Consider the following 72089-nt stretch of genomic DNA (forward strand, 5'->3'; position numbering starts at 1 on the left):
CCTAGAAAATGATAGTTTCAGTGCCAGCTTTAAATCTACACTTGACTCTCTAGGTTTCTCTCAGGTAGTAGACGGGCCTACCCATAAACATCTACACACCTTAGACCTTATTCTAACTTATGGTTTGAATATAGAGCATCTGACCATCTCTCCTCACAATGATTTCCTGTCAGATCACTTCTTAATAACCTTTGACTTTGTTCTAAATAGTTATAAACCTCCGGCTAAAGCCGTGTTAACCAGGTCTCTCTCTGATAACATAGTAACTAAATTCAAGGAAAGAATTCCCTCTGCTATAGAATCAGTAGTGAATCTTCCTGACCCGTATACTGTTGCTAGCTCAGACATTGAATACCTAACAAACAGTCTGACAGATATGCTAAAAACAACGCTAGACGACATAGCTCCTCAAAAAATGAAAATGAAAAAACAGGAAAAGTCATCCCCATGGTTTAACTCATCAACCCGCGAGCTTAAACAACGCTCCCGTAGATTAGAAAGAACTTGGCGTTCAACAAAAACAGACCTAGATTATATAGCCTGGAAGGATAGCTTCAAAACTTATAAGAAAGCTCTGAGTAGAAGTAGAACTAATTACTACTCATCCTTAATAGAGGAAAACAAAAACAACCCTCGGTTTCTTTTCAGTACTGTAGCCAAACTGACCAAGAACCAAAATAGCGTTGAGCCCACCATTCCTAACAATATATGTAGTGAGGACTTCATGAAGTTCTTTCAAAATAAAATTACAACGCTTAGGGATAACATCCATCAAACCCTACCGTCTGTTAGCCCCATAACAGAGGAACTGGTTAAACCTAACAGTCATCTGGAATGCTTTCAGCAAATACAACTAGTCCAACTAAACTCCCTTATTTCTTCTGCTAAACCAACTACTAGCCTGTTGGACCCAATTCCTACTAGAATTCTGAAAGAGGCACTGCCACTAATTAATAATTCTATACTCGCAATTATTAACCAGTCTCTATCAATAGGCTATGTGCCCCAATCCTTTAAACTAGCAGTTATTAAACCTCTCATTAAGAAGCCAAACTTAGACACAAGCCTTCTCTCAAACTACAGGCCGATCTCCAACCTTCCTTTCCTGTCAAAGGTTCTGGAGAAAGTAGTGGCTAAACAACTCCAGGATTATCTGCAGGAGAATAATCTGTTAGAGGACCTTCAGTCCGGCTTCAGAATGAACCACAGTACAGAGACTGCACTGCTAAAAGTTACTAATGACCTTCTAACGGCCTCAGATAGAGGTCTTCTATCGGTTTTAGTTCTTCTGGACCTTAGTGCCGCATTTGATACTGTCGATCATAATATACTTTTAAGGAGATTAGAAGATGCCGTCGGCATTAAAAACTTAGCCTTAAACTGGTTTAAATCATATTTATCTGACCGGTTTCAATTTGTTCATGTAAATAACAAATCTTCAATGCATGAACGGGTCCGGTGTGGAGTACCACAAGGCTCCGTCCTCGGACCGATATTGTTTAATCTCTATATGTTACCACTCGGAAATATTATTAGGAAACACAGCATTAACTTTCATTGTTATGCAGATGATACTCAGCTATATTTATCAATTAAAGCCAATCAGGCCGACCAACTTGTTAAACTAGAGTCCTGCCTCAGGGACGTTAAGTCCTGGATGTCTATCAACTTCTTAATGCTCAACACATCCAAGACTGAGGTTCTAATCCTAGGTCCTAAAAAGCTCAGGGATAACTTTTCAGACAGTCTGATTAGGTTAGATAATATTACCTTAACCTCTAACAGTGATATTAGGAACCTGGGTGTTATTTTTGATCAGGATCTGTCCTTTATTTCCCATGTTAAACATGTCTCCAGGACAGCCTTCTTCCATCTAAGGAATATTGCAAAAATTAGAAACTTCTTGTCCTTCAAAGATGCAGAAAAAATTATTCATGCCTTTGTGACTTCAAGATTAGATTATTGTAACTCCCTAATGTCAGGCTGTCCAAACTCCTCTGTTAGGATCTTCCAGCTAGTGCAGAACGCTGCTGCAGGTTTACTAACCAGAACTGGAAGAAGAGAGCACATCTCCCCAGTCTTAGCATCCTTACACTGGCTTCCAATTAAATCTAGAATAGAATTCAAGATCCTTCTGATCACATATAAAACTCTTCATCAGAAGGCTCCGTCCTATATCGAGAAACTTCTAGAAGTTTATCACCCTCCACGAGCCCTTGGCTCTGAGGATGCAGGACTGTTGGTAATCCCTAAAGTCCATAAAAGTAAAAGAGGAGGCAGGAGTTTCAGCCATATGGCTCCTTTACTCTGGAATCAACTACCAGCCTCGGTCCGAAGGGCCCACACCATTAGTTTATTTAAGAGTAGACTAAAAACATTCCTATTTGATAAAGCTTATCCTTAGGAATAAAATAGGAATAAAATAGGAGCACTAAGTTGAGCTGCTATAGGCCTAGACTGCTGAGGGGATTTTTTCTCTCCCGTTAAAGGGAGGAACTCTACATTTGGAGGTTCTGTTTCTTGTCTTTCTTTCTTTCTCTCTGTGTAACAACATTACTGTAGACACCAGACACTGCCGCCGTCTTTTTTATCCCTGACAGGAGGAGAGCAGGATCCAGGGGATCAGACCCAAGACTCCCAGAGTGGAGTTACGACGGTCCTACTACCCAACCCCACCACAGCACCGGGACCCCACCGCAACGGCACGGCCCTTAAACTCCAGACTGAGATTGGCTCATCATCAGACCAACGCTCATCATAGACTTTTCTTAGTATTTGTACTTATCTGGCCTGTCTGCCACTCTCTCTCTCCCTCTTTTCCTCTCTCTCCCTGTCCTATCCCATGTACTTCTCCCCCCAACCGGTCAAGGCGGATGGCCGTCCTTCCAGAGTCTAGGGTCCGCCCCACGGTTTCTTCCTGAAGAGGGAGTTCTTGAACTTCTCTCCATGCGAGGGAGTTTTTCCTGGCCACTGTTGCTTGTTACACCTGCTTGCTTTGGAAGGGTTTAGTTGGGTCCTGTTGTACTCTATCATTGTAAGAGCGCTTTGAGATGTTTGTTGATGTGATTTAGCGCTTTACAAATAAAATTGAATTGAATTGAATTGCATTTACTGGACGAGTCAGGCTGTCTGGAAAAGACAAAAGCCATACAAAGCAGATCAGCGTGGACTGTGGGGGGTCTCTCTGTTCAGGGTGAAGAGAAGGATGAAAGCCGAGACCAGCCGGAGCAGAGCCCCCGGGCCGAGCGGGCCGGAACCTCCACCCCCCCCAATCCCGGCGGCAAAGCCCGCCGCACCCCGGGAGCTGGCCCCCCCAACCCAGCCGCCGCTCCCCGGACCAGCCCCTCCCCCAGACCAGGAAGAGCGAAGGCAGTCGCAGGACAGTCAACTCTCCACCCCCAGGAGCCTCATACCCACCACCCACACTCCTGCCCCATGAACCCCCCCCCCCCCCCCGATAGACACCCTCACCCTCACCCCCACACAGACACACGCTCAGTCTCACACTCACACACTCGAGGGGAGAGTGAAGCCTCCCGCCCCCCCAGGCCGCCAGCCGGGCCCCCACCCGGCCACCGCGAGATCCCATTCTCCAATAATCCAACCGCGAATAGGGAGGGAGAAACGCACCCCAGCCCCCCCACGAGCTCCATGCCTGAGCAAGCGCCCCCCCCGAATTCCAGCGGTACTCACCCCGGGTCGGGGTGAGACCTCAGCGGGAGGTGCTGGGGGCAGCCCCATCTCCTGCACCCCCCACCCTGTGGAGTGTTGGATGCATGTAGGCATGTATCTTTGTGTTTTGAAGAGGTGGATGCAATGTGTGTGTCTATGGTGCGGTTTAAATTTGGGGGGTAGCGGGGCCCGGGCGTTCTACCGCTGACAAGCGGCAGAACCCCTGCGTGACTAAGTGTGGTTAAAATTGTGGGTGGTGCAAAGTCGGGGACTTGACCGCAGTTAAGTAGCCTGGACCCCCCACCCTAGGCACCGCCCCACTGTTCCCTATTGTAGAGGGAAGTAAGGTGAGGTAGGGGGGTTGTGAGGGAGGGAGGTCCCCCCGTCGCTAGGACCTTGGCCCAGCTGGACCCCCCGCGCTGCTCCACCCCACCACAGAGCGGCCGGCCTAAAACCCGGGGATCAACACCCCCCCCCCCCGACAAGGCGCCGCAATAGGACTCGGGCTAGAAGCCCCCGCCCCCACCCCACCCAATGGCCAGAAAGCAGAGTGTAAGGCCCGGCTGGAGGCCAGCGGTCAGGGAGTAGGAACTGTCCTGCTGAAAAAGATTTTTTTTTGCACCTGGCTGACGTCACTGCCGAATTTTCTTCTTGTTCTTCCGACTTCAAAAAGAGAGTATGCAGGGGCCTTTATTGTTTGTACTTTTAAGTCCAGTAGGTGTCACTAGAGATTTATATCAGTTAGTTATTAGTCTTGTGCTCTAGTAAAATGGTGTTTACTTTGCATCCTGTTTTGATTTAAGATGTTCTGAAGGCAGTTTGTTATTAAAATTCTGTGGTCCATTAGTCTGATGATTGGTACTTTGTTGTTGTTGTAGGACCCCCCCCCCCACACACACACACACATTGGAGAAAAACAAATAAAACAACCTTGTAAAAAGCGAGTTTTGTTCTTAAAAATGGCACATTTATTGCTACAATACTGTTTTATACACAACAGTTGTCAATATCTACTTTCTATATAAAAAATAGGAAAGTGGAGGCACTTTGAGGACGAGGCGTTGTCCCCAAACATGAGAGAAGACGCTCAACTGGCGAGGAACAGACTCACGAAGAGACGAGTGGTCGTCCTCAGCACTGATCTTCACAAGGAGAAGGAAGGAGAGAAGAACGGACTGGTGCACATCTTTATCAGCTGGCAGGCAGGAATCATACAGACCATGGAAAACTAACTGGAAGCAGACTTCAGGTTGTGGCACCTCTCTGAGGAGGACCTACTGGAAACTTCTCCACGGAGCAGAGCCGTGTTCAGGCACTGAGTGACCCTCACCCAAACCCCCAAACACCCGCTCACAAAGTAATCCCATTACCACGGGCCTGACGGGGAGAACTGAGAAACAGAAACCAAGATCACAACATGTGACGCTACAGCCAGAAGTTATTGTCATTTCTAACATTTCTAAAGACCTGGCACCAAATCAAACAGCTCACTTTTGTTCCTGGAATCTAAACAGTCGTTTTACACTTCAACACCGTAAAAAAACAAGCAAATAACAAATGAAAAAGCAAAAGTCTCACAACTATATTACAAAGTAAAAAATACAAAACAGAAAACAATGATATATGAATTCTATATGAGGAAGATCTTTAGAACAGGCTCAACCATGGTTCAAAACCAGAAAAATACCAAGAAAAAGCTCAGCAGAGCAACTTAACACGGCAACAGGTTGCAGCAACGCCCTGTTCCCTCAATACTGGTTCTTCTGTCACGTGCTGCACTCACACCCAGGAGTCAAGTGACCAGGTGAGTAAGTTGAGTCAAGTGACCAGGTGAGTAAATTGAGTCAAGTGACCAGGTGGCCAGATGAGTCAAGTGACCAGGTGAGTCAGGTGACCAGATGAGTCAAGTGACCAGGTGAGTCAGGTGACCAGGTGAGTAAGTTGAGTCAAGTGACCAGGTGAGTCAGGTGACCAGGTGAGTAAGTTGAGTCAAGTGACCAGGTGAGTCAGGTGGCCAGATGAGTCATGTGACCAGGTGAGTCAGGTGACCAGGTGAGTCAGATGACCAGGTGATTAAGTTGAGTCAGGTGACCAGGTGAGTCAGGTGACTAGGTGGGTCAGCTGGCCAGATGAGTCAGGTGATTAAGTTGAGTCGGGTGACCAGGTGATTAAGTTGAGACAGGTGACCAGGTGAGTCAGGTGACCAGGTGATTAAGTTGAGTCAGGTGGGTCAGATGACCAGGTGGGTCAGATGGCCAGGTGAGTCAGGTGCGTCAGATGACCAGGTGATTACGTTGAGTCAGGTGGGTCAGATGACCAGGTGAGTCAGGTGGGTCAGATGACCAGGTGATTAAGTTGTCAGGTGACCAGGTGAGTCAGGTGACCAGGTGGGTCAGATGACCAGGTGAGTCAGGTGGGTCAGATGGCCAGGTGAGTCAGGTGATTAAGTTGAGCCGGGTGACCAGGTGGGTCAGATGGCCAGGTGACCAGATGGGTCAGATGGCCAGGTGACCAGGTGAGTCAGATGACCAGGTGAGTCAAGTGGGTCAGATGGCCAGGTGAGTCAGGTGATTTAGTTGAGACGGGTGACCAGGTGAGTCAGGTGGGTCAGATGACCAGGTGATTAAGTTGAGTCAGGTGACTCCTGCGGTGGCGTTCTCCATCTCTTTCACACACACTTGCATGGCAGTGACAGTAACTGGGATCCAGTTGAAGCAGAAGCTTCCAGAAGCAGGAGTCGACTCTCCGTCTCCTAACAAACGTTAAGTGGAACACAGAACTCCTCCTCCTGCAGAATGTAAGACCTTATTTTCTGACGGGAATGCCAATAATTTTCCAACAATACGATCCTGTGCTCAAAGTCTTGATTTGCTCCCAACGTGTGAGACGTCCTGGAGAAGTCCTGATGTGAACCTCTGGCTGTTTTCAAGATGCAGGAATCTTCTGTGTCCCAGCTGTGCTTGTTATCAGTGTGTTTATGATCTGGAATGAGGCCAGTGTGTGTTTTCACACAGCGACATGCTTGACAGTGATTATTAAGGCCACATGATCGAAGGGCTGCACAATCAAACTGCAAGAGAAAAAAAACAACAGTTAATAGAAGTTTGTTTTTCAAACCCATTTTCCCCTTTTTAGTGTGTTTTGTTTCCTGGTTAAAGTCAATTTAAAGTGGTTTTGGTTAAACATGACTCCCAGGTCAGGGTCCAGGGAGACACGCTGGTGAAGCTGGTCTGTGATTGGGCGGTGGTCCTGAGGAAGTCCTCGGGGACGCTGCGAGGACTCACTGACCTGAGCGTTACATATGGCTCACAGGGTTGTGTCCATCTCCTCCCAGAGCCGGGTGCCCCCCGCCCAGCTGCAGCGGGGGGTCCACGCCTGACACCTTGTCCTCTTCCCTCCTCTTCAGGCAGGCGGCTTTCGGGTTCAGATTACGCTCTGAGAAAGGAAACAAAGGGCGTCCATCAGGAAAACTACAGGCAGCAGAACGGCACTGACGTTATGAAGGTGGACCATGAAAGAAAGAAGACAAAAGGAGAGAAACAGCAGAAGGAGAAGAAGGAACTGCAGGGATCTGGCAGAAAATCAGGGCTGTACTTCAAGCTTCTCCCGTTGTTATTATTTTAATTTGAAGGTAAAGAAAAAGCAGGACTGGAGCCACACAGCAGGTTGGAGGAGAATCAGAGAAGGGATTTTTGGGAGGTGAATAACTTCCGCTGTGATCTTGATGCGACCTTTGACCTCCTGGTCTGACCTACCTCGGACCTGCTTCTCCAGGCCCAGTATGACCTGCACGGCCTGCTGCAGGATGATCAGCTTGGTCTGGGCCTTGTCGCTCTGCAGGTGGACCTGACACATCCTGCCCAGCTCTCTGAAGGCCTCGTTTATGTCGCGAACACGCACTCTCTCCCTAGCGTTGTTAGCTAGGCGGCGCTCGCGCTCCCTCTGCTCCTTCTCCTCAGCCGTCAGGTTCTCGTCGCTCACCGAGACAAGGCTGCAGCTGGAGAAGTGAGGTTGGAGGGGCTGGTTAACAAACCCAGATCAACCATCAGATCTCTCCTCACCGTAATTTAACTTCATGATTCCCTCACAGAGTCGTCACATTATCACTGATGTTAACAAGATGAAACCAGAGGAGATCCTGAAGATCTCAGTGGAGTGAGGCTGCTGTGGGTTCGAGCTCCAAACTTTAGTGTATATGCTAGAAAAAAAGGAACTCGTTCCTCATCAGTCCAAATGTGAAGTGTTTCGACTGATAGTTAAAGACGGGACCAGGATGCACCCCAGATAAGATCTTTTGGGGGGTCACTTGGGTCCAGGATGGAAGTCGAGGGGATCTGGTGACTATCCTGGAGAATGAGAGCAGTTATGAGAAGTGAGACAGAGGGAGAGAGAGGAAGCAACACCCTCTGCCAAATGCAGTACACAAAAAGAGCTGGACAGGAGGAAACCAGCCAACCAAGTGTTAAATACATCAGCTGGAGATGTATTTATCTGAGTGAGCAGAGCATGTCGCTGCTGCCGTCCGGACGCGGGGCGAGTGGAGGTGAACAAAGGGTTAAAGGTTTAATGTTGGAGAGGATAAAACATGCAGCAGAGAGATGAAGGTCTGTTAATACGCTGACAACACAAAGCAAAACTTTCATGCTGTAAACACAAGAGAACAAAACACCAAGTGCCTTCACATCTTCACATCTTCACAGCAGCAGGAAGAGCAGAAGCAGCGGAATGCAGAAAGTGTTAATGTGGCCAGAGAGGCAGACAGAGAGGCGCTCGGTTCTGTGAGCAGACAGGAGATGAGCATGTCCTCAACAACAGTCACACAGCTTCACTTCCTGATCCACATCTCTGCGTCTTCAACAGCTTCTGAAACAACCGTGGAGTAAAATGACGGCCCAGGCTCGTCTCATTTAAAGTGTTCCATGTTGGATTGGCATCTTTTCACAGCTGAAGGTGTTTTACACACCTGCATCTGGCTTGAGCCTGTAGAATGTAAACTGGATCAGACCAGAGAAAACAAGGAATTCTGATGTAAAAATACTGACCTAATGACACGAATGATGAGGTCTTTAAGGTAAGTCATTTGATATTTGGGGCATTGGATGTGGTGGAAATGGAAGCGGTGTGAGTGTTTTCCTTCATAAAGAGACCTTCCTCCCCCTCCTCCTCCTCCTCCTTCCTCCCTGGACTCCCACTGACCTCGGACTTGCTGCTCCAGGTTGAGAATTACGTTAACGGCCTGTTGCAGTATGATCAATTTGGTTTGGGGTTTCTCAGGGCTCAGATGGAGCTGAACCATGTGGCCCAGCTCCTTAAAAGCCTCGTTGATGTCCCGCACACGCAGCCGCTCGCGGGTGTTGTTCGCCAACCTCCGAACTTTCTCCCGCTCAACCTTAAGCTCCACTGGCAGATCTTCATCATCTTCCTCATCATCATCCAGACTAGTGAAGATGAGGAGGAAAGGAAACAACAACAGTATAGGTACAGTTTACTGGTTTACTAACACATGATGAGTTACCGTTTCTACCAAATCAGAGAAAAACTCAACATTAAATGAATTTAAGCACTAAAAAGGTGCAGTTTTCTGCGAGAAGTAACTTTTTGCAGCCAGTCTGTCCTCTCGTTATGTACTAGCATGTGATAAATCCTCCCTCGATGTGGGTTCATATATGATGATTAAGTTAAAAAAAGCCAGTACTAATAATTAAATTGTAATAAGTAACAAGTGTGTACCTGATCACCAGAGGAGAGATTACATATCAGAAAGTGTTTCTGTTGTTAATGGATTATTACATACTGTATCATTTTATCATAATCTGGATGAATGTTAAAGTTGTAGGTGACAAGCGTTTGGTTTTTATCCAGAACATAGGAATCCTTTTCCATCACTGCTTCTCTAAACCTGATAACTTTGTGAAATTGCCAAAGAAATGATCATTGAACGACTGTCTGGGGTAACGTGATGAATCTAAAGGTGTAGTGAGACTGTGGACACCTTGTTTGAAGACGGGCCTTCATGTCTTTCCTCTCATCCTCAGATTTGTCCGTGATGGAGCAATTCTCATCCTCCTCCTTCTCCTCGCGTTTGATGGCAGCACCGCTCAGACGGTTACTGGACAGACCTGCAGACGAAGGTAAAATAATTCAGCAAAGAGTCTAAAAAAAATTCAAACAGCCAAAAGTGCAGCTATTTAATAATCCACTGATACACTGGATCACCTGCGGGCCACTGTGTGTTTTCACACTGACTTCACTCTGAAAGCCCTCATCATCTTCACACAGACCCTCCTGCACCCCCTGTCCACCACGAAACCCCCAAACACAGAACATCCAGACTCTTCTGAACATACCTGTTCTGTCTGGCTTCCCCCTCATAACAGCCAACTTTCAGATTTTAATAAGGGTTTTAATATAAAGTTACCATGAGAGACCAAAAGGCCCTTTACAGATATGCATCACTATCTATCAAGATGATAACAAAGCAAAGACCTTGAGGGGTCTCACCTGTAAAGCCTTCAGGCTGTGAGCCGGACTGAGATCCAGGTCCGTGGTGAGCATGAACCAGACCGCCACCAGAGGGCAGACCGACAGAATCCTCGTGGTGACTGGATGCCTTCAAGACAACAACCAGCAGGAGAGGCAGGGGTGTGTGAGCAGCACTGCAACTGTGATATAAACTGTGAGCTGTAGTGGTGATCACCTGTCCGGAGAGGCGGCTGGCCAGGCCCAGCGCTGCGTTACTGAAGGCTGCTGGTAAACCCAGACCAGCAGACAGCAGACTCTGCATCTCAGCCAGTGCGGGCCCACCGTGCCCGCCAGCGTGCCGCTGCAGAACGTTGATGGCTTCATCCAGGCGGTCCTCCAGTTTACTCTGCTGCACAAACCCAGTGGTTGATGAGACAAAGTAATGCTTGAACGGTTCTGTCGCCATGTGGTGCAGAAAATAGTGACTAACAGACTCACCATGGAATGAAAACCTTCAAAGTTAGGAGAAGGAGTGGCCTGGCCAGAGGACCGAGTCCACTGTGAGGCTGAGCCTAACAGGACAAAGGGTCAACGGTGAGACAAACTGGGCCAGACTGATGTAACTGAGCTCTGCTTGAGGCTCTCTACACTTCTGTTCTGCTGCTGCTCACTAAAACCTCTGCACTGTCTTCCTCTCAGATTTTAGCACAGCAGTCACGTCTTCTAATGCTTTTCTGTTTGCTGCTACTTTTCATGTAAAAGACTTCATCATTTGGTGCTGGTCAACTGGAAACTGATCAGATGATTGTTTCATGTCCAGAGTACAATAAATATACTGCAAACAAATTGATTTTAGTCAAGAACAAAGTCTCATGGCAGTTTTGTAAACAGGACATTAAAGCATCAAGACTGTGTTTTGTCAAGTTAAATCAAACCTGAGATTGAAGGTGAAAGAAACCAAATCAGTGAAACCAAACCAGGGATTCTGAATGTGGAACACATGAGGTCGGGTACGAAATTATGAAATGAAATACACTTTATTTTTCACGAAGTATTTGCGCACCCCCCATCCCTGTAGGCTGTACCTCCTCTCCATGTGGTCGGCGCCTTAGGATGGTGTTTTCTTTCCTGGCTCATCAGTGACGAGACATTCTTACATCTGTTTTTATATATTTTGATATGGGCAGTGGGGGTTGTTGGTGGGTGTGACTTGAAGTTACTCTGCCTACATTTGCTGAGTTAGCTTTATGATAGAATAAAGTTTTAAAGGTAGAAATTAGGGATGCACTGATACCAGTATCGGTTCGATACCAGGCATGAGTACTCTTACTCGTAAAAGTGCCACCGATACCACGAGACCCGATACCGCTTTACGGCAGCGGGCGTGTTTAGACCTACTAGGGCTGCCGTAGTTGAGACGAACACAAGGCATTGTGGGTATTGTACTGTGTGTGTGTGTGTGTGTGTGTGTGTGTGTTCGGTGTGGACATAAATAAAGGTTAATCGGCTACTTCCGTATCCTTGTGTAGGAAGATACACTGAAGACATTACAGTGCGGTTTACGGCATGTCGCTGCAAGGCACAGTGAGGAGGCACGGTAAGGAGGCACAGTGAGGAGGAACAGTGAGGAGGCACGGTGAGGAGGCACAGTGAGGAGGAACAGTGAGGAGGCACGGTGAGGAGGCACAGTGAGGAGGCACGGTAAGGAGGCACAGTGAGGAGGAACAGTGAGGAGGCACGGTGAGGAGGCACAGTGAGGAGGCACAGTGAGGAGGCACAGTGAGGAGGCACGGTGAGGAGGCACAGTGAGGAGGCACGGTGAGGAGGCACAGTGAGGAGGCATGTCACTGCACGCTAAGGAGGCACATCTCGGTGGGCAATGAGGGGCAGTTAACTCCCCCGCCTCACAGCCGGTGGAAAGCAGGACATGGAACTCAGTTCCTGAGATGAACACTTGTATTTATTTGCCAGGTAGTTTTATGTACAGCTTCGTGTCGACTCGCTCCATAGCACCTCGCTCTCTCAGGCACACTGGTCAAGCTAGTAGAGTGTCTGTTAAAGGGCCACGCACACAATGGTTTCTAACAGTGCCACTTAAAAAACAATTATTTTAAGTAAATTTAAGTACTCGGTATCGGTATCAGTGAGTACTCAAATGCAAGTACTCATACACTATTTGTTTTGGGAAAAAAAGTGTTATCGGTGCATCCCTAGTAGAAATAAAGTGCAGTGATATTTCTGCATGAAGCTGAAAAAGCAAAAGACAACAGCAGGAAGTTGACCTTTGACCTGCAAATCCAGGAGGTGAAACGAAAGCAGAGATTTTTTAGTAGAAGTGAAAACTTCTTCCAAACGATCTGAGAGACACACTGGTCATGCAGCTTTAATGAGCTCTTTCCCAGGCACAAATGTTGACAGAAGTTTCCAGATGCTTCACCAAGCTTTTTCTGCAGATGCTGAACACAGCGGTCAACCAAGGAACCAACCAATGGAAAAAAGTTAAAGCGATTGAGAATTGGTCTTGAAATTCAAACAGCCATTGGTTCAGCCTTGGCACCGGGCTGGAGAATCCTGGAGAATCCATCTCCAGTCAGAAAAGCTCCTCCAACTCAGGTCAAAGCCAAGCCGACAGCGATGCTCTCCAGTGACACGTCAACATAATTGCGATGTTTGACTGTGACAGAATTAGCCTGAATGTTACCAGGATGTCTGTGGGTTTGGTCTGGGATTCCTTGAATGTGGACCATACAGAGGCAAGACATTATCTTAAATTATCTTAAGAGAAGAGAGAATGAAGGAGTCCTGAACCAGATCTCACATTCAATGTGGGATTATACAAGGAGCGTTGAGTGCTGTGGTGAAGTATTCAGCACTGCCTGCTGCTCAGGCCCTTCCTGTGGAGTCAGCATGTTCTCCCTGAGCGCAGAAGCACTTTCTCTGGCTGCTTTGGCTTCTTCAGCCCAAAGATGAGCCGTATGTTCACTAGGAGACTGTGTGGGTGTGTGTTAGGGATTATTGATATAAACAAATACAAAATACTGACTGCATCAATCCACGCACAGCGCGCTCATATCTGCATGTCAACATATCTGTCAAATCCGATGAAGCCTACTATTAGATCCCGCCCACTCAGTAGATGTGTGTGTGTGTGACTGTGAGCTGGGATTTTAAGTTGATAGAATAATGGGAACATGCAAGAGGAATAGAGATGGTGGAAAAATAAAATAAAAGGCCAAAGTATGAACTTGATCCATACATACAAAGGAATGTCTCTCCTAATTCTGAGATTCACTCAAACTGTGACAGCAACAGTAATCCATGAGCACATGCATGCATTCAAACACAAATAGGGAAATGACCCCACCCTCCTTTATTTTTACTGTATTTTTCCTTCCTCTCTCATAAGTTATATTTGGTTGGTGTGTCTGAGTGAAAGATCAAGTGAAGGTTAAGCCTTCTTTATATTTACAGCATGTCCAGGTTGAATAATGAGAAGAAAAGTTTGAATAAATGCAACATGAGCAGTGTTTGAATCTTATTTTGAATAGGTGAGACAGTTCAACCAACTGACCTCAAATCAGATGACAGGAGAGAGTGTGACATGCCAAACTTATCTGGGCACTATGAAAACAGCTCAGCCTGAACTCTTTGACACGCGTGGAGAAACCCCCTCAATCAGAAGGAAATGTTCCTATGAATGGCAGCTTATCAACGGACATTATGATCCGTCTGTGTTTCTAAATTAAACAGGTATTTTAAAGTGCTCCATGTGAAGTGAGTCAAAGAGATGGAGGGATAAATTCAACACTGATAATTCACACCCTCAGAAGCTATCATGTGTAATTTGTCTTTTCTAAATGTCCCTTCGTGAACCAGCTTTCACTTTTTGGTTTAATAAAGAAGAACAAATGTTAAAAATCAAAAGTTCAGTGTGGTTTACAATTTCTACAAAGTGTGAATACATCCATTATTTATGAAGTTTAACCATGTGTTAATTCCACTTTTACCCCAACAGATGGCGCTAATCCATCCGAAGATCAGTCATAATAGAAAAACAAGACATTCTCTTATCACAGGAAAGACCCTGGACTGGACAGATCACGGTAGAAAACATCAGGCTGACCTTGAGGCATGAGGAAAACACAAGTCCACATATTCAGTTACCTGATATGGCCTGAGGAGAGCCGGAGGGAGTGGAGGGCGACGGAGGGAAAGCACTGCTGTTCGGGTCTGAAGGATAGATCTGAAAAAACAACTTTCCTTAGTTCATTCATAGAACTTTTCCACCAGAAAGAAGCAGGTTCTAGTTCAGGGCCAGTACCAGGGCCAGTTCTTAAATGAACCGGTTCTTTTTCCACCGTTAACGGAGCCAGTGAGAGCCACGTCATTGTGTCACTCCAAAATGTGATACGTCACTGATTTCACCAACTTCACACTGACAGCGCTCGTAGAAGAACCAGGAGACGGACTGTACCAGTGGTTTGGTCCGGGTCGCTCCATCTAGTCTGACCTGAACCTCTGATGAAAACATTGAGTCTCCTCGTCACTCTGTTGGGGTTTTATCACGTCCGTCTTGTTTTAGTCCAGAGCCCCAGAGTGGCCATAGAGAAAATAATAATAATAATACTAATAATAATAATAATAATAATAATAATAATAATAGTAATAATAACATGAATGAGTTTGGGTCTTATTTTTCACCATTCCAACATTCCATAGTGACTTTCTGCTCCTTTCACTTTATTTCTGGACGAGTCTGAATCAAAAGCTTCAACATGGAGGAATAGAGGTGTAGAATGATAGAACGCTGCTCTACAGCCGTTTCCATGGTAACCTAGGTAAACACTCTGATTAAAGTTCTCTTTCACATGAAGCCATTAAAAGGCTCATTTTAGCTCTAAAAACTCCAGCTTTCATTTCCAGTAGTTTGTAGTTTGTTTAGTAGTTCCTGAGAAACCAGAAGTCTGGCTTCATAAACTTATTATATTATGACTTATTATAAACGAGTTATATTTATTTTTTCTCTATAACCACTCCAGGGCTCCGTGTTCGCTGTAATTGTCAGAATTCTGGTTCAGAATCTCTTCGCCTTGTAGGTAGCGATAACTCCGCCCCCAGCTGATGACGTGTCAGATCCCCCTCTAGCCCAGCAACGAAGTGGGGCCAGCGTAGCAGCAGTTTAGCCCCTGTGTGGTCGGGGCTTTGGTGGTGGAAAGACAAAGAACTGGTGCTAAGCCTGGCCCTGGACCAGAACTAGAACCTGGTTGTTTCCGGTAGAAAAGCCCCCTCAGTAAAATGAAACAGAGTAATGTGTCCAGGAAGAGATGCTTACAGATGCCAGAGCTTTTCCGATCTCATCACCTGAACTTCCAGGAACGGTGCTCCGATGAGCTGAAAAAACGCCACACAAAAGCTTTATTCAATACGTCTAACGGGAGCTGGAGCATGTTCTGAGTATAAGGAAGCAGCCAAGAGGACTCACGCAGGATGGACTCTGAGCCGGTGATGGGGGGCGTGTGGCTGGAGACCCCGAAGCTGCTGGATCCAGAGTGGAAGCCAGCAGGATGAGCTCCGTTCACTTCACTCCCATGGAGGGGAAAGCTGTGAGGGGAGAGGGGCAGCGGCTGCCGCTTCTGCAAGGAGAAAACACTTCAGGGACCAAATCACCTGCTTTTTACATTTAGAAGATGTTTAAATATGTTTCCCTTTTAAACTTCAAGTTTGTTTTTGCTAAATATTTTTCATTCTAATCTTCGTCAGAAAATTAGCATCACCGAATGAAGTTTAAAGCACCTTTTCAGAATAAAATGAACTTCCAGACTCATCTCAGAGGATACTGCTGCTGGTTTGTGATTTTGTTTTATATTTTATTAAATTTTTGTTGCACTGTATTTTCCCTTTGGGATAAATTCCTTCCTGAATCAACCAGTCGGTGGCGGCCACACAGAGCAGTGCTGGGGGGGGGGGGGGGGGGGGGGCATGTTTTTGGTTCTATTATTAAAATTTTCAGATCCATTTTACTTTCATAGGTCCTACTCATTTATTCAAATGTAATAACTACCAGGTTTGTGTTGTGGATATTGGCCCATGCTGCTTACTCCCAGAAGAGCATTTTGTTGGTCATTTAGTTTGGGAACTGAAGAAATGTTCATTATAAAAGGAAAAACCCAGATTTAGCAAACAGCATGGACTCTGAAGATTTCATTCATGCTGATAGATTCTGTCTACAACTTGAATATCACATGAATTCGAGGCTCTATTCGGTTTTCATGGAGGTCAACACGGCAACTCAATGCAACTTGCACCATAGACTTTTTTACTCTGGATGCTCTTCCTGCCACAACCAGGATTCAAACCCGGGTCGCCCGAAACCCAAGGTCTAGGTTCATCTTGAGAATGAGGATGAAGAAGTAACGACTGATAATCTTAAAATGGCGGTTTTGTCGCTCCTGTGTTAGCATTGGGATGGTGAAGGACGATGGAGAGCTCACCAGTCTGTCTTGGGGGTTGATGGCTGTGAAGGGACCATGCTGACACGGATGGGGGGAGTTTCCCAGCATGGCAGAATAACCAGGCTGAACCATCGACCCGGCAGAGCCCCACGGATCAGAGGGCGGATGGAGGCCTTCTGTCAGGGGGAAAACCAGCCGAGGGAGGGGTGAGCGAGAAGGGGCGAGAGGATGACCAGCCACAGGAGACAATGACGGCCACATAGAAGACATGTCACATTAGCGTGACAACTTCATTCAACCATGATGCACCATTCAACACTGTCATGCGCCCACAGCAGCTCCACTTCATCCAGACACCAGCAAACACACAACCATGTGGACTCCAGCTGATCCTTCTCCGTTCAGAAGAGTCGTCCAGAAACGGAACTTTTCAAGCCCTCACAATGGGTAAAGATTGTTTGAGCTGACCTTGCATGTAGTAGATGCTCCCAGCCTTTGAGGCTGTGTAGCAGGCATTGTCCCGGTTGTAGTCGTCTCCTGGGGCTGCTGCATAAACCTTTAACACAGAAGTCAAGTCAGCTCACTGGGAATGAAGCTTTAGAGTAAATCAAACTTATCACAAGAAGGACAAACAGGGTCTCAATGAAATCGCCACTCATGGTCCTTTAAGCTCAACTTGATGGTAAACATTAAATTCTCAATATCTTTAAATTTTTCAAACACAAACAACAGAAAGAAGCCGTAGGCACTGAGCAGCCAATTTAAGAAAGCTCTTAAACGTATGACTTCCTTCCCAGGTTGGCTTCTACTTTTACAATCTGGCTTTACAACTTAATTTGATGAACAGATGAGCTCCACATCTCTCCAGGCCAGAGCACAGCCATGTGTATTGAACATCCTCAGTGCTTTTCTCACTGCGCATCAGGAAGAATTTCAGACATCAACCTGTTAAAATGACCACGCATCAATAGTTTGGTGCACAAATGACATGAGCTGCAGTTGGATTGGATGTAATGGCGTAAAGAAGCCACTACATCTTTCTCAATCAGGACTATTCTCCATGAAAATCAAGGATCAAGCTGTGTCTGGAAAACTCAAATCCAAATGGACTGAAGTTTTCTTCAGTAATTTGATTAAACAGAGAAAAAGAAAAGGAAAGAGGAGAGAGGAGAAGAGGGAACGGAGAGATGCACTCCTAATTACTGAACCATCTGCCGAATACTGGACGGCAGCCAACTCTGCTGGCAGCTGGGATGGAGGGGGGAGAAAGGGGGAGGGGAGGGAGAAAGGGGAGGGCTGTTGTTTGTTGTGGACGGGGGAAGTGAGGGAGGAGGAAGGCAGAGAAATGAGGAAATGGGGAGCCCAGAGAGCGAGAGTGGGAGGAATAAACATCAAACCCCAGTTTGAATTCTCTTCAGTGGAGTTGACTTGGCAGAGGAGAAAATGTGGCCAGAAAGTAAAGAGCCCGCAAATACAACACTCTATAAATACATGGAGCGAGTGAACGACTGGCGGAGTGAGTGAGTGGTTTTATTCTGTGGTGGAGCAGATGCACAGCTGTAAGAGCTGAAGTCCTGGACTGCAGATATTATACTGCTCTGTTGGCTGTGAGGAGGCCAGAGAAGAGAGAAAAGGCCTGTAAAACATTAAAATTCCAGCGACTGTGGAACCAATGCAATGGGAAGATTGTGCCTGCTGGTACTCACAGAGGAGGGCAGGCCGGGGGGAACCTTCCGGATCTTCTTCGGCTGGGATTCTGTGAGAAGAGGGAGCCAGAAATCATGTGAGCCTCTGAACTCAGTAAAAACTTCAGTGTGCAAAAGACTAAAGAGTCTTTAGTGTCTTTCTGAGGGTCTGCTGTGCCAATCAATCCAACAACATTCACACTCAGGCTCAGCTTTTCACCTCGCATGTTCTGTGAGAGAAAACCAACTCAAAGATATCCAACCGGAATCGAGCAAGGGTTTTCTCACTGAGAGGCAAACATCCAAACCACTACATCACGGTGGACACACAAAATTCAGAGGAACAGAATTAAAAATGAGGACTAATGCATACCAAAAACAGCTCCATAAAATTAACAGCAGCTAAAATTGGGAACTACAAATTTTAATACACAATATTATATGTGCATTATCTAAAAAGGAGAGAAAAAAAATATCCGCACACAGGACCTATAGATAAAACTTACACACATGTAAATTAATGCATTCAGACTTATAATAATACTTGATAATATGAAATCCATCGACACTATGTATATATAAAACATTTACTTATATTCAGAAATATGAACTAATGTGTTATCAGCTGATGTTACTCAACCATGTTGCTCATACGAAAATCACTGGTTTCACTTTTCACTGTAAAGAAGAAGTGGGACTTTTCACAAACCTGAACAGGAGAAGTGGCCATACACACAAACCTAAATATAATTTTAGAACAAACAACTTCAAGAACCGACCGAGAGCACAAGACTCTGAGGATGAAGGGATCTTCTGCCCTTGTTTGGAAAGAAGCTTCCATTATGTCTTTATGGTTTCAATATGAAGTATAATGTTTACTGGTGTCAACACTGAAGAGCGATGTTCTTTGAACATTTATATTAACACTATGTTCTGAAATATTTAGATTCCTAAATAATTTTAAGAGAATAATCTGAACAGCTCTTATGACTGTTGGTTGGAGCAAAACAAAACAATCCATGTTCTACTTCACAACGTGTTTGATATTATAACAACGCTTCATCAGAACAATCCACAGAATGATGACCACAGCCATTCTTACCAGTGGGGTCCTGTAAGGGTCTCCTGCGACTGGTGCTGCCCTCAAAGGAGGAATAAAAGTGTGAATTGGACTTCACAGCAGAAGGGGAGAGGGCATCAGGGCTGGGCATGGGCATCTCACTGGACATGAAGCCCTGCTAACAAGAGGGGCGAGAAGAAGACCACCGTAAAGTGAAACATACAAGATAAAGGTCAGCGTGGAAACAAAGGTGATGCTGAGGCAGAACGTGAGCTTTACCTGGGAATTAAAGGATGAGTACGGCCCTCGTTCTGCCTTCCCTGCTGGGGACAAGGAATGTAAACTAAATTAGGCTTTTATGTCAACATTAAATCACAATCTGGTCATTTCCCTTTCCCCATTTGGCTGCCTCCCATCTGCTACGTGAGCGTGTGTATTGATGATGTGTGGTATTTATGGCCGAGGACACCAAAAACACAACAAATTGGTGCATTATAAATGGTTTGGGGCAATTGTGCCCAACCTCTGGCCCCCTCCCCTGACAGTTAAACAGAGGAGAGCTATGGGCCGCTGTACTCCCAGGGGAGAGCCTTGTTTGTGCATGGGTGCCCTTTACACCCCCCACCCCTCCCACCCTGAACACACAAACAATCCCCTCCTCCACATCCTCCCTGATTAACCCACTCCCTGCATCTACAAATGTGCTCAGCTCTAAACTGGTACACTCCCGTCCAACCTATGAACTCTTTGTCCTGATTTACTAAAACTACAGTGTCTTTCTGTCATCATGTTTATTCTGGCTCAAGTCAGACTTTTAGCAACACAGACCACAAATTTCCCCCATTTTCCAACTTATTAAAGAAATAAGGTGAGGTGAAAGTTGATGCTTCAATTGAAGCTTTCTTACCAACAATGCCTGATCCAAAAATGGGGGCAGAGGCAATGCCCTGCTCACCGTAAAGGCCGTCTTCTCCATAAGCCTGAGGGAAAACAAAGCGTGGATATCAGGAATACAGAAAAACAAATAGACTTCAAAGCTGCTCTGCAGGAAAATAAAACTGTCAGTGCTAACTCCGAGGTCCTGAGAGACCCCGTCAAAGGTCAGATTGAGAGCTTTCTGCTGCGTCTTCAGTAGCTGTAGAGTTACTACAAGATCACTCACTGTGGAAAGAAGACGGACCACAGGCAGTCAGATTAAATCCAGATTATAATTCAGTCATGTAAACACATCGATTAGACCTATCAGATTGAAATTACAGTGGGGCGTGAGGACATGGTGTAACCTGGTAGGGATTGGATCTGTTATTGTCACATATGATGTTTCACCAGTGTTTTGATAAAAGTGTTGGTTCAGAGCACAACCAGTCGGTGCACAGGACGACACTGCCACATCCGCAAACAAAGACTTAAACACACTTCAGGCTGAGAACCACGGAAATGCTTCTTCGTATTGAAGCTTCACCATCTTCATTGTTCAATCAATCCCATAATAGAGGCATTGATCCAGAACATCCAGGGATTGAATTGATTCTAGTCTTTGTGCATATATACTCTCAGAATCAATTAGATCACTTTATTCACGTAAACAAAATAATCTGATCTCTCAATTCAAAATGCAAAAAACAACTGTGAACTACTGATGGGTTAGAAAGGAATACACTCATTGAATGGAAACACAAGAATGAACAAACTACTCCGGTAGATAATAATGAGAAACCTTTGTTTTTGAATTGAAATGCAGAAAACATTACATGAAAGTTACTTTGGCTGAAGTGCAAACAAAGTTACAAGACACCAAAACGATTTTTATGAAAACTGAAGTGGAGATTTGGAAAAGCTCCATCTTTCTGTTTGCATGTTGACACTCGGGTGGAGACGGAGTATAGTGTCACCGTACTCGCGCCCGATACCACTGTGACTAGAACCTGAATCAGCAGCATTTTATGTGTGCCACATGTGTTTACAATTACTGTTCTGACAACGGCGACAATATGCCCTTATACTTTGACTGACACGACTCCCAGCCAGTATTTTGTTGTATTTTACATGTTTTGACTCCAATGTCACATTTAGGATGAGCTCCACTTCTCTATGGGTCCAAACAAACAACCCTCCTGGGATTATCGAAGAAGAAACAGGAAGTCATTGGAGCCATTTATTGCTGCTGTTTTTTCCAGGATTCTGATTGGCTCGCATGGCTTTATGCTTCTCGTTACACTGCCCCCTAGAGGTTTGTCAGGCTCATAGTAGCTCTTAACTGGGTTTGTAGGCGGGTTTGTGGAAATTCTTTTTTTTTTTTTTGAAAATATAGAGGGGGAACTACCTGGCTGTGTGTAAACGTGGCCTGAACCTGAAGAGGCACAAAAACACATTAGCTGCATTTACATGCTCACCTTTGGTCAATCAGATTAAATTCTTTCCAATCAAAGAATCAGATTGGCTTGTTTACATGAACGCTAAATAAAGTAACTGGAATATTGAGCCAGTTTATATATACCAATACGTGACCAATTAATTTCAGTTGCTCAATTCCTTAATGCTTTGCAATGTGACATTTTCAGAATCCCTCAAGCAGCTTTACCCAGAAGCCCGCCAATATCAAAACTGGAATTAACCAGAGTTATTGCGCTTGTGGTGCTTCTGTTTTCATTATTTTTAAAACAGTGACAATAAAGATTCCTTCTGTCGGTCAAAGTAGAATCAGGAATAGACGAGACGGGATGCTTTAGGTGGCCATGTGGCCTGGATTGGGCTGCTGCATATGTCACACGTCATGACGTTAGATGAACTGACGTCACAGACATCACACGGATCATGATCGGACCAAAACCGGGCGACACCACCTCCTCTGATCCCATCGAAATTCCAATCACATTGTGCAAATATGACCAGACTGAAATGTTCATATGGTGTAAATTTAATTGGGTTAATTTTGGTCCATGTAACCACAGCTGGTGAGTTGCAGACGGATCAGAACAAGTGAACAGTGGATTTTCCACCTGCATCTTTGTCCTGCAGCTCCATGTCGCCATCGGTGTCATATGATGAGACATATGATTGAGCTCAAATGCAGATTCCCTGAATTCTCTCACTCACCTGGTCACTTTCACTGCGAGCAAGAACTTTAACATTAGATTTCTCTGATGTGTGGACCGGAAAGTTGCTGTGAGTTGTAGTTGAAGTGTTTCTAATCCATAAACAAGTGTCTTTGTGTCTTTTGAGCTTTCCAACATTAAAAAAAAAGAAAATGCACACATTGTTTCCCAGTATCTTCTTTATGTCCTGCATTAGCCACTCAGTGTTTTCTTCTGATTGGATAATGAATCACGATGGCAGATGGTAAACACTAGATGTGTCAAGTAACAGATTTCGAATGACCAAGTACGGAATGTGTATGCGTGGATGTATTTTCTTACTTGCACGCATTCATCCTGATTTTGTATGGAAAACACAAACACAAAAACACAAGGAGTGTTTTTGTGCAGACCGAGACGTTTGATGTGTATAATAACAGTCACTTATTGGAAAACAAAAATGTGCACCGAAAATGCAGCTAATTGCTCAATAGAAAAGCGGGATTCATTAAAGCTGTACGGAGAGCCATCGCATCAGGACCAGATTCCTCGAGGACAAGGATCTTACACCTCGTTGTTTATAGCTTAAAAATTACATGTGTAAAGTTTGGTTTTGTGGTGGAATCTGTTTGGAAACAGCTCTTACAGGTGTGTTGAGATGAAAACAACTTGTGGTGGTAAACGTTGCCTCAGCAGGCGGTCAATGCGGACTGAACCGTACATCATCTTCTGGAAGAGCCATGGTGTGTGTGTGTGTGAGATCAAATTCATTTAATCTACTTTATGCATTATATGTGCTTATAAGAGTTTAAGGAAGACGAGTATTTAATTTAGCCCAGCTTAGAGCGTTGTTATAAAAGACTTTCGTTTAAGTGACGTTAGCAGTTTCTTGGTCAGACGTTTGAAATGTGAATACAAAGTAATATCACTTCTTATTTTTAGGATTTCTTTTGGTTATTTTGGCCTGAGCTGAGAAATGACACCACAAGTGTGAACACAGATCGAGAGCTGGTGTTTGGTACACATCTCCCTCTGGAGAAACACTGAGTTGTTCTTGGGTTTAACACTAAACTGGGAGTGGTTAAAAGGTACTAAATCATAACTGGGCACGACGAGTTTGAGGACCATGTGAAATTAGTCAATAGAGGATGAACTTACCCTTCCCTGGTTGAAAGACTGGCTGTTCTGTTCAGCCGGCCCCCAAGGGCTGGACCCAGTCCTCTCATCTATACCTGGAAGATAAAGAACTGGGTTAGTACTAATAACCAGGAAAATGAAAAATGAATTCTTCATATTTACTGCCTTGGCTTGAGGAGAAATGTCTCACTTGAAGAGAAGAGTGACCCGCTTTGATTTTAAGTTTTTTCAGGTTGCTTAAAGTAACCTCCACTAAAGAGCTTGGTTACTCACACAGAGACGGCAGTGACAATGCTGTCACATAGCGTGAATATGAGCTGTAGGAAGTTTGAATAATTAACACCCAGTATGAGGCTTCCAGAATCATTCTTCATTCTCCCATCCTTTACGTTTTCCATGGCAACAGTCATTCACAGCCCATCGATTCTCACACATTTGGCTCGAACACAGACTCAAGGTCTGGATCTCTCCGAGCTGACAACCGTCGTCCCTGGACGGAGGCAAGCAGCTTTCAGAGAGGTGAACATCCTTTCAAAGACGGGATTTTAAGGACTGCTGAAGCAGAAATTCTCGCCCGTCCCCTTCCTCTCAATCTCCTCTCATACTGCAGCACAACATCTCTGGGGGAAAGCTGAGGCTTAATTGCGGGTTGATTTGCATAATTGTGCATATTAATGAAGCTGAGCTCTATGAATATTCATATTTTTGTTGTGTTGTCTAATTAAAAAGCGGAGTGGGGAGAGGAGAGGGGTGGAGGCGGGCTAGAATCATGACAGGATCAGCAGTAGAACAGAATGATGGGTCCACGGCACTGAGCGCCGTGACAACTGTGATCTATAGGCACGACACCGGCAGAATAAACCGTGAAGGAGACAATGTCTTCTCTCCTCTCTATAGCGGACTGTCAGGCTCCGTGTCAATCAAACATGATAAAGAGAATGCATGAAAAATGTGCTGTAAGTCACAAGTTTTGTATTCCTGACTGCATCACACTGAATTACATTTCGCCTCCAAACTGAAAATCTTTGTTAGACACTTACTCTTATTAGAAATGAGCCCCTTGTTTTATCAGTACTGTACAATAAACTATAACTACACAACAAATAAACTGTCAAATTGTGGACGTCTAAAAAGTGGCTTCTGTTTTTGGCCCCAGCAGAAACCAGAACCACGCAGTGAATCTGAATGCTCATTAGGAAGACAAAAACATGTGGTAATTGTCTTTCCCGCCTCTCTTTGGGAGGAATTAACATTGTGAGGCAGAAGAAAAGGGAAGCATGGCTGTTCATGATAACTTCTTGAGAAAATCAGATTTCAGGGCCGGCAGTGAGAGTTAGCAGCTGGTTGTAAGTCAGAATGGAGAGAAAGAGCACGAATCACCTACTTTACAACATTTCTGCTTCCAGAGACTGAGAACTGAGAACTGGAGGCTGTGTCCCATCGTTTTGTCAAATGTGACAAAATAAGTGAAGCCAAACCCTGGTGGGCACTCTCACTAACATACAAACAAAAATCTTCACAATACAAGTAAAACCTTTACGAGAACATTTTTGTACGAGAAAAATCTGAAAAACTTTGTCATTACCATTAAATACAACAAAACTTTGTTGTTTATATCAGTGCTGGAGCAGCACATTAATAGCCAAAGGATAAAATAGATTTATAAAGACTTTATAAAAATGACTCAAAGATAAATATATGTATAAGTATATGAAACAATTGCCCTGTCACAGGTTGATGGGTGAAGGGGTGGGGAAAGGAGAGGAGAGGAGAGACAGGGAGGAGGAGGGGTCATGAAGGCCACATCTCGAGAGAAAAAGCTGTTACTTAAGCTGTTAGTCCAAGTTTTTATGTTGCCGAACAGCTTCCCTGATGGGAGCGGGGCAAACAGGTTATATCTGGGATGTGTTCTGTCAGTTACTAGGAAGCTCAGCGCCGTACCAGATGTTATAAAGTGTCTCATGTTTGTGGCACATGACCAGAAGAAGTATTTACCACAGGGGGAGAGGCACATGCGCAGTAACAGCACCCCATAGCCTCCAGCTGTCTCTGCGGCAAGGAGTCGGGATTGTGAAAGAAAAGCTCCGCCTTGGGAACCGTTATATAAAGTCACAAATGCAGTGGATGCGAACAACAGTGTCGTGTAAACAGACGCCCCAAAGTGAAGAAAGTTCTGTGGTTGTCATGTAAACGGGGCCGAAGACATTAAGTCAGGCAGAGCAGCACCGCTGGGTTAGTGTTGGCATCTGACGAGACCACAGAAAGTTGGTTCATTTCTAATGAAAAACAGTCTTCATTTGTCATGAAGATGTGATTATTATTATTATTATTATTATTATTATTATCATTCATCATGACATGTGAAGTCTGACTCAGGAGCATCACACCCAGCAGGGGGTCCTGCAGACACTGCAGTCCCATGGACTCCCCCCATGCTCTCAGCCAGTCACCGATTGCGTGAGGCCCCAGGGTTCGACGCCTTGGAATCTCCCCCACTTCACCAAAAAGCTTTTGGAGAGATTCTCTAGAAAGCTTTGCTCCTGCTCGTCGCCGGAGGAGGTGGGCTGTAGCCCAGCCTGCTAACAGCTAACAGCTAACAGCAGAGGCCTGCAACCAAAGGCCTCCACTCCTCCACCCCTCTTCTGACCGACCACGAAGGTCAGAACTTCCCCTGGATCCAGAGACCAGCACCCAGCATCAGATCTCCCATCAACCAGGGAAAGCACCACAGACCCGAGCAACCAGATCCTCCAGTCCGGACCGGTCTGGAACAGGACGCTGCAAAGAAAGACTCTCCTGAATCATCAACTTCTACTCCTCCTCCTGCTGAACTCAGCCAACCACAGGTAGCAGGAGGAGCTACCAGCTCCAGGAGCAGCAGCTTCTCTCCAGCCTGGACAACAACCAAACTCCTTCTTCAGAGACGTGAAGGAAGTGGTACCAACCACCTGGGTGAGAACCTGAGATCAGTTCATCCTGATGCTCTGTATAGATGTTTACCTTTATGAAGATGTGCTGCTTCTATTACAGTGACCGAGTTCTACTGATAATAATATCAGGAGTAGTTATCAACATTTAAACCAATGTTCGCTCTGCCACACACACAGACTCTTGACTGGTGGAGACCGAGGACAGCCTTCCTGTCTCTGGTAACCTCCATTTGGAATGTAGTTTATGGTGATCCACCATCTTGTTTTGTAGTTCCATCACACGTCACACACACACACACACACACACACACACACACACACACACACACACACACACACACACACACACACACACACACACACCAAGCTGTATATCTCTGTTTTATTAGTTTTTATTGTAAATAAATATAATTTTTGGAATCATACTTGCTGTCTTAATAATGAGCACAAAGGTGAATGAAATGTCGACTCTTCTGTGTCAAGATATCCAAAATCCTTCAAGCTTTACTATTAATTCTGGTAATTGTAATTATTTTAACTATTAATTCACATTCCAAATTAACTGTTTAGTATATCATAAGACTGATAGAACTGGATTGGCTGTCATTTCCTGCTACACAGGTGGTGCTCTCGAGGTGTCTGACACAGATCAGATTACATTTTCAATAATAATAATTTATAACTATCTTTGATAATTATTAATCATTATCAATAGCCAAACTGCCAAAGCGCTAAATAAATGGTACCACGTGCCTGGACTGCACTACATGGTACCACATGACCCTTATGAGGTAAGAAATGCCTACATACCGGCAAACATGGAAATACGGGCTGAAGCCAAATAATTCAATCTAAACATTTTAAGTACTACTGTGTTTTTCAACATCAGTTCACTAATGCCAATGGTAATGTTACAACCCTGAAGTGTATAGGCACCGATTTATATTTTTGCCCGTGGGTGCCCAAATATATATATATATATAGCCTCCCATCATATAACAATGACATAGCTGTCCCCCAGTGGGTGGGCAATCATTTTAGTGGGTGCTCAGGCACCAGAGTACGCACGGCATCTGCACCTATGCTGAAGTGTACAACTGTTTTACCTTGTTTCATCTCTTTCGCACGCTTGGCTTCATGATGCAGTGACACTATGAGAATGTTGTGTTAGAAACAGCTGATTTAAATTATTTTACCGTGAATGATGACGTTAAATGTCCTTTTTGCAGATTAAACATAATTTGTGTCATGTGTTAAACACATGACCAATCAGTGAGTTGGGGACTTTCAGACAGACCTCCAGAAGTGGAAAGAGAAAGAAAAGGGTGAGTAACATCAGACAGTCTGTGGAGAAGCCGCTGCACTTCTCCTGCCAGCATGCAACGCCCCTTTTCAGCATGGCTAGTCTATAATTACACAGGAAGAGATACTGGAAACAGACCTCCAGCCTGAGTCATCGGCTTCGTGAGCTGAAAGCCACGCACATATATCGAGCCAGCGTGCAGACATGTCTTGGTTTTTACAGGAACACTGCCCCGGGCACCATCACTCCACTCTGTCGTTTGTCTACACAACTTCTTCCTTCCCTCAGCAAAGTGAGTCATGCAGACACAAAGAATGATGCCAGATAAGATCTCCAGAGAGCGAAGACTGTTAATGAAATCCTGAACAATGGGCTGTTTTAACCTGTGAGTCACCAGAGACTTTTCAAACGCAACACAATGCGAAAAAAACAGCACTGACATCTGACTGGAGAGGAAATGATATAACATCTTTACAACAATGTGGGTCAGGAAACTGAGATGTAGTGACTGAGCTTCACCAACACATCTGGCAAAGCGGAACTTTTCATTCAAATCTTCATCTCACCTTCTTCTGCATTTCAGCCCTGCCTAAGTTTAAATATACATTTTGGGATTTTCAGTTTCCAAAGAAAAAAAATGAAAGTGCAATGAAAATAAGTAAACGAAATTTGGACAAGCAAGTTGAGCAGAAACATTATCTTGACTGAGAGCTGTAAGAGGGACAGAGCCATTAAATCGCCAACATACTGGGAAAAAACCTCTGGCTGACTGTTTAAGGAAAACATGGAGCAGCTGCTTCATGACAGGAGAGCTTTAAGTGACCAGAAAGACAAGGACGGCTTCACCACTATTCTCCATTGTACAGTCATGGAGTAGGGTTTTACTCAATCCTTTCTATAACTATTTCCAAAAGTGTTAATGAGACTTTTAATGACAAAAGGAGATTAACCTGAATCAAAGACAGATATGCTCAGCATTCGGCTTGTGCATGAGCTGTGGCCAGAGCTGTACTAGTAGCTCCTCATGGAGCAGCAGGAATATACATTTCACTTCACCTTCCAGCTGATTTGTAGATGTCAGTTGTAAGATTTTCTTAACATCTTATAAAAACTGTAGATAGTTTCACCATCTTTTGCTGCTACGGTGTACTATTAGTACTATGTACACCCAGGCCAGAAGGGCCAGAGTCGCCAGATTGGAGTGTTTGATGCATTGTATATCTGGTTTTCTGGTGTTTTATATGTTTTGCTTCTTTGATTTTGGAATGTTGTATGTTTTGCTTCCCAAGTGCTGGTAGATAGTATATTTGGCTTCCTTTGGTACGTTGTATTGTATAATCTGGTTCCTTTGTTATATAGTTTTTTTTGCTTCTTTAGGTTCTAGTGTAGTGTATACATATTTTGCTTCTTCTTGTGTAATGGTCTATTTTGCTCCTTTTGACTCACTGCTGGTGTAACAACGTGAAATCCCCTGTTGTGGGATGAATTATGGTAAATAAAGTAAAGCAAAGCAAAATACAATTTTTAAAGCTGTTAACCACAAGTCCTTCTTTTCCTCAGAGCTTTCCAGCTGTCCTGGGAACTGGGAATTCCCAGTTGTTTGGGACTGAGGTGTGGAAGTTGAGACTGGAATGGAATTTGAGTTTAGATTTCACTCTGGCTGCATAGTGTGAAATACAATGAGAAGCAGTGTGTTATACTGCTCTTACAGCTCTGCTACAGTCGGTTTTAATAACTCAGACCTACAGTTAGGCCTGTCACCACAACAAATTTTGCTGGACGATAAATTGTCCCAGAAATTATTGTGATAAATGATAATATTGCCATTTTTATATCATTTTTCCACTAATATATTAATAATGGTATAATAATGCAAGTATACTCTTTTAAAGATAAATACACTTTTATTTCTTAAGAATATTACAAATAGGAATTGTATTATGAAAAAAGACTTTGTAAATATCCCAAATAAAGAATCAAAACCACCTCATGTCTCCCTCTCCTCCTCACGGGGTCTCATGCTGCTCTCAGGTGAACCCGTTTACAGTGAGCCTTACTGGGTTTCCACTGGAAGACTCACAAATCTGGCAACTCTCTAAAACAACATTAAACTGTGAGCACCGTTCACTAACAGCAGAGTGAGCACCGTTCACTAACAGCAGAGTGAGCGCCGTTCACTAACAGCAGAGTGAGCGCCGTTCAGTAACAGCAGAGTGAGCGCCGCTCACTAACAGCAGAGTGAGCGCCGTTCACTAACAGCAGAGTGAGCGCCGCTCACTAACAGCAGAGTGAGCGCCGCTCACGAACAGCAGAGTGAGCGCCACTCACTAACAGCAGAGTGAGCGCCGCTCACTAACAGCAGAGTGAGGGTGAGAGTGACGTCTTTGGTTAAGGAAACATTATCCAGCCTGGCAAACTGATCCAGCTCATTTTTAATTAGCTTGCAATTAACTGATTTATTGATTATTGCGACAGGCCTACCTACAGTGTTTGCAGGGATGAAGTTACAGAGACTTTAAATCTGCAATGCAGCCTCATTATTTAATATGAAACAACCAGCACAACACAAGCATTCCTGTGGGAGTCCACACTGTTTTCCAACAGTCTATGTTGTGATGAAGTGGATCGCTTGAAGCAGTGTTCTCCTGTTTTCAGAGGAACCATCCATGTCAGCGTACCGTGCCTTTGGCCTGATACCACTGTGACTAGAACCTGAATCAAGTGAGCACAGACTAAGTGGTAGCTTATGTCAAGGTCAGTCGTTTGATTAGTCAAATGTCTGAATGCTGAATATGAATGCATGGTGAATGTAAAAAAATAATCAAACGTGTGATTTGCTAATTAGAGAGTCAAACGGCAATAATGGAAATACGATCAATGATCAGTTGGGAGTTTCTATTGGATATATTGAAAGACTTAGGGATGGAGGTTTGCTACCATCACATCCACGTCGTAACACACTAATAATCGTATAGCAGATCATTGTGGTCAACAAGAACAATCTAACTTGTTACTTGCTCAAATGTTAAGTTTTGAACTTAAAATTATAACCCTTAAAAGATCTTATGTTAATTGTGTGCTGAAGATTAGTAATTGAACATCCCAGATATATCCAACCTCTTTAAAATGATAAGCCATCCCAAACATTAATCTCACACACACATTTTGCATGTGTGTGTGTGTGAGAACCGCCTTGTGCAACAGAAAAAGCTTTCTCTTCTCCTTTAGACTACTGTAACATCCTTCTATCTCTTCTCCTTTAGACTACTGTAACATCCTTCTATTTCTTCTCCTTTAGACTACTGTAACATCCTTCTATCTCTTCTCCTTTAGACTACTGTAACATCCTTCTTTCTCTTCTCCTTTAGACTACTGTAACATCCGTCTATCTCTTCTCCTTTAGACTACTGTAACATCCTTCTTTCTCCTCTCCTTTAGACTACTGTAACATCCTTCTATTCCTTCTCCTTTAGACTACTGTAACATCCTTCTATCTCTTCTCCTTTAGACTACTGTAACATCCTTCTATCTCTCCTTTAGACTACTGTAACACCCTTCTTTCTCTTCTCCTTTAGACTACTGTAACATCCTTCTATCTCTTCTCCTTTAGACTACTGTAACATCCTTCTTTCCCTTCTCCTTTAGACTACTGTAACATCCTTCTATCTCTCCTTTAGACTACTGTAACATCCTTCTATTCCTTCTCCTTTAGACTACTGTAACATCCTTCTATTCCTTCTCCTTTAGACTACTGTAACATCCTTCTATCCCTTCTCCTTTAGACTACTGTAACATCCTTCTATCTCTCCTTTAGACTACTGTAACATCCATCTATCTCTTCTCCTTTAGACTACTGTAACATCCTTCTTTCCCTTCTCCTTTAGACTACTGTAACATCCTTCTATCTCTCCTTTAGACTACTGTAACATCCTTCTTTCTCTTCTCCTTTAGACTACTGTAACATCCTATCTCTCCTTTAGACTACTGTAACATCCTTCTATCTCTCCTTTAGACTACTGTAACACCCTTCTTTCTCTTCTCCTTTAGACTACTGTAACATCCTTCTATCCCTTCTCCTTTAGACTACTGTAACATCCTTCTATCTCTCCTTTAGACTACTGTAACATCCTTCTTTCTCTCCTTTAGACTACTGTAACATCCTATCTCTCCTTTAGACTACTGTAACATCCATCTATCTCTTCTCCTTTAGACTACTGTAACATCCTTCTATCTCTTCTCTTTTAGACTACTGTAACATCCTTCTTTCTCTTCTCCTTTAGACTACTGTAACATCCTATCTCTCCTTTAGACTACTGTAACATCCGTCTATCTCTTCTCCTTTAGACTACTGTAACATCCTTCTTTCTCTTCTCCTTTAGACTACTGTAACATCCTTCTATCTTTTCTCCTTTAGACTACTGTAACATCCTTCTTTCTCTTCTCCTTTAGACTACTGTAACATCCTATCTCTCCTTTAGACTACTGTAACATCCTTCTATCTCTCCTTTAGACTACTGTAACACCCTTCTTTCTCTTCTCCTTTAGACTACTGTAACATCCTTCTATCCCTTCTCCTTTAGACTACTGTAACATCCTTCTATCTCTCCTTTAGACTACTGTAACATCCTTCTTTCTCTCCTTTAGACTACTGTAACATCCATCTATCTCTTCTCCTTTAGACTACTGTAACATCCTTCTATCTCTTCTCTTTTAGACTACTGTAACATCCTTCTTTCTCTTCTCCTTTAGACTACTGTAACATCCTATCTCTCCTTTAGACTACTGTAACATCCGTCTATCTCTTCTCCTTTAGACTACTGTAACATCCTTCTTTCTCTTCTCCTTTAGACTACTGTAACATCCTTCTATCTCTTCTCCTTTAGACTACTGCAACATCCTTTCTCTTCTCCTTTAGACTACTGTAACATCCTTCTTTCTCTTCTTTAGACTACTGTAACATCCTTCTATCTCTTCTCCTTTAGACTACTGTAACATCCGTCTATCCCTTCTCCTTTAGACTACTGTAACATCCTTCTATCCCTTCTCATTTAGACTACTGTAACATCCGTCTATCTCTTCTCCTTTAGACTACTGTAACATCCGTCTATCTCTTCTCCTTTAGACTACTGTAACATCCTTCTTTCTCTTCTCCTTTAGACTACTGTAACATCCTTCTATCTCTTCTCCTTTAGACTACTGCAACATCCTTTCTCTTCTCCTTTAGACTACTGTAACATCCTTCTTTCTCTTCTTTAGACTACTGTAACATCCTTCTATCTCTTCTCCTTTAGACTACTGTAACATCCGTCTATCCCTTCTCCTTTAGACTACTGTAACATCCTTCTATCCCTTCTCATTTAGACTACTGTAACATCCGTCTATCTCTTCTCCTTTATACTACTGTAACATCCGTCTATCTCTTCTCCTTTATACTACTGTAACACCCTTTTTACCTGTTTAAATCAATTCTTCTTCAAACCGTCCAAAATGCATCTGCTCATCTTTTAACAGGAACAACCTGGAGAGCCCACATCTCCTCTCCTCCCTTCACATCCCTCCATCCTCCTTCACCCACCTGCCCTAAATAGAACGCTGAGGTCTGACCAACTAATGCTGCTTACGGTTCCACACACCGAGCTCAGAACCCGTGGTGACTGTGGATTTAAAGCTCTGGAACCAAAGCTGTGGAATGCTCTTCCCCTTCACCACTCCCGTGGTTCCTTTATGAAGCAGTTAAAATGTTTTTATTTAGGCAGGCCTTTGACCTGGAGCTGCTCAATGTTACTTTTCTGTATAACTATGTGTGTTTTTTCTTGCTTCTATACCTTTAATAATCTTATCTATTTTACTTATTTTTATTTTTATTTTTTTATATATTTTTCTTCTGTTTTTAGTGCTGTTAAGCACCTTGTGACACACGTCTGTGAAGGGGGCTACATAAATACAGTTCTATTCTATTCTTCTAACAACAGAATATTTTCTTCACAGAACCTAAAGGCCAAATTGATTTCTTTCTGAGCCACACATTTGCCTGTTGTAAAGTCAGTGGTTTTTAGGATATTTTTTAGCTAAGTGTATGTTTAAAGGTCTGTGTTTCCCACAAGCCCAATAACTTCTTACTCAAGATTAAAGCCAATGAAAGTCCTGCTGCTTTTGCATGTTTAAAGGGACCACTACAGAAAAGAAGTGGTGTCATTTCATAATCACGCTCCAAATTGTAGGCTGACTTCAGTTGTTTGAATTGTACCAATCAGTAAATTGAGTTAACCGTGAGTTGCACAACAGGAAACAAGAGCAAACTAAATAAAATGCTTGAACAGGAAACCATCCCAGGTTAGGAAATAAGAACCAGCTATTAAAACTAAAGAGGACTATATAGAAATAGGACCTATATAAAATACATCAAATGATTCATAAAAGAGAAGAAGAGGCACTATTAATCATTAAAGAAAAAAACTATCACAGCATGACAGTGCTCAGACTGACACCCCCGCAACCCGGAAACGGATAAGTGGGAGAAAATGGATGGATGGATGGATGGATGGATGGATGGATGGATGGATGGATGGATGGATGGACTATCATAGCATGATCTTTGGTACTTGTAAATTATTCTTTCCCTGTAGGAGGAAATACTTTTGTATCTAAGTACATCAAGTTTCAAGTCAAATATATTTTATATTTTTTTTTGCATATTCTAATTGTATCTAAAATCTGCAACACACTGCAATGTTCGGCCCTTCCAGACGCAAGATAGCAGTCATGGGGGAATCATGGTGAAATCTTTGGTCTTGGCTTTATATCGGGGGTCGTACTTCACACTGTGAGACTGGATCAAGGACTGGTCCAAATATCTAAAATTGTCTGAGGGGATGGTGACTGCTGCTATGACCTGCTTGTTACATTTAAATGTGTGTTTTATTGAAAAATGGAGGACCATTACTAAAAATGCTAACGTAAAGTGCTATTAAATGCTAACAAGTTTTTACTTCAAGCTTCCTTTGAAAAATTGTCATCCCAAGTGGGACTCTTTCCGAGCCACGAACACGTCCGCATTCTTCTCATTCTCCTTTTTCTTTAGGATTTCTCTCCAAACACATAACGGACGAGGGCTCCATTCATGCTTGTCTATGTTTGATGTTTATGGCGTGTTATTCTTGTGTAATCACGTCGACTCACATTGTTATAGGTGTTGATTCAGCTTGTGTTTTCATCGTGCAATCTGCATACAGCTTAGTTTATTAGATTCATGTAAAGCTGTAGCTGTGACATTATAAGATTGTTAAAATTACACAGTCTTAAAGCCTTAAAGGGCTCGTATTTTGCAAACTTCACTTTCTACTGGTTTTCCAACAGTACTAATGGTCCCCATACCTGGACTGACGTCCCAGAAGTGAAGACAGTCTGTCCTCTCTCTCCCTGGCTTGTTTCAGGTTTAAAAAGTGTGTTGCTCCAACCAGCCAATCAGAAATCAAACCCTATATAGTGTCATCGGGGGTTCAGCCAATCCCAATCAAGGTAGGCCCCTCCCCTTTGACTCCTCCCACAATTAGGCAACTCTGCTCTGGCACATGGCACCACGAGAAGAAGTACTTCATCCTCTTCCCAAGATGGGCATGTGTGGGCGGAGCCAGTCCAGCTCACACAGACACAGCAGATTCTGAATGCAGCTCCTATGATCCAATATTCAAATGAGGAAAATCAAGGAGGAGCTAGAAACTTAGACGAAAGCATTTGTGGACTAACAAGAACCATGTGAAAATGTTTGGTGAAATATCTTTGGTTCATTGGTGGGAACCGTTGATTTTAATATTTAATTTACAACATGTTCGAGATAAAAAAAGTATGAAACTAAATTAAAAGTGAAAACGCATCTTGTTGCGTTTTCATATGACAAACATTTCACATTTTCAGAGCACCACTTTGAAAATTATGTTTGTTTACCGGAAAACAACTGAAATGCTCAAAATGATGTAGTTAGCATGTTGAGCCACAAGTTGGCACTGTTTTTGGTCGATCATCCACACGAGGCATTTTGGGAGCCCGAAAACATTTTTTGTTTAACATGGGTCCCAGAGTGGGGCAATTGTAAAACCCCATTTCAGCTTTGAGGTGTGGACGGCATTTTGGGGAGAAAAAAGATGGTTTTGGCTCGTGTGGACGAGATCTTAGTATTGAAACCACACACGCATATGCAGCAGAGAACAATCTACTCTAAATATTATGGGAGAACACGGACATTCTAGTGGACAGACCACCAAGTTGGATTGTTATTACACTGACGACTTTAAAACTACCAAGTCCCAGGAGAATATGGACTGGGAGTCATGACACAATGGAGGAAACTTTGTTTTTACTGCGCAGAAGAACTATTTATTATGGCAGTGATGTGCATGCGCAGTAGCAGCATTTGCTTTCCTCCATCCACTCAGTGTTTTGGAAAAGTTGCGTTTCCCCCCCGTCCACAGGGTGACGGAGTCGGAGAGTTTTAAAAAAGTTGCGTTCAGTGGCTCCAAGCACTTGTCATGTAAACGGGACCGTAATAAGCAATGGAGCCTAAGAAAAAAAGTCTCTGCAGCTTTGACTGGAGTGAGGCAGGGTGAAGATATAAAAATCATGCTGCACTGCTTCATTTTGTTTACTTAAGTTTGCCCTTAGACCCCTGATCTAAGTCTGACCTTAGATCAGGGGTCGGCAAACTCCAACACTCAAAGAGCCATTTGGACTTGTGTCCCACTGAACATTCTACACTGCAACATGCATTATCTTCATTCGTGAAGTTATTTTCCACATCCATTACTTTTCTGTGATAGTATAGAATGAGTCAAAAATGTAGGCACGAGTCAGCCAATTACAAAGTAATGTTAGTACTGAAATGTTAGATCACATTATTTGACTCTTACTCTTAGCCTTTTATACAGTTATTGGTTATTCTCTCTCCCTTTGTGTGTGTGTGTGTGTGTGTGTGTGTGTGTGTGTGTGCGCGCGTCTGGAAGGGAGGGAGTGATGGTGTCCAACAGAATGAAGCAAAAGTGCTCTTAGTGGACAGTTCCCTCCCAGTCAGGCTAAAATACCAGGCCTGACAAGCCGGTCAAAGCCTTCACCTGGTTTTTCCATCGTCTCTTCAATAGATGCATGGAAGCTGTTTATCACTGATATTTTATTTGAAGAGGTGCTGCCATGCACAAGCATGGAGGGACAAACAGTAGCATCAGACAAAAGGAATGAGTGTACAAATGTGAGCAAAGATGAGCTCATGGCCTTCATTGGATGGACCATTCTTGCAGGAAGTGAGAAGAACTGGGATGTTCCAATCTGTGTGCTCTTTAGGAGTCCTCTAAATCAGTGGTCCCCAACCCCCGGGCCGTGGACCGGTACCGGTCCGTGGATCAATTGGTACCGGGCCGCACAAGAAATAAATAAGTACTTCCGTTTTACGTATCATCTGTGTCTAAATGATCTTTTATTTTGAAAAATGACCGGACTGCAACCAAAACAAAACAACGGAGTAGACTGGACATAAGCAACACACTTCGGGTGTCACTGTCTCCCATCACTCCCAGATGGCACCGTCTCGTTGCAGAAAAACAAGCTCAGGTCTCCCATTGATTTGGCGTTATGGTGAGTTAAAATTTTCTTTCACTCTATGTTCGTTTTTGTGGTGTATCTGTATCAGATTTGGAAACGTTAACATAGCGACCAGAGTCAGCGAGTGTTCGGCTGACGGTTCAAACTGGCAACAACTTGTGCCATTCACAGGGTGGACCAAGATTCTGCAGTATACGCCGAGCAAGTCCGTCAATTACGGCATAATGATCAATAAAATGTTACTAAAAGTGATAAATGAGCATGTCAACAATTAAATCAATCTTTTGTTCACTTAAATATCATTAAAAAATCATCATCTTTAACCAAAATTAAAGACATTTCTAAAGTCTGTTGGAAAAAACGCATTCATCCTAATTGGAATCACTAATGGAAGAGTGTAGGTATTGGTAGGTCATGCATCCTCAGGTTAAAATTAATGAAAAGACAAAGCTGTGCATGGTCAATCCTTTTTTTTTTTTTTTTTTTTAAACCAATCATTAGAAAATGTTTATTCTCACTGCATCACAAAGTGTAGACATCAAAGAGAAACCTCAATACCGATAAGTATGGTATGGCATATATCTTTAGTACAAACTTAAAAAAAGAAAAAGAAAAGAATAAAAATGTTAAAATTAAAAGAATGATACAATATGTACCCAGCCAATATTATTATTAATATTCATCACAACAACCATAACAGTGCTGTTCTCCTCCGAGAGCTGGAGTTTGAAAACGCTAACGTCTGGCTGCAGAGCGCAGCCTCGCTGTGCTACGGCTTTGCTAACATCCACGTTGCTGTGTTGCTTTGTGGTGTTTTGAGCCTAAAATCCGTCCAAACAGCAACATGTTGCCATGAAAAGTTGGATAGCACAGTGCTACTTCCCTAGCCTGCTCGCTGGCTGCAAACTGTGGAATGGATTTCCTGACTCATTCCTCCTGGTCTCATTGAGACCTGCCTCCCTTCAGGAAATCCAGTCCACAGTTTGCAGCCAGCGAGCAGAGCAGCAGCAGGGAAACACTGTGGATCATTTCAGTACCATGAAGCAGACCAGGATCATGGATCAGGAATCTCTGCAGGTTGGAGCGGAAATTTCCAATCCGTGAATTTTGTTGCTATCGGAACCCGATCCCGATACTGGATCGGATCCATCCCTATATTCTATTCTAATTATCTGTTATATATATATATATATAAGATAACACATCCCTGAAACTAAACTGCCCCTGAGCCACAGCTGCGGCAAAAAGGTTTTAAAACCTTGACTTACCTGAGCCTCCAAACTGACTGCTGGCCAAAGTCGTGGGCCGGTTCTTGCCGTTTGAAACTGGAGGCTCAAACATCTGAAAAGAGAAGAAGATAAATGTCAAAACCCTGGAAGTCAGGTGAAGACGGGGATGACTTGAACCCGTCTCATGTGAGCAAGAGTTGATTGGGTGATGAGTCAAACTATCCTGTCCTGTTAAAGCAACTGAGAGCATGAAGCAATCTGTACATTCCAGCTGAAAACAAAGAGGCACTACAGCAGCAGTCTCTTAAAATGTAGAACCTCATGTACACGAAGCAATCCTTCAAACCCTGATCTGCCGTGGATCAACACTTTGGACACTGTCCAAGACTTGTGATAAATTCTTTCAAGGCTGAACTGTTTAGGATGCTTACTTGAAAAATTCAAGCAGTCTTCAGAAAAATCTTACCGCGCTAAAATCCAGCAAGTCGCTGAGCTCCTTGTCTGTTTCCACTGCAGCCATGCTCTGCTGCTGATCACTTGGCCCTTTCAGTCTCAGCAAGCGACTACAAGCAGAGGTAAGGAGAGTGTGAGTTTAATTTATGTGTTTGCAGTATGGTTATCTATTCTGACCAGCAAACATACACTGCATGTTTCAATAACTCCATTCTTAGGGCGTGGCAACATTTGGAGAAAGACAACAACAAAATCCAATCCAGCGAAGCACCGATCCACTTTTTTTCACTTCCGATCCGATCCCGATGCAGGACTTGACATGAAGGATTTTAACAAATTTTTACCTGCCCGAAGTTTAATGGAAATTTATAAGCTTGGGTAAAGTATGAATTTGACCAATAAATACATTGTAATATGTTTCTGTAATTGTTTTTTAAATAAACTTGAGGGATATTTGACTCCAATTAAAAATGACTAGACAAACATAATAGGATTTCACAAATTTGACAGTTTAACTTCTTTCCATGAGAGTATCCATGCAGATTCTGACATAGTACTGAAACATTTAGACATTTAGCCTATCAGATTCATTTACAAATTTTATTTATTTACACATTAATAGAGTCATTTCAACCTTAGAATAGTTGAAAACACTGTCTTTATTATATACAAGTACTGCATTAATGATTTAAAGGGAAGAATTATATTTTTGTACATACTAGAGAATTAATGACTAGTTTTGGACAAAAAATCCATTGTAGTATCATACATTAACTGACAGTATTCAGTGACTAGAGTACACCAATAAAAAGACACAAACTGATGCATGACAGAGAGCAGTACTGTAGAACACAAACTGACAAAATGTGGATCCAGTTTGTCACTAAAGTATTTAGAAAACAAGTATTGAAGCACAATTCATGAACATTTAAAAGTTCTTATTTCAGGATTCTGATGGACGGACAGCTTCAGGAACTTGCTCATCTATACTGCAGTAGGGAAGCACCGAGCCACGTTGTTTCACTTCTGATCTGATCCTGATCCTTTAATTTGTATATCTGCTGATACTATTCTGATAGCAGAGCTCTGTTTGCTTTAATATTATTATTGATTTTATATGAGGCAGTAATAAACTCCTCTCTACAGTAAAGTATGAAATGTACTAATGTATACATGTATTCTCTCTAAACACAACTTGAGGTTAGTATCAGGACAGAAAAGGAAGCAGTACAAAGTATTTTTGTTCTATGTGGACAATGTGGGGGTCTGCGTGACGTCATCATCTCATAATAAACTAGTTCTATCTTTAAAAGCTCAGAATGACTTTATTAATCCCTGGGGAAACTCTTGAGCAAGGCAGCAGCAACACAATGTTTCCAGCTCTAAAGCAGCTCCAACCATTGGGACTATTTTCAGGGAGTTTAGTGTGGAGTAGGACGCAGCTTCACGGAGGTGTGAATCGCCTGCTGACAGCCTGGAGGAGCTGCTGGTCATTGTTTTGATGTCAGAGCTGTTCTCCTCCGAGAGCTGGAGTTTGAAAACGCTGAGGTCTGGCTGCAGAGCGCCGCCCTGCTGGACTACGGCTTTGCTAACATCCACGTTGCTGTGTTGCTTTGCTAACATCCACGTTGCTGCGTAGCTTTGCAAACATCCACGTTGCTGCGTAGCTTTGCTAACATCCACGTTGCTGTGTTGCTTTGCTAACATCCACGCTGCTGTGTTGCTTTGCTAACATCCACATTTCTGTGTTGCTTTGCTAAAATCCACGTTGCTGCGTTGCTTTGCCAACATCCACGTTGCTGCGTTGCTTTGCTAACATCCACGTTGCTGTGTTGCTTTGTGGTGTTTTGAGCCTAAAATCCATCCAAACAGCAACATGTTGCCATGAAAAGTTGGCTAGCACAGTGCTACTTCCCTAGCCTGCTCGCTGGCTGCAAACTGTGGAATGGATTTCCTGACTCATTCCTCCTGGTCTCATTGAGACCCACCTCCCTTCAGGAAATCCAGTCCACAGTTTGCAGCCAGCGAGCAGAGCAGCAGCAGGGAAACACTGTGGATCATTTCAGTACCATGAAGCAGACCAGGATCATGGAGCAGAAATCTCTGCAGGTTGGAGCGGAAATTTCTGATTCATGAATTACGTTGATATCGGAACCCGATTCGATACTGGATCGGATCGGCTCCATTCCTAATCAAATCTAAGATGTGATCGAAGTGTCAAACCATTACGGGGCAGGCTGGTCCCAGAAGACCCACGCCATGTTAGAAACAACTTGGTGGTGAAAAACAGTTACAAACCAGAAAATGATGAATATTACACACCCACAAACACCTGCATGAAAGAGTCTCTATAGATCGTTTGCACTGATCTCACGATTTTCCCATGATCCTCTCTGATTCGCAAGTGTCCTCCATTTTTTATGACAACAACACGGCGGTAACCATTGAGGCAGGTGCAAAAATGGGGGTTATGTGCGCAGTTGTCGGGTGTTCTAACAATTCTGCTCGCAATAATGTCTCGCTTTTTAGTTCACGTACTGTTAAACAGCATGAAGGGCAAAAAGTCGAAGAATGAACTGGCAGACGTCAAAGACAAATCTGTACAGATCAGACATAAAACCTACAAGCTACAAATACACACGAGTATGTGAAAAGCATTTTGTGAAGGGTACTTTTTTTTGTCCATTACTACCCTGACTTATGTGTGCACCATGTCTTTATGATTATCATACTCTCTGTCTGGCTCTGTACAAAAAAATATTACTAAGAAAATATGGTCACATTTACTTACCCTGGCCAATATCATTTTCCTTTGTTCGTCAGTCTCTTTCACTGCAATATTCCTCACCCATCCTGACACTAAAAAGTTGTATGAGGAGAGGCTTTTGTATGCCTTCATCTGTCTCCCCGTTACAAAACTCGTAGTGAGTACCAAATAGTTCACGATGTCCGTGATATTTACACTCTGCCACAAGCCTACATTGATTTAAAATTTTAACAAATTGCTGTAGTGGTCAACTCCACCGCACTCCTCTATCTTACCGCAATAGCTGGCATTATCAGGAATATTTAATCCTTGATAAATTTGGGGGGAAAAAAATCACATGAATCCACCATTGTTGATATGTTGCTATGCAGCTGTATACATAAAAGATGGCGGACCCAAGCGAATCGGAGAGGATCATGGGAAATGTGACGTCAGTTTCAAACGATCTATATCAACTTCTGGAAGAAATATTCGGGAAGATGACTTAAACACATTCAACTCTCACATCAGCTCGTTATTTTTGATTGAAAGATGGACGTCCAAATGTTTCATACATCCGAAGATATTCTCGATCTGTAAACAATAAAAAGCTCTTCTGGTGCTTGTGGCATGCTTTGAATTTTAAAGATTTTTTTAAATCATTATGTATCATCTGTAACTGATATTATAGTTTTAATCAATCTCCATTGTACTTATAATGAACATTTATTTTAAAAGATCCATATGCAGCCTTGTATAACATTATTCATCAGCCTTCATTGGTGTCAGTAAGACTCTTCAGGGTTCATACACTTTTTCACCTATGATGTTCCATAACTTTTCACCCTATTTCCATGACCAGAACACAGATTCACTCTTCACTGAAATCAGTATTCAAACATAAGCTGCTACTCAAAGTGGAAATATTTGCTGTATTAACATAAAAATATTTGCTATACATTTCAATGTGCTCATTTTTGACTAAATAAAATAACGGATAATTGCTAATTTTCAGAAGAATAATACACTGAACAAAAATATAAATGCAACACGTTTGTTTTGAACTCAAAGATCTAAGACTTTAATATGAATTCAAAAAGCCTATTTCTCTCAAATATTGTTGACAGATTTGTCTAAATCTGTGTTAGTGAGCACTCCTTTGCCGAAATAATCCCTCCCACCTCACAGGTGTGGCAGATGCTGATTAGACAGCATGAACATTGCACAGGTGTGCCTTAGGGTGGCCACAATAAAAGTCACTCTGAAATGTGCAGTTTTGCTTTATTGTGGGTCAGTATGACTGGTTTTCTGAACCCCCCCATGGAGTGTGGCCACCATTTGCCTCCCGCAGTGCAACACATCTCCTTCACAGAGAGTTGATCAGGTTGCTGATTGTGGCCTGTGGAATGTTGGTCCACTCCTCTTCAATGGCGATTCCAAGTTGCTGGATATTGGCAGGAAGTGGAACACGCTGTTGTATATGTCGATCCAGAGCATCCCAAACATGCTTAATGGGTGACATGTCCGGTGGGTATGCTGGCCATGCAAGAACTGGGATGTTTTCAGCTTCCAGGAATTGTGTCCAGATCAACATGAGGCCGTGCTTTATCAGGCTGCAACATGAGCTGATGGTCATGGATGAACGGCACCACAATGGGCCTCAGGACCCCCTCACCGTATCTCTGTGCATTCAAAATGCCATCAATAAAATCCCCTGTGTTGGTTGTCCATAACACACGCCTGCCCAAATCATAACCCCACATGGGCCGCAAGTTTTGATGGTGCGTGCAATTGACATGCTGGTGTAGGTCTGCCCCAGAGCAGCTGTGGCTACATACGTAGTTTACCACCATCCAGTATGGAGGGATTGAATCATGCAATGTAAGTGTCCTGAAAAGCGCTGTAAGAAACCTATGCATTATAACCTTGAAATGAAAATGCCTTTCGCTAATGAAATTTCATTTTCAAATTTGACATTTCAAATTAAATTTTGATAACTCTTTGCCAGGGCATCTTTTGAAATTAAATCATAAATGTTTTTTTCCTTCTTCTTCATTTTAATTAAGTCACAGAATAAGCAATCCTGAAGAAGAAAATGCAGTTTGGGTGACTGATTATTAATTTTATTTTTAAGTAAAAAAAAAAAAAGCAGTTTTATTCTGAAAATCAAGTCATTTTTGTTTATACATTTCAAATCGACTTTTGATCTAATTTGCTTCCAGACAACAGAGTCACAAAGTCAGCTTTCCAGGGAGTGTCATCGTTCTCAGGCCAACTTCCTCTAAATGACATGGTAGCTCACATCAAAAGATTTGACTACTTTTCACATCCTCGCCCAATTCCAGCAGAGTACCTTTTAAGTAATGAAAAAGAAATCCAACCGGTTCTAACAGCTTCCTCGGTCACCCACATCTATGGCGTCTATGTGATCATGGATGAGCCACGGGCCACACTGCACTCCTTGTTAGTCAGGCCTCGGGCTCCGGCTGCTTCCTCCACCTCAAACCATTTCACTCCAACAGCTCCTTTCCCTCAAACTTACTGAGTGATGAGAACATTCTCAGTGGGACCACACCAGCCACTGTCAAGGCATAACTTCTACCTGGAGGGACACACATCACCAGGGATGTTGAACCACTCATTTTATAAATTAAATTCATCCAGTAGTGTTGGTCGGTGCTGGGCCAGTTATTTTGAGTTTTCTTTATCATGCAGTGTCCCCTACACACGACTGTATCAAAAGGTCAAACGGTGCATTTAATGATAAATCATCATCTTTGAGAGACCAAGTGTACAAACAGAGACCAATATGAGCCTCTACTTATACCATTAATAAGGCGATGCAGTCAAATGTTTTTGTAATTACCACATGGTTTCACAGCTATGACTGAAATTCCTCAGCAGATTATCAGTTTCATATCAAGAGGAGGATCTCCCCAAACAAACTTTTCGTAAAAGGTAATTACACTTTTACTAAAAGCACTGCAAGACACAAAAAAATTTATTTAGATGCCATTGCTGTGCCATAATCTAAGTATTGTAATTAGTCCCTCTATTTTGTTGAGTAAATCAGGAAGAGAGCCAAAGGTGGAAATCCAGCATGTCCAGCTGTGAAAGTATGAAAGGACCACTGATGGAGACTGAGGCCCTGACCACCCGAGCCAAAACGATCTTTTTCTTGCCACCGTTCTTAAAACATTAAGTCCACACTCACTATGAACACAGCTTAAAATGATGTTGTATATATGCCAGGCCTTTAGGGGGCGCTGTAACACTGCCACGGAAACACCAAAAACGGAGAAGACATGTAAAAATGCTGGTGTTGGACAAATCCAAGATCTCGCCTCGAGGCGGCATGGCTCGGTTGGTAGAGCGGTCGTCTCCCAATCGGAAGGTTGCAGGTTTGAATCCCATCTCTGCCTGTCGACATGCCGAAGTGTCCTTGGGCAAGACACTGAACCCCAATCTGCTCCCATTGGAGTGACAGCGCTCTGAACGGCCGCAGCCTCCAATGGCATGTGAATGTGTAACTGTGATCAGCGATGTAAAGCGCGTTGGGGCTGCGCAAACATTTTAAATCTATACAAGTGTAGTCTAGGGCTGAACCAATAATTGCATTTGCGATAATATCACGATATGATAAAACGGGATTTTCTAATCACAAAGGCTGCAATTTGACCGCTCACATGATCTGGTCACGTGACGACTTGCGTGTCCTGCGCGTGTCATCGGCCCACCTTGTCCGAACGGGCTAGTGGTTTTTAGGGATAGAGCCGATCCGATCCTGGATCGGGTTCTGATACCAATGTTATTCATGGATCAGAAATTTCTGCTCCATGATCCTGGTCTGCTTCATGGTACTGAAATGATCCACAGTGTTTCCCTGCTGCTGCTCTGCTCGCTGGCTGCAAACTGTGGACTGGATTTCCTGAAGGGAGGTGGGTCTCAATGAGACCAGGAGGAATGAGTCAGGAAATCCATTCCACAGTTTGCAGCCAGCGAGCAGGCTAGGGAAGTAGCACTGTGCTAGCCAACTTTTCATGGCAACATGTTGCTGTTTGGACGCATTTTAGTCTCAAAACACCACAAAGCAACACAGCAACGTGGATGTTAGCAAAGCAACGCAGCAACGTGGATGTTAGCAAAGCAACATAGCAACGTGGATGTTAGCAAAGCTACTCAGCAACGTGGATGTTAGCAAAGCAACGCAGCAACGTGGATGTTAGCAAAGCTACGCAGCAACGTGGATGTTAGCAAAGCCGTAGTCCAGCAGGGCGGCGCTCTGCAGCCAGACCTCAGCGTTTTCAAACTCCAGCTCTCGGAGGAGAACAGCTCTGACATCAAAACAATGACCAGCAGCTCCTCCAGGCTGTCAGCAGGCGATTCACACCTCCGTGAAGCTGCGTCCTACTCCACACTAAACTCCCTGGAAATAGTCCCAATGGTTGGAGCTGCTTTAGAGCTGGAAACATTGTGTTGCTGCTGCCTTGCTCAAGAGTTTCCCCAGGGATTAATAAAGTCATTCTGAGCTTTTAAAGATAGAACTAGTTTATTATGAGATGATGACGTCACGCAGACCCCCACATTGTCCACATGGAACAAAAATACTTTGTACTGCTTCCTTTTCTGTCCTGATACTAACCTCAAGTTGTCTTTAGAGAGAATACAGGTATACATTAGTACATTTCATACTTTACTGTAGAGAGGAGTTTATTACAGCCTCATATAAAATCAACAATAATAATAATATTAAAGCAAACAGAGCTCTGCTATCAGAATAGTATCAGCAGATATACAAATTAAAGTATCAGGATCAGATCAGAAGTGAAACAACGTGGCTCGGTGCTTCCCTACTGCAGTGTAGATGAGCAAACCGCTCTAAACCCTTAATGTCCAGCACAGCATTAGTATAGTGACCCAGCCTGGTTTAGGGCTTTGAGAAGCACAATGGACAAGCGGTTGGCTTGTTTTGGGGAACGCTTACAATACTGCAAGTCTTAGTAAGTACTTAGTACTTCGTAAGTTTACAACTATAATTGAAGTAGAAGATAAATAAACTGTCTTTCATATTAACACATGCTTCATTTGACTTTATCTTAACATAAGCCTCGCCTATAAGAAAGAACAATTTATGTAAAATAAATCTGATATTGTTTATTATAATACATTGATTTATTGCTTGTTTGTTGAAAAATACATGAGAAGAGAACCTTGAAAAAATAATCCCATATTAAATCGCAATTGCAATATTGAGGAAAAAAATCACAATTAGATTATTTTCCAAACTCGTTCAGCCCTAGTGTAGTCCAGTTACCATTTGCCTTATTAAACTGACTAGCATCAGTGGCTTCTGGTGCGTGTTGGCCTCCATTGTTGATAAGTTCCGTTGCGGCCGAGAGGTGGGGCGATGACATTGTTTTCAGCTAATGTGCGTCTTGTCCTTCCACATGTCAAAGCTGAGGCAGCGTTTTCAAATGTCCGAACTCTGGAACCCGTTTTCAGGCTCCTAAAATGCTGCACCATGCGGATGAGCGGACAAAAACGATGTAGTTACATGAAACGGGTTCTCGTGTAGACAGGCCCTGAGGGGAAAAGTCTCAAACAGAGATGAGAAATGTGGATTCATCACAATTCTGAAATTTCTCACTTGTGGGACAAATGTGGTTTGCGATATCACTGAGGAATTGCAGCATTCAATGAGAGATCACACCATAATAACCGTGGATGTAAACAACAACAAAAATCAAGTACATTTTTGTGGCGGGCGTTCATTCTTCTGTGACTTCAGAGACTTCTGGCCAGCTGCCAGCAGTAATGATGTAATCTTGATATGCCGATACGATCGGAAGGGGTGTTTTAATTTGAAAGACTGGACGCACTGGTTTGTGTCTCTGTGTTACTTCCTGGCTGGTGCGGTGGTCTGTTCTATGTAGATTGACGCATGTTGGCTGTGGAGCGAGGAAAAAGACTCGCTGCATATCTTTAGCGCTGCCTTGTGCCGTGGCTTTAGTAAGACACGGTGCAATGTACCTGGCGGAATAACAACTATTGACTAGATTGGGGACGATTCAATGTGCCTGGCGTGGCGCAGCCATAATGCAGACGGTGAAATTTGGGCGTAGCTTTTTATCCAATCAAATCTAATAATACATCATGCATTAGTGTGTGCATGTGAGCTGGGGCCAAAATGGGGAAAAGTGATGCTAAATAAATGATGGAAGTGGTGACTCCCACCTCAGCTCACAGAAAACCTTTACAACACCAATATAACTATTATACAGTAGAACCTGTGAGGACCCGGTAAGAGTGACCCCCTGTACTGGACACGTCACTGTGCAGGACACATATTTACCTGTTAACACACCTTAATGAGGACAACCTGCCTGACAAGGACAACAGACAGGTTCTCCTGGTAAATTTCAAGCTGAACGACACTGAAACGGACAAAATACCTGGACTGGACCCGATTATTGGAATATTGAGGTCGCGGGTGATACATGATTGCCTCCATACTACACTCCTGGTTTACTTCCATGTGCGCTCCATAACATAACGATCCATAATGATCCATAATGTTCCATAACGTAACGCAACACTCCATAACGTAACGCTCCATAACATAATGTAACGCACCATAACTTAACGTAACAATCCAGAACGCTCCATAATGATTAAGAACGTAACATAATGATCCATAAGTAACGTAACAATCCAGAACGCACCATAACGATCCAGAACGCTCCATAACGTTCCATAACTTAACATAATGATCCATAATTTTCCATAATGTAACGCTCCATAACGTAATGCTCCAGAACTTAACGTAACGATCCATAACGTTCCATAACTTAACGTAACGATCCAGAACGCTCCATAGCGTAACGCTCCATAGCGTAACGATCCATAGCGTAACGATCCATAACATAACGATCAATTAACGTTCTATAGCACAACGTAACAATCACAACGTAAACTAATGATTCATAACGCTCCATAACGTAATGATCCATAGCATAACGTAACAATCCATAACGTAAGACTCCATAACGCTCCATAACGTAATGTAACACTCCATAATGTAATGCTCCATAACCTAACGGAACGACCCATAATGTTCCATAACGGAACGTAACGATTGATAAACTATCTCCACTTCTGCTGTCCGGCGTTCTCCACCTTTCCTCAAGTAGTTTCTGTTTCACTTCAGGAGTTCTGAGCCTCTGGATCTTTATTATATTCAAATTGTGATTGTTCAGACGGGAGACGGAGGATCTCCTCACACAGGCGTCCAGTAGCTCTGGAGCATGAGCAGTCGATGTGTACAGATCACGCAGTCATAAGATTTGGGCTGCGTGGTCGATCGCAGAGGGTCGGAGCCTAGTGCACAGGGTGGATGACGATTTAGACGTCATGCGTACTCTGCGAACACGAAAGGTTCCAGCAGAGAACATGAGGCCCGGGGGCCAAACCCCCCCAAGAGGCTCTAGTCTGTCCCACCAAGCAAGGAGCTTATAGAGGATTTATACTAGTTTTATTTTGACATTTCATTGTGTTTTGCACCAGAATGTTTCATTAAAATGGACTTTATGTTGAGATTGTAATAATTTTCGGTACTAACTGTGTGATCTTACAAAAATATAGATAATTCCATTACATACACTGTGACCACAACAAAGAAAAACCTTAAGAGTAAATTTAAAGGTTATTATAGTAATATTTTACCAGTCTGGTCTACTAAAGATGAAACTGACTGTATGTGGTCCCTGAAGTTAGTTAAATCTTATTTAATAATTATCTTGTACACGTCTTATATACATATGTATTCATATTGCATACATCTTGTATTGATTCAGTTATGTGCTTTTAAATAATCATAATATATTTGGTGTTTGGTTAATTCAATATCAACTGGTCTTACAATTTGTCCTCATGACCCGTCCCTCTGAAGAGAGGACACCCGTCTTCAGGGGACACTTGCCTTTGGGTATTAGGGTGTCCCTACATCACAGGTTTTACTGTATAGCCGATATAACTGGATTCAAACTGTTATGAACCAGGATTCAAGCTGCTGTCTTTACAAGTCCAGAGAAGGTTATAACCCTGCGGGACGCCACATAGAGTCCTCCAAACCTGTTGCAGCAGACTGAGATAAACACAAGGCCTCCATTAAGTTTCATCTGAAGGGTAAAACGAGCAGAAAGAAAACGTAAGGTTTTAAAAGGTGAGACCTATTAATGTGTAAAAGTCAGATTAATTCCAGGATATGGACATAAAAGAAAGACTGGGCCGTTGTTAGACTTCTTCACTTTACTGAAACCTGAATCACAACTTGGATTTGTTTTCCACAAGAAAAGGAGGAAATTGAAGTTTAGTCGCTGATGCGACTAAGAAGAACAACATTTATACGTCTGTGTCCCCTAAAATCATCATTTTACAACCTCTCTCTCTCTCTCTCTCTCCCTCCCTGTCTCTCTCTCTCCCCGTCTCTCTCTCTCCCCGTCTCTCTCTCTCCCTGTCTCTCTCTCTCAATTGAACCAAGCACTTAAAACTTGACTATTACTTCTTTAACAACGTCAGGTTTGTTAGAAATGTAAGTTAGTCCATATTTACCTGGATTAAATCCCGTTTCATCCACATTTACCTGGAATAAATCCCGTTTCATCCAGCGGAGGAAAACAAAGTTGTGGAGCGGCTGTCCCCGGGTCCTCCGATCGGGACCGACTGGTCGCTGAAGACAATATGAAGCTGTCCTCCGTCTGTCGGTCCTTTCTTCACGAAGCTGCCGACACGTCTCTCGCACGGACCATAACTCTGTTGCTGCTCCGTCTGGATTCTTGTTTAGAGAAACTGTAAGCGTTTCATTTCCCAAGAAGACATTTTAACAGCCTCCACATTGTCGAGTCCAGAGGATATCACTCCGCAGCGGGAGGACATGGACGCAGAGACATCAGCGGTGTCCAATTTCAGCTACAACCGTGGCACCAAACCGAGCACGTCTCGACGGCGTGTCTCTACACGTAGCGATTGTTAGGATTACCTCCCAACGTCACCGGTCGGAAGCGACAAAACCCGGCCGAAAAGGTGCAGGCTGCTCGTTTCCCGTGGATCTATGTCGACTGGCGGAGGAGGACAGCGGGAACCCGGACAGACATGAGCAGCAGAAGATGGAACGATAATATCGACGGGAGGACCAATCGGATGTGAGGGGCATGTGATTGACAGACAAGTTGGCCAATAATGCTTCAGCATCCACCTAAAGGGCGGTGTCAACGTGCCCATGAGTTCTCTAGCGCTTTAATGTCCTCAGATCAGGCGGTAACAAAAAGACTCTTAGAGAGAGACACAGACAGACAGAAAGACACAGAGAGAGACATACAGAGAGAGAGAGAGTGAGCGAGAAAGAGACAAAGGCACACTGAGAGAGAGAGAGACAGGCAGAAAGACATACAGACAGAAAGAGAGAGACAGAAAGACACAGAGACATACAGAAAGAGAGCGAGAGAGAGAGACAAAGGCAGACAGAGAGAGAGAGAGAGAGAGAGCGAGAGAGAGAGAGAGAGAGAGAGAGAGAGAGCAAACGGACACAGAGAGAGTGAGAACGAGAGGGGCAGAGAGAGAGAGAGAGAGAAAGAGGGGGACAATGGGACAGAGACTGCTTGGCTGCCTTCATCCAGAGATTGGACCAAAGCTTCCTGAAGTAGTTCTGTTTAAGTGAAATACCAACCATGTTACAAATAAGCCCCATTAATGCTGCCATGTTTTGCTTTAGTTCTCCACTCAGCAGGTAGGAAGGGGCAACAAAATGTCGGGGCTGGATAACGAACTGAAATTAGATTCTATCTTCAGAATTCAAGGGACAAGTCACTAGTTTTGATTGTTTTTTGATTTAAAAAAAAAAAGTGATTTGTGGAAGGTGAACATATTAATATACCAAATTTAGTTTTGAGAATTCTTTTTTTTTTTAAATATATTTTATTATTGAATTTTCAATAGGTTAATAACAGAACAACAGGTATACTGTGGTAGAGTTAGAACAGCAAACAGCATGACATTGAACAAGTTTTCATGATTAAACACACAGTATAAAAGCGCAGACAGAAAAGCCAAAAGAAAAGAGAGAAAGAAAGAAAAAAGAAATCTGCTCGAAGCAATATTTACATTGACATTTGGAGAGTACCCAGTATTATATAAAAGTCAGAGAGCTGAAGTCACGTTGACAGAGAGAAATGTAAACTGAACGTAGCTGTGAGCCCGTTCTTGATACATGTAGGAAAGGTTCCACAGGTTGCAGAGCTGAGAGAGGCCTTGTGCCGGATCCTTTCCCTTTGTAATAAACTGGGGACTTCTGCAATCCAGGCCTCGTCGCCCTTCCACCGAGTTAAGATGGTCCTCTTTCCAACAATCCTCCCATACTGTATAGTTTTATGGTGCAGACTGGTGAGCATTGGTAGGTGTTGGGAGCCACCTAGAATTGCAGTATGTGGGTCTGGAGGGATATTGCACTTATATACCTTGGAGAAACATTTGAAAATATCAGAGCAGAACTGACTTAATTTGGGACAGAGCCAGAAGAGGTGGCTCAGGGTTCCCTCGGCCAGCTTGCATTTGAGCAGATTGGAGAAACAGAAGGATAGAAAGAATGGAGCTTGGTGTAGAGTAATGTAATCTGTGGATAACTTTAACCTGAATGAGCTGGTGTCCTGAGTTTATTGAACATCTGTGAATATCAACAAGACAGGTTTCTCAATCGCTGCCACTCATTGACAAAGCCAGCTCTTATTCCCAAGCTTCTTCTAAGTGTTGGGTTGAGGTTCGGCTTGAGCGAAGGAAAAGGAGTAACAAATCATGAAATAAGTCTTAGAGTCAGCGGGTTGATCCAAAAGTGTGTCCAGGTCATTGGGAGCAGGCAGTGACTGGAAGTGAGGAATGTTTTTACGGACAAAATCTCTAACCTGCTGGTAATTGAAGAAGTGTGTATCTGATAGTGTGTATTTCCCTTTCAGCTGAGCAAAGGTAGCAAAGGTCTTATTGAGATAGAGGTCCCCAATGATGACGTGGTCCTTATTCTCCCAGAGTAGGAAGGTATTATCACACAGTGAGGGGGGGAAGCTGGGGTTTCGATGGAGAGGTGTATGGGTAGAGATCTCAGCTTGGTTAAATGATTTTCTTTTTTGATAGCAATTTGTTCGAGAATTCGTAACTTTGAAGTTATTTCCAGCAATGGATTTTAGGGCTGAGCTGGGGAAATACATTGATGTGCGACAGGTTGCCACCCAGTAGTAATGGCAGAAGTTTGGTACGCTGAGGTCACGTGATTTTGGAGAGTGCACTTTGAAACCCCATACGAAAGCTAGAATGAACGATTCTAATTGTTTAAAGAAAGATTTGGGTAAAAAGAGTGAAATTCTGAAAGAGGTAGAGGAATCTGGGAAGAGTTGCCATTTTAATGGTGTTAATGATAATGGTAATAATCTCCAGGATTCAATATTGCATTTCAACTTGTCAATCATATCCGGAAGTTCAATTTATATATCAATTTAGAGTCTTTAGGAATTTTAACTCCTAAATATTTGATTTTATCAGTGACAATTTTAAATGGCAGGTTATTAAGAATATTTGGGTCCAATTCACCAGTAAGGGGCATGAATTCAATTTTATAGTAGCCAGAGATTTCACCAAATGTTTTAATCAGTCCTAGTCAGGGGTGGACTGGGGCAAAAAATCAGCCCTGGCATTTTTGGCTCCAACTGGCCCACAAATCTGCATATATATATATATATATATATATACCCCCCAAATGTATTATTATATTTTTCCCCAGTACATATACACTCACTGGCAGTTTCATTAGATACATGTGTCCAATGTAATCCAGTCAAATAAATCAGCCACCATTGATTCCACATTCACAAAGCTTTATCATTTTCAGTTTTTGTTGAAATTATTGCAAATGTATAGTTTTACGTAGTGTTTGTTATTGAGGTTGTAATGGGTGGTGGTTGCATACTGGAGTGTATGTATAATTAAGTGTTTATTAATAATTTCTCCCCGTTGATGTATGTTAATGGCTTGAAGTTGGACTAAAGTAAAAGGAACACACAGCTCAGTATAATGCACTAAAGTACACCACCCCCATCCACTAAGACACACGTGTCAAACTCAAGGGCCGCGGGTCAAATGTGGCCCGCCACGTTATTTTATGTGGGCTTAAAGGTCTGATTGTCTTAAGAAAAATTCTGTTTTGTTTGCAATAGATGCGCAGAGCACCCCTTGGGGGGCGCGTCTATTGGAAACATTACGGTAATTACATGTGCCTTTGTTGACGTGGAAGTAGTTCTGAATTTGTGCAAATCCAGATTAAGATATTACCCACGCCAACCTGTATTCCACCCGATGAAAGAGGCACGAGGGCTGAACGAGGTGCGCCGTGCAGCAGGGTGGGAGGGGGACCTCCAGACCCAGTTCAAGCCCCGGGCGGAGCGGTGTTAAGAATAAAAAAAAACTCTTCCAAAAATTTAATTGACTGTTTATGCACTTTTGCACCGACTGCAAAATCTCATTTTATGAAGTAGTGAGGTTTAGTTCTTCCAGCTCACCACAGCTTTGTAAATCTGCAGTTACCATAAACTACATTTCCCACAATGCATGCTGATTCTATTCATTTTATAATACTAAAGATTTAAATTTGCAGTTTTGCTACAATCTGCCACATTTACAATTTGGGTACAATTTATATATGATTGTTATATTATATTACCTGTGAAGATTGCAGTAAATAAACATCAATGCAATTTTCCACAAGTAGAACTGAGAAATATAAACAATCCAAAATGTCCAGGAAGAGAAACTGTGATGCAGATGAAAGGATGTTTGATGAACGAAGGGAGGAGAAGACATGTTTGTGCTTCAAGGAGAGAAACAGTTTGTCTTTAGTGTTCTGAGACGTGTCGGTTTCAAAGAGTAAAACTCCATTTAGTTACATGTATACTGTCTTACAGTTACATTTAGTTACATGTATACTGTCTTACAGTTCCATTTGTCCCTTTGAGGGCAGCCATGATGCTAACGTGTTCTCGGTGGACATGAGTTGGACACTCCTGCTCTCAGACTTCAATAATACCCCGACTCCTGAGAATGTCAACAACAACAGAAAGTGTGTCAGCTTTTAAAAACCCAGAAATGATGGTATAGCAGTTGTATATGACTGCATTAGATTACACAGGTGTACCAATGCAGTGGCTTGTGAGTGTTTATCTCCATATAAGGTAATGAACTAATTACTAAATCTATACTAAAATATTTAAGACTTGTAGCATCAGCTTGCAATAGATCTGACAGGTAACTACATAACTCAGTGACTCCCAGGCTGCACATGACGGAGCAGCAGGCCTGTTTGTTCTTTGACATTAATAAATAGTGACACATGAGGAATGTGTGCAAACAAAAACACCTTTTTGGTTTTTGACCTCAGTGTGTCTTTAAAATGTTGCTCTCTCAGATAACCTCACAAGTAGAGCTGCTTACAAAACTGTCATGCTGCTTTTTATTACTTACCCCACCCTCTAAAGGCTCAGTCTCCATCAGCTGTGGTGTCTGTTGTGCCTCTTGCTCCTGCTGCAGTATCAGTCAGTTGCCTGAAGCCGGGAGGGGGGCGCCAGAGTCAAGCTGGGTCTGTGGGTCGATTCTAGCTAATTGATGCTCCGGCTGAAGATGCTAACGCTGCAGCACCTGCTGCTGCTGGTGGAGCAGATAAAGTGGTCATGCTGCTGCTGGTGGAGCAGATAAAGTGGTCATGTTGCTGCTGGTGGAGCAGATAAAGTGGTCATGTTGGTGCTGGTGGAGCAGATAAAGTGGTCATGTTGGTGCTGGTGGAGCAGATAAAGTGGTCATGTTGCTGCTGGTGGAGCAGATAAAGTGGTCATGTTGCTGCTGGTGGAGCAGATAAAGTGGTCATGCTGGTGCTGGTGGAGCAGATAAAGTGGTCATGTTGCTGCTGGTGGAGCAGATAAAGTGGTCATGTTGCTGCTGGTGGAGCAGATAAAGTGGTCATGTTGCTGCTTCCAGGCCTTTCATTTGTTTTGGTCGCTGCTTTTCTGCACCTCCGGGGCATTTTTTCTGTGGTTGTTTATCCATGTTGTTGTCTGTCTCCTGACCTCACCTGACCTCGGCTCACCTGCAGTGTGATTGAAGGTGACTCTGTTAGCCCCGCCCACCCAGCACCTGGGTGATTGACAAGCCCCTGACTGACAGTTAACCAATCGGCTGTGCTGTAACACTGTCAGCCCACAGTAGTGTGGGCCGATTGGCCAGCCAATTATTTTAGGTGGGACCTGCTGACCAGCCCGACACACCGGTCCACAGAGACACCGGCCCACCGGGATTCTGCCCGGTATGCCAGATGGCCAGTCCGCCCCTGGCCCTAGTAGAGGGGGAGAGAGTCTTCAGGGTGACACAGAAATTGAACCACGTCATCTGCATACAGCGAGATGCGATGTTCAACTCCCACCAAGGCTAATGGAGCAATGAAAGACTGGTTCCTAATACTGATAGCAAGGGGATCCATTGCAATAGCGAATAATAAAGGGCTGCGGGGGCAACTCTGTCGGCAGCATCATTGTAAATTGAAGGCAGGAGATCAATTGTTGTTGGTAATGACTGAGGCAGGAGGATGAGCTTATAGCATTTTGACCCAGGAGACAAAATTCTTCCCCAGGCCGAAGTCCCTTATTGTTGCCAGAACGCACGACCACTCAACTTGATCAAACGCCTTCTGGGCATTGAGAGCGAGAACGGCAATTTTAGAGTCTTTGCTGAATTTATTGTACATAATATTTAGCAGCCGCCTAACAATAAAAAAATGAAAATCTTCCTGGATTAAATCCAGTTTGATCTTCATGGATTATATTTACATACATTTAGTCTGCTCACGAGAATTTTAGAAAAGACGTTCAAATCACAGCGAAGGAGGGAAATAGGTTGGTATGAGGAGGGGTCTGTCTGATCCTTGCCTTTTTTTAAGATCAGGCAGATATTGGCCGAGTAAAGCGTGTCAGGGAGTGGAATAGTTGACATAGAATGGTTGAACATTCTTAACATAAAAGGAGCTATAACATCAATATATGCTTTGTAAAACTCGATGCCAAATCCATCTGGGCCGGCTGCTGTTCCTTTAGGAAAAGAGCGGATTGCCTGTTTAACGTCCTCTAGTTTTATGTCTGAATTTAAATCTGCTTGTGCAGAGGAGCTCAATTTAGGTAGATGGAGAGAGCGGAGGAATTCAGAAATATGTGTTGTCGTGGAGATAGATTTTGAAGTGTAAAGATCTTCATAAAATGTATGAAGCATTCATCAATTTTCTCAGGATCTATAGTTGTGGTTCCCGTTCTGGTCTTAATTTGGTGAATCATTCTGCTAGCCTGGATGCTCTTGAGCTGGCAGGCCAGAAGTTTATCGGGTTTGTCAGCTCGTTCAAAATGTTTTTGTTTTGCTTTTAGTAACATTAGGCTGACACGGTCAGAAAGAACAGCATTGTATTTAGACTTTAATTTGAGTATTTCATCAAGCTTGGCTTGTGAAGCGGTGGCCCTGTAGTCTCTTTCTAGTGATTTGAGTTGAGTTGTGATGTCTGCTTATTCTTTCTCCCTGTCTTTTCTAATTTTAGCCTCATGAGCTATGATATGTCCTCGTGTAAGAGCTTTAAAGGCCTCCCATAGAATGGAGTCATTTATGTCAGGTGTGTCATTTTGATCAACATATTCTGATGTTTTGCTGGCGGTTTGCTGGCGGAATTGTGCATTTTTAAGTAACAAACGGTTAAATTGCCAGTTAAATACAGCTTTAGTCCTACCAAAGTTTAATTTTAATTCAAAAGGGCTGTAATCAGATATAACAATATGATATTTGGAGGACATTACATCCAAGATCAAAATGGCATCAGTAAGACAATAATCCATTCTTGTGTATAATTTATGTACATTTGAGAAGAAGGAAAAATCCTTATCAGTTGGATGCTGGAGCCTCCAGATGTGAACAAGGTTATTTTAATTGATTATATTATTCTATACATTACTGGCGTTAGAGGGACTGGTGGGCCGTGAGGAGAGTTTGTCAAGAAAGTAATCCAGCACTGTGTTAAAATCTCCACCTGCGATGAAGTGGGTGGATGACAGATCCGGGACGAGATTGAAGACTTTCCTAAAAACTCCAGGGTCATCAAAGTTAGGTGCATAAATATTCCAAAAGGGAAGTCCCACTCCAGCAAAGTCATTGTCGTTGTGTCCTTGGGTAAGGCACTTTACCCACATTGCCTCGTATGAATGTTGGTGGTGGTTAGAGGGGCTGTTGGCGCAAAATGGCAGCCATGCCTCTGTCAGCAGCGCCAGGGCAGCTGTGGCTACAACGTAGCTTAGCATCGCTGGTGGGATTGGTGTGAATGAATAATGGTCTCTGTATGCGCTTTGAGTCAGCTTGAAAAAAGTGCTATATACATCCTAGCCATTATTATTATTATTACATGGCGTGTCAGAATGCGGCCTGTCACTATTAGACGGTGACCATTGGGGTCAGAGACGGTTGAAGTGTGTTCAAATGGGCCATTTTTCCTGATTAGAATGGCTCCGCCTCTGGCGTTAGAGGAGAAAGTTGACTGGTGTATCTGAGATATCCAGGCACATCTTAACCTCCATTGTTCATTATGTTTGATGTGCATTTCCTGCAGAAAGATTATGTCTCCTGACAGTGGTTTTAAATGGGAGAAGACTTTACCTCTTTTCAGATGACTTCTTAGACCTCTCACATTCCAGCTGAGTAATGTTAAACTGTGGGTCCCCGGCCAGCTCTGCTGGTAGAGCATGAGACTCTCACTCTCAAAGTAGAGGGTTCATGTCCCACGCTGGGTGCCACCTTCCTGTGGGCTCTCCACCTGCAGGAAGGTTCTTAATGGGTGCAGGGTGATCTGGGTGACGGTGCCCAGACTGAAACCCCCACCACCCGAAAACGGATAAGCGGGAGAAGATGGAGGGATGGATGCGACTGTATGGTGGGGTACGAGAGTTATCAACGACCATAATAAAATTGTGAATGTATGACAACGTAACCAGCCTGGGCTATAATGAACATGGTACATGTTAAGAAGAGCAGGTGAAAAAGGAAAGACAGAAAAACATATAGATGAAAACCCTCCCCCTGTCCACCTCCCCAAACGAGGTGGAACAAAAAAACCATAAGCACTGAGAAACAGCGAGACACTGCAAGAGAACATCAAACTAGAATGTAACTCCTGGCTAAAGTGGAGAACCTGACGCACTGATCGATCAGCAGCCCCGTCCACACACGCGCCAAAAAAAAAAAAGATAGAACAAAAACACATGTTTTTAGCAGTTTAAGTAACACTCACACTCACTTCTTGATAAGACAAGGAAACAAAAACGGGTACCGCTGAATTATCTTACATAATATGTGACTGAGTGGCAGCAGGATGATTGCATACATTCCCCGGCGGGGGGTCGAACTCACTCTGGAGCAGCAGCGTCCAGATACATGCTGATCCGAGAGCCGCTGAGCATCAGTGGAGCTTGTAGGCGAGCGAGTCTCTAGGTTTTTTCCTTCTCTGGAGGGTGATGAATTTTGGCGATCGTGGTGCTTGGATGTCTGGTTGAGGAGGAGGGCCCGATGCGGTGCGCCCGGTCAACTTTGAGTCCGCTCGCGAAGTTGTTTGTCCTTAGGACCTGCGGCAGGAGCTCAGCCACGAATTCAGTTGGATTTCCTTTCTCAGCCTTTTCTGGAGCCCCCGGCTAGCTCAGTAGGTAGGGCATGAGACTCTCAATCTCAAGGTAGAGGGTTCATGTCCCCCGTCCAGCTCAGTAGGTAGGGCATGAGACTCTCAATCTCAAGGTAGAGGGTTCATGTCCCCCGTCCAGCTCAGTAGGTAGGGCATGAGACTCTCAATCTCAAGGTAGAGGGTTCATGTCCCCCGTCCAGCTCAGTAGGTAGGGCATGAGACTCTCAATCTCAAGGTAGAGGGTTCATGTCCCCCGTCCAGCTCAGTAGGTAGGGCATGAGACTCTCAATCTCAAGGTAGAGGGTTCATGTCCCCCGTCCAGCTCAGTAGGTAGGGCATGAGACTCTCAGTCTCAAGGTAGAGGGTTCATGTCCCCCGTCCAGCTCAGTAGGTAGAGCATGAGACTCTCAATCTCAAGGTAGAGGGTTCATGTCCCCCGTCCAGCTCAGTAGGTAGAGCATGAGACTCTCAATCTCAAGGTAGAGGGTTCATGTCCCCCGTCCAGCTCAGTAGGTAGGGCATGAGACTCTCAATCTCAAGGTAGAGGGTTCATGTCCCACGCTGGGCAACACCTTCCTGTGGGCTCACCACCTGCAGGAAGGTTCTTAATGGGTGCGATGTGTTCTGGGTGACGGTGCTCAGACTGACACCCCCACCACCCGGAAACAGATAAGCGGGAGAAAATGGATGAGCCTTTCCTGATCGGCCAGTGATTTTAATATTACAGCATCTGGATCGATTCTCAAGATCTATTAGCTCACGTTTAGCAGATTTGTTCATTTCCATTAGCTCGTGCACCGCTTCTCCAGGGCTGTAATGTGGGACTCGTGGTCGGTTGCAGAGCCCTCCAGGTCGGATATGAGTGCTGTGTGCTCCGCCAGGGAAGTCTAGACTTGGTGAAGTTTGGAGTCAAGCATGTTAAATCTGGTGCTCATGTCTTCGTCCAGCTTCCGAATGGCAGCCAAGACACTGGCCAGCATAGGTTGTGGAGTTCAATTCAATTCAGTTCAACTTTATCTATATAGCATGAAATACAACACAGTCATTTCTATGTGCTTTGAACAGAGAAAAGAGAAGAACCCAACAAATCCTCATGAGCAGCAGATTAATTTGCAGCTGTGGAAATGAAAACTCAGAGGTGGAGGCTTTCTGCTGACCGGTTGGGGGGAGAGGAAAGGATAGGATAGACAGAGAGATAGATTAGGGGAGGTAGAGAGAGAGGTAGAGAGAGAGTGTTTCAAAGTGTTTTGAAGCAGTCCTCACTGTAGCTTTAGTAAATAGAAAAGTCTTGAGTGGAACCTTAAAGGTAAAGACTGTACAATAGTTACTCTGGAAGTAACTAATGATGGATTACTTTTTCAGCATCACTCTGAGTCAGCATGTTTCTAATGTTGGAAATATTACGGAGGTGAAAAAAGGCAGTCCTGCAGATTTGTTTAATGTGGGTGTTGAAGGATAAATCCTGGTCCAAAAGAACTCCCAGGTTCCTCACAGTGGTACTGGAGGACAAAGTAAAACCATCTAGTGGTACTAGATCTTTAGATCATTTCTCTCTCACATGTTTTGGGCCAAATATAATAATTTCAGTTTTATCAGAGTTCAGGAGCAGGGAATTACAGCTCATCCAACCTTTATGTCTTCAAGACAGTATCTAGTTTAGAACGTTGGTTATTATCCTCAGGTTCCATAGATAAATAGATTTGTGTGTCATCTGCATAACAATGGAAGTTAATGGAGTGTTTTAATAATATTCCCTACAGGAAGCGTGTATAAAGTAAAAAGTAAAGGACCTAAGACAGAACCCTGTGGAACTCCATGTTTAACTTCAGTCTGGACTGAAGAGTTATCGTGAACATGAACGAAGTGGAACCTGACTGATAAATATGATCAAAACCAATTTAGTGCTGTACCTTTAAGCCCAATGATGAGTTCTAGTCTCTGTAGTAGGATGTTCTGATCAATAGTATCAATGTTCTGATCAATAGTATCAATGTTCTGATCAACAGTATCAATGTTCTGATCAACAGTATCAGTGTTCTGATCAATAGTATCAATGTTCTGATCAATGTTCTGATCAATAGTATCAATGTTCTGATCAACAGTATCAATGTTCTGAACAATAGTATCAATGTTCTGATCAATAGTATCAATGTTCTGAACAATAGTATCATTGTTCTGATCAATAGTATCAATGTTCTGATCAACAGTATCAATGTTCTGATCAATGTTCTGATCAACAGTATCAATGTTCTGATCAACAGTATCAGTGTTCTGATCAATAGTATCAATGTTCTGATCAACAGTATCAATGTTCTGAACAATAGTATCAATGTTCTGATCAATAGTATCAATGTTCTGAATAATAGTATCAATGTTCTGATCAACAGTATCAATGTTCTGATCAACAGTATCAGTGTTCTGATCAATAGTATCAATGTTCTGATCAATGTTCTGATCAATAGTATCAATGTTCTGAACAATAGTATCAATGTTCTGATCAATAGTATCAATGTTCTGAACAACAGTATCAATGTTCTGATCCATAGTATCAATGTTCTGAACAATAGTATCAATGTTCTGATCAATAGTATCAATGTTCTGATCAATAGCATCAATATTCTGATCAATAGTATCAATGTTCTGATCAATAGTATCAATGTTCTGATCCATAGTATCAATGTTCTGATCCATAGTACCAATGCAGCACTGAGCTCTAGCAGGACCAGAACAGAGACCAGTTCTTTGTCTGAGGCCAAGAGAAGATGATCAATAACTCTGATCAGAGAGTCTCTGAGCTCTGATGAATCTAAAACCGACCGGAAAGACTCAAATAAATTATTTTGGATTAAATGGTCACATAAATGACTAATCACTTCCTGTAGGATTTTAGAAATAAAGGAAGGTTGGATATTGATACTCAGTGACTGAAACTACTTCCTGTAGGATTTTAGAAATAAAGGAAGGTTGGATATTGATACTCAGTGACTGAAACTACTTCCTGTAGGATTTTAGAAATAAAGGAACTACTTCCTGTAGGATTTTAGAAATAAAGGAAGGTTAGATATTGATACCCAGTGACTGATACTACTTCCTGTAGGATTTTAGAAATAAAGGAAGGTTGGATATCGGCCTGTAACTTGCTAAGACAGCTGGTCACGGTTGGGTATTTTAAGAAGAGGTTTAACAACAGGAACCTTAAAGGCTTGTTGAAGTCGCGTTGGTGCGAGCATCCGAGCCCGGACTGCTCGACGGGCTTAGCTCACTGCTCGTGGCGCTGAACTTTTCCATGGAAAGATCGGTTTTGCTGCCTTTCTTTGGGTTTGCGCCTGGATGTGGGTTTGCTTCCGCTGGATCCACTCATGGTTCTGTAAGTGTTGATTTTTAGCCAATATTTAGCAAATGTGTGGAGGAGCCGCTAGTGCTATTCAGGGGCCTCCACACGAGACGTCGTTTTAAAAGACAAAAATGTTTTTTTTTAACACGGATCCCAGAGTGGTGAAATTGTCCAACCCCAGCTCGGCTGTGAGGTGTGGACGGCAAAGACGATCATCTGAGGAAAAACGATGACGTCATCACTAGGGATGGGAATCGAAAACCGGTTCTGACTGAGAACCGGTTCCAATTGATCCATTCCATGGGAATCGTACACCTTATATGTGTTCGATTCTTCTTAATGATTCATTTCCAGCACGACGTCAAGACGTGTTGTGGTACGTTGCATGACGTCACACACTGCGACGCAGAGCTCCTCCAACCAGGAGGAAACATGGAGGAAGAAGGTCTAAAGTGGGAGACGATAAACGTCAAAATAATACAACACGTTAATACATGTTCACTCACCACGTCCTGAATCCACAGAGTCCACAGCCTCTCGCCTCACAGCCACAAGGTCCAAGTTAAAACAGAAAAAAGGTCTCAATGCAAATCCCAGCAGGAGCCTTTCTGTGTGGAGTTTTCATGTTCTCTCCGTGTTCTCTCCTACTAATGAGGGACTTTTAATAAATTAACTCTGCCGTCAATCTGTCCCGTGTAGTGAATGTCTGCTCCAACGAGCCGACAGCGTAGACATATGCTAGTAGATCTTCACTATATGTGTGAGCCCCTAGTTGTCACAGTTTTAAACGCTCTACAAGAGTATGTCTACTGTGTAGAAATACACGATCTATTAGAGGTCTACTACTGTATGTCTATGTATTAGATCATTCTGTGCTGAAAATCCCTTCAAAAAAAGCACCAACACAATATGAAAACAGCATTTCCTGCAGACGGAGAGAACGTGTTCCTCCTGCTACGTCACTTCCTCATTCCTCTCCAGGCTCCGCCTCCCAGAGAGGGTTTGCTTGTCAACAGCACAAAATTGGAAAAAGTGTAAATTCCAGGGGGCAAAGAAGGCAAATACACATTTGACTGTTCTTTTTTAAGGGAAAAATTATAATTCAAGTTTCATGTTTGGAAAAAATTTAATTGTTCCTTTTGGCGCAGAAAACTGTAAAACTACTTTTTTCCCCTCAAAACAATACTCAGGAATCGTGAGAAGAATTGATAAAATCTTATCAATTCGCACCCCTAGTAATCTACCTGTTAATTCTCTAAATAATAATAATAATAATAGAAAAAAAATCAATAAATAAATCGATAAGAGAATCAATAAAGAATTGAATCGTTAAACAGAATCGAAAATGGAATCGGAATCGGAAAAATCTTATCAATTCCCATCCCTAGTCATCACCCCCCACGACGGTCTGCGATGTCACCTAATAAACCACAACAATGGTTATGATTGAATCCTCTGTTGTTAATATATTGAGCTTTGCACAGTTTTTTTTTTGTTAGTTTTTATTTGTGGCGCAACTTTCACGTTGGTCCCGAAAGAGCAGAAGTGAGACAGGGACAGAGACCAGGACTCGGGAGCAGACGTTACAGCCGTAACCAAACCGGGATCGGAGGCCGCGGACGTTGGTCGTCCAGCTTGGAGCAGCTCTTGTGCACTACCGAGTCCCCTAGTCGCATCACGTCGCGTCACTGGTCGGCTCCGGAGCGCAGGTTCCCCAAGTTCCAGAACCTGCCAGTGTGTGCGACGTGATGCAACGCCACGATCGAACATGGACTGCGTCCACACACGGAGCGCCGGTGTCTGTCCTCGCATCGCATCCACGACCTCTGCCCCAACTCGGAAGTTGCGCCTGTCACATCCAGTGGTGCGACACCGGCGCCGACCGGCTTTGTGCCGCCGGAGTGGATCCAGTCCACTTGGCTGGGGCGACGTCACCGGGGCCGGCCAAGTGAAAAGCAGAGGACTCATAAGGTCCAGATCTGTCTCCCCGGCTGAGATTATTGTTGCAATGTCACACATCTGCGGAGCTCTAAACCCCGCCTACATTTCAACCGTACTTTCTGCGGAGGAAACGCAACTGGGTAGCTCTGGGTACTGCTTCATACCGCTCCATCTCATCCCTGCACTTTTTCCGCGGGGGAAATGGGGCAGTTTTCCATTGTGGTTTTTTTCAGGCTTTTCATGGTGACATTATCATAACTAACTCCACCTCCAGGTCTTGTTTGGCGTTCTGAGCGCAGGCTGAGGTCTGCATGAGGCAGCAGGGGGCACTCCGCTATGAGACGCTCCACAGAACTTCTTTCTAATGAAGCCAGACTTCTGGTTCCTCAGAAACTACTAAACAAACTACAAACTACTGGAAATGAAAGCTGGAGTTTTTAGAGCTAAAATGAGCCTTTTAATGGCTTCATGTGAAAGAGAACTTTAATCAGAGTGGTTACCTAGGTTACCATGGAAACGGCTGTTGAGCAGCGTTCTATCATTCTACACCTCCATTCCTTCATGTTGAAGCTTTTGATTCAGACTCGTCCAGAAATAAAGTGAAAGGAGCAGAAAGTCACTATGGAATGTTGGAATGGTGAAAAATAAGACCCAAACTCATTCATGTTATTATTATTATTATTTCGATTTTTTTTCTCTATGGCCACTCCGGGGCTCCGGACTAAAACAAGACAGACGTGAAAAACCAGCAATAGAGATATGAGGGGACTCACTGTTGTCTGGCTCTTTGGTGCATCCGAGGTTCAGGTCCGACTAGATGGAGCGACCCGGACCAAACCACTGTTACAGTCCGTCTCCTGGTTCCTGGATCCTGCCGGCGCTACCTTGGTGGAATGAGTGACAAAATGACGTGGGTCTCACTGGCTCTGTTGACGATGGAAAACCAACCGGTTCTTTGGCGGTGCTCATTTAAGAGCTGGCAATAGCACCAGGGTTCTCTCCTCTCTGGTGGGGCAGGTCACATACTGGGTGAAGGTGATGAGGGTGAAGGCGATGGTGACGTGGTTGAAGTCACCCGAGATGATGGTGAAGTTGAGTCTGTAACCAGGCTATTGTGGAGTGCATGATGCTGCAGGCAGGTGTGGGATTAGCAGAGGGAGGAACATAAACAGCCACCATGATGGTGGGGGCAACTGACGTGGCGATAACAGGGTCTGAGACCCACAGCCAGCAGTTCAGCGTCTGGGCTGCTGATGCCTTCTTTGATTGTAATGTTTGTGGGATTACGGCAGCAGAAGGTAACAAATACAGCCAGCCCGTCCCCTTCCTCTTACTGCGCTCGATTTAATCCTGATCCACCCGGACCGTCTGCAACCCGGTGATGGTGACATTGTCACCGGGAATGTCAGAGTGAAGCCATGTCTCGGTGACGCAAATTAAACTACACTCCCAGTACTCCCTCTTAACTCCGGGCCAGCGCCATCAGCTCATCCATCTCATTCACCAGCGATCTAATGTTTCCTATCACAACAGACAATAGAGTCGGTTTGAAACTCCTCTTCTCCTCCAACGCTGGTATCGCCGATGTTGTGATCATCTGTCTTTTTCTGGTGATTCGTTCCTGTTCTGCATCCACTATGAGTCTTTTTCCGAATTGGAACCGGGAGGTCCGGAAGGTTCAGAGGTCTTGCCATGCATAAGACTTCAGCGCGATCAGCTGTTCTCTTGTTTATACGACCCAGGCCGGCCATGAGAATGTAAACAAAGCAAAAAATTTGTATATACCAGTCGCAGACAAGATCAAAAAAAAAAGGCTATGTTGGTTACAGTGAGAAAAGCTAATCAACACATCTGGAGAAAATATTCCAAGCGAAGAAAAAAGTTAAATAAGGCGAAAAGTGAGAAAAATTATGGGAGCCACTGCAGCAGGCTGCATACATCTTGTACATGCACATTGACACAGGTGCTGGGTGAACTGTACAATATTTTGATACAAGAGAGGTAATTTCCTCTGAAACCAAGTTTCTGTAGAAGAGTATTTCCAATTGACCCTATCAAAGGCCTTTTCCGCATCTACAGAGGTAATATTGGCCTTTTGTTTGCTGTAGTGGCAGTGGTCTATAAGATTAATTAATCTGTGTCTGTTGTTAGTGCCAGTGGTCTATAAGATTAATGATTCTATGTGTGTTGTTAGTACCAGTGGTCTATAAGATTAATTAATCTATATGTGTTGTTAGTGCCAGTGGTCTATAACAGTGGTTCTCAAACTTTTTACACCAAGTACCACCCAGAAAATACTTGGTTCTCCAAGTACCACCATAATGACCAACACTATACAGTAGCCTAGTAAGCCGAAGCATTCATCAAAAACAAGGCAGAGGTTTTATTCCTAAAGAAGTATATTTGATATTGTCAGCCATTGTAACATTGTACACAGTTAGATTAGGAACACTACGCTTAAATATAGGAAAATAAAAGACTGTACTTAAATAATGATTCAATTAGAATATATTGCACAGAAAAGTTAAATAAACATTGTACTTAAATAAATGAAAAACAAACGAACAAAAAACTGTTCTTAAAGATTAAATAAAACTGTACTGTACTTAAATGTTAAGTAAAGAATGTAAAGTACTTGATTAAAAAAAAAATCAAAACAGGCTGTCTGAACTTCACACACTGCTGTATGGCTGCTTTCTGAAACAGAAACAGAAACAGAAACAGAACACACACACACACACACACACACACACACACACACACACACACACACACACACACACACACACACACACACACACACATAGATTCATTAATCCTATAGACCACTCCACTAACAAACACACATAGATTCATTAATCCTATAGACCACTCCACTAACAAACACACATAGATTAATTAATCTCATAGACCACTCGACTAACAACACACAGATTAATTAATCTTATAGACCACTCCACTAACAACACCTGTGCCCCACCGGTGCCGCCTATACAGCTCCAGACAACGTTTCTGAACACACACACACACACACACACACACACACACACACACACACACACACACACACACACACACACACACACACACACACACACACACACACACACACACACACACACACACACACACACACACACACACACACACAGAGGAAGAACAATAAGATTAAGAATAAAACTATGATAAAAAAGATGTCAATGGATTCTAGCGAATGTCTCTCTATCATTCTACTATAGATCTGGGATCCCCCCTCCCTTCTCGTGTCACATGGCCCCCGCTTCGAGCCAATCGAATATGAAACATGGCTGCCATTTCAGGAAATTATGTTTTATTCACGGACTGAGTGTTTCAGACGATAAACATTATGAAGTAGATAACGGCTTTAGAAGCGATCGAAGTAACTCCTCTTCCACCGTCCAATTCATCCATATTTATAATCAGCGGGCAGTGTTACGGCAGCGTTACGGCAGTGTTACGGCAGCGTTACGGCAGCGTTGTTACGGCAGCGTTACGGCAGCGTGATGGCAGCGTTGTTACGGCAGCGGCGTTACGGCAGCGTGACGGCAGCGTTGTTACGGCAGTGGCGTTACGGCAGCGTTACGGCAGCGGCGTTACGGCAGCGTTACGGCAGCGTTACGGCAGTGTCACGATCGCCTGTAATGCTATGCTTAGCGACCCGCTAACCTCCAGGACTCTACGTGAAAAGTCATTTTACACACAAAATACTTCACTTTTTTCACCAGAATCAGCTTAGAGAGGCCTTTTCTCACAGAGCTGCTAAATCCTGTGTTTTCAGGTGCAGTACACACTAAGTTACGGGTATAAACGCTCTACCGTGAGTTGCCGTGACGCAAACCCAGAAATGAGGTCCCTTTGTCGGGGTCAGTCCACAGAAAGCACCGCTGAATAACCGTTTTCACATAAAAACGTTATTTTTTATAAGAACTCAATTGTATATGTCGTTATTCATGGTACAGGGGAGGAACTCTTGGAAATTCATGTTCAGAAACGTTGTCCGGAGCTGTATAGGCGGCACCGGCACCGATGGGGCACAGGTGTTGTTAGTGGAGTGGTCTATAAGATTAATTAATCTGTGTGTTGTTAGTCGAGTGGTCTATGAGATTAATTAATCTATGTGTGTTTGTTAGTGGAGTGGTCTATAGGATTAATGAATCTATGTGTGTTTGTTAGTGGAGTGGTCTATAGGATTAATGAATCTATGTGTGTTTTTAGTCGAGTGGTCTAAAAGATTAATTAATCTATGTGTGTTTTTAGTCGAGTGGTCTAAAAGATTAATTAATCTATGTGTGTTGTTAGTGGCAGTGGTCTATAAGATTAATTAATCTATGCATGTTGTTAGTGGAGTGGTCTATAAGATTAATTAATCTGTGTGTGTTGTTAGTGGCAGTGGTCCATAAGATTAATTTATCTATGTCCATTGGTACTTGAGTGTCGGCATTTAATGAACCAGTTTGATCAGGGTGTATGATGTGGGGTGGAATATTTTCCATTCTGCTTGCTAATGCTTTACTAATCATTTTAATGTCTACATTGATTAGTGATATCGGGCGATACCTAGCTGGGAGTGTGGGATCTTTATCCGGTTTTAAAAGAAGACAAATTCATATGTGGAGGGAGAGTTGAAGATTCCTTCCATCCATCCATCCATCCATTTTCTTCCGCTTATCCGGGGCCGGGTCGCGGGGGCAGCAGTCTAAGCAAGGAAGCCCAGACTTCCCTCGCCCCAGACACGTCCTCCAGCTCTTCCGGTGGGACCCCAAGGCGTTCCCAGGCCAGCCGAGAGACATAGTCTCTCCAGCGTGTCCTAGGTCTGCCACGAGGCCTCCTACCGGAGGGACATGACCGGAACAGCTCCATAGGGAGGCTTCCGGGGGGCATCCGAAATAGATGCCCGAGCCTCAGCTGGCTGCTCTGGATGTAGAGGAGCAGCGGCTCTACTCCGAGCTCCTCCCTGGTGACGGAGCTCCTCACCCTATCTCTAAGGGTGCGCCCAGCCACCCTACGGAGGAAACTCATTTCAGCCGCTTGTATCCGGGATCTCCTTCTTTCCTTCTTTCATGACCATAGGTGAGGGGAGGAACGAAGATCGACCGGTAAATCCAGAGCCTCGCCTTCTGGCTTCGCTCCTTCTTCACCACGACGGACCGATACAGCGACCGCATAACTGCAGACGCTGCACCGATCCGCCTGTCGAGCTCACGCTCTATCTTCCCCCCACTCCTGAACAAGATCTTGAGATACCTGAACTCCTCCACTTGGGACAAGGGCTCTCCACCGACCTGAAGGAGGCGAGCCACCTTTTTCCGGTCGAGAACCATGGCCTCGGATTTAGCGGTGCCGATCCTCATCCCAGTTGCGTCACACTCGGCTGCAAACCGCGCCAGTGCATGCTGAAGGTCCAGGTTTGATGAAACCACCAGGACCACATCGTCTGCAAAAAGCAGAGACGAGATCCTGTGGTCCCCAAACTGGACCCCCTCTGGTCCCTGGCTGTGCCTAGAAGGTCGGGTACTCTGTACTGCTGTTCGGTCTGTAGGCCGAGACAACAGTCAGAGACCTTCACCGGGGTAAACTCCAACGCATGGTGGCTGAGCTGTGGGGCAATAAGCAAGCCCACGCCAGCCCGCCGCCTCTCACCACGGGCAACTCCAGAAAAGTGGAATGTCTAGCACCTGTGGAGGAGCTGGGTTCCGGAGTCCAAGCTGTGGGTGGACGTGAGCCCGACTATATCTAGACCAGGGGTGCTCAATACGTCGATCGTGATCGACCAGTCGATCGCGATGGTAGTATTGGTAGATCGCATTACATACGCTCATAGGGCGCGGGTTCCATGCCCACACTTCCCCCCTTTAACGTTCTCATGGTGTCCGCATTACAACAACACACACACACAAGCATACAAGTGTGCGTATTTAAAAATAGAGCGGGAGCAAAACTGAGTTTGGTTGTGCTTTATTTAAGTATTGATTACAAAGTACTAACATTTTTTTTACCTGTAATCGTCATCAATCAAACCCATCGAACTCCTCGTCCTCTGTTTCTGAATTGAACAGCTGCGCTAAATCTCCATCAAACATACCAGGTTCATTTTCTTCACTGTCAGAGTCACTTTCCATGCCGTGCGGCTCCTTGGAAATGATGCCGGCTTTTGCGAAAGCTCGAACAACAGTGCCAGCAGACACGCTAGCCCAAGCATCTACAATCCATTTGCAAATTGTGGCGTAACTCGCCCGGCGCTGCCTTCCACTCTTAGTGAAACTGTGGTCTCCATCGGTCATCCATCGCTCCGACGCCGCTCGCAGCCTTACTTTGAACGGCCGGTTCACACCGACGTCCAGCGGTTGGAGTTCCGAGAATTTTCATTTCTTCTGCTAGCGTTACTGCTTTTAGTCGAATGGTGACCGTTGAATCGCTTCTCCCACTCGTTCTTTGTGCGATGATCCACTGCTCGAGTCTTTCCTCCAACTCGGGCCACCTCGCCTTATGTCCGCGGAAACTCAGCTGCGTCTTCTTCACCTGTCGGAGCTCGTTTTCCAGCTTCCTCCACTTGCGAACCATCGATTCATTAATCTTAAATTCTCTCGCGGCTGCTCGATTTCCATGTTCCTCCACGTAGCTGATGGCCTTCAGTTTAAACTGTGCTTCATAAGCGTGTCTCTTCGCCATTTTCAGGGTTGTTAAAACAACGATGTTCTGCATAACGCACATACCCGTTCATTTATATATAATCCACGCCCACACTTCCCCCTTTAACGTTCTCATGGTGTTCACTACTACGTCCGCTTTACAACAACAACACACACATAGGGCGCACTGCACCATAGGGCAAAACTAACAAGCTTGTCAGCGAGTTACCGCCAATTTTCAGCCCTCGGTTTTTTCTCTTAAACCTAAGAAAGGGTATAAAAATGAGTGGGGGAGCAGGACCAAGTAAGAAGACAAAAACTTATCACTTTCATACGGAATGGGAGGAGGACTTTTTTTTCACGATGACATTTTCGAAGTGCGTTTGCCTCATCTGCCAGTCTACCATCGCAATACCAAAGAAGGGAAATGTGGAGCGGCATTTTCGGACTATTCATGGAAAATACCACACGGACTTCCCGCTGAAAAGCGAGCTGAGAAAGAGAAAGGTGAAGGAACTGAAATCCCAGTTGTCCGGACAGCAGTCGTTTTTCACACAACAAACTTCAAAAGTGAAAGCCGCCACCGAAGCATCG

General features: G+C 43.6%; 1 protein-coding gene across 11 annotated transcripts; it reads right to left on the bottom strand.

The window, feature by feature from the left end:
• Positions 1 to 4607: 4607 nt before the first annotated feature.
• Positions 4608 to 50909, bottom strand: tcf3a (transcription factor 3a). 11 transcript variants are annotated; one of them, XM_080463407.1, is made up of 20 exons: positions 50433 to 50909; positions 39059 to 39155; positions 38632 to 38704; positions 23564 to 23637; positions 20239 to 20311; positions 19611 to 19654; positions 19374 to 19509; positions 18293 to 18342; positions 17055 to 17142; positions 16626 to 16762; positions 15617 to 15767; positions 15467 to 15525; positions 14299 to 14377; positions 10633 to 10706; positions 10370 to 10543; positions 10174 to 10282; positions 9665 to 9791; positions 8869 to 9110; positions 6961 to 7107; positions 4608 to 6742 (listed from the first exon to the last, which is right to left on the bottom strand). In XM_080463407.1, exons 2-19 carry the CDS (start codon positions 39110 to 39112, stop codon positions 6968 to 6970), a joined length of 1884 nt encoding a protein of 627 aa, XP_080319533.1. In that variant the 5' UTR covers positions 39113 to 39155; positions 50433 to 50909; the 3' UTR covers positions 4608 to 6742; positions 6961 to 6967. The 11 variants fall into 11 exon arrangements, with proteins under 11 accessions (XP_080319533.1, XP_080319530.1, XP_080319534.1 ...); XM_080463404.1 differs by having other exon boundaries at positions 50402 to 50909; XM_080463408.1 differs by having other exon boundaries at positions 19374 to 19506; positions 50402 to 50695.
• Between the last annotated feature and the right edge of the window lie 21180 nt (positions 50910 to 72089).

The sequence above is a fragment of the Lipophrys pholis genome, assembly GCF_963383615.2.
Source record: "Lipophrys pholis genome assembly, chromosome: 1".
Taxonomy (NCBI): domain Eukaryota; kingdom Metazoa; phylum Chordata; class Actinopteri; order Blenniiformes; family Blenniidae; genus Lipophrys; species Lipophrys pholis.

Coding starts and splice junctions, on each gene's coding strand:
- tcf3a (XM_080463407.1), bottom strand. CDS start 39,112: ATGGCTGCAGTGGAAACAGACAAGGAGCTCAGCGACTTGCTGGATTTT. Junction 15,526..15,616: donor CGGCTCAGAGTCCATCCTGC/GTGAGTCCTCTT, acceptor GCGTTTTTTCAG/CTCATCGGAGCACCGTTCCT. Junction 10,544..10,632: donor TTGAAGGTTTTCATTCCATG/GTGAGTCTGTTA, acceptor GGGTTTGTGCAG/CAGAGTAAACTGGAGGACCG.